The 72,089-nt window shown below is 38.4% G+C and overlaps 1 protein-coding gene across 1 annotated transcript; it reads left to right on the top strand.

Moving 5' to 3' along the window:
- The first annotated feature begins 21,341 nt into the window (after positions 1–21,341).
- LURAP1L (leucine rich adaptor protein 1 like) lies at positions 21,342–69,750 on the top strand. Its single transcript, XM_055428231.2, has 2 exons — positions 21,342–22,342; positions 69,023–69,750. Exons 1-2 carry the CDS (start codon positions 22,037–22,039, stop codon positions 69,395–69,397), a joined length of 681 nt encoding a protein of 226 aa, XP_055284206.1. The 5' UTR covers positions 21,342–22,036; the 3' UTR covers positions 69,398–69,750.
- Positions 69,751–72,089: the final 2,339 nt, after the last annotated feature.

Below are 72,089 nucleotides of genomic sequence, written 5' to 3'. Positions count from 1 at the left end.
TATGAGTTTATGAGAAAGATAATTTTTACAATTCATTGTCCACAATATTCTAAATTTCAAAATACTTATAAGATCAGATGTAGAAATGACTGACAGAAATGTAGTAACTTCCCTTAAAATTCATCTCTTGATTCTCCTACTCAAACTGTGTGCAAAACAAGCAACTTCACAAGCTATATGTGGTGAAAATAAAGATCTGCAATGATTTGTAAAATACTTTATATTCTTCAGTCATATTAATAGGCTCATAAGTACAGAGAAAATATCTAGTTCACTCACAAATAGCTATCATATTATAGCTGACAACATATGTGTGTTATATATTTCTACTTAGACTTTAGAAATCTAACATTTTTGGCCAAACTTTCCCTAAACTGATTAGACTACCGAAGCCTTCTCTTCACATGACATTCATTAACATCGTGAGCCAGTGTACTGCATAGCACACTGTGGGAACATTCCAGTATATTCTTGGCATTTCATAGGGATATATTCTTTAGGTCTTATAAATCCCCAAAGTCACGAACAACTCTGTAGGATATAATTTCCACCATAAATTAAATTAAAATTGATTCTTATTGAAACAGTTTGTTGAATTGTTTTTCCTGTTCCTGTGAGGGGTACACGGTTGATTCAATAATGTCTTCAGTTCCACTACCTTCCACTGAATTAGGCATTTATCTCTACACTGATCCAAAGCTTCTTTGGTTAGAAACACCACTTTTTAAAAATTCCAACATAAGGATTAGCAAAGGATAATTTGGGGAACAATTTTTGTCTCTTACTCTGCTTCCTGTCTCCATACACAAGTATGTGTATGTGGTAAGTCACTTCAGTTGTGTCCAACTCTGTGCAACCCTATGGACTGTAGCCCACCAGGTTCCTCTGTTCATGGGATTCTCCAGGCAAGAATACTGGAGTGGGTTGCTATGCCCTTCTCCAAGGGATCTTCCTGACCCAAGGATAGAATTCTCATCTCTTATGTCTCCTGCATTGGCAGGCAGGTTCTTAACCATTAGCGCCAAATGTACAGACACAATTTTCATGTTTTTGTTTTTTTTAGGCAATGCCACATGGCATGTGGGATTGTAGTTGCCTGACCATGGGTCAAATCCATGCCCTCTGTAGTGACAGCACAGACTCTTAGATTCTGGACCACCAGGGAAGTCCTTCATGCTTTTATTTGATACTCTGTGGAGAGGTGGTGATGGTTTAGTCACTAAGTTGGGTCCAACTCTTTAAGCGTATGTACTATAGCCCACCAGGCTCCTCTGTCCATGAGATTCCCCAGGCAAGAATACTGGAGTGGGTTGCCATTAAGGATTCCCATTCTATGGAGTATTAAAAAGCAATTGTGACCTAAGCTCACAAGGTACTATAATAAATAAGCAGAAAAAAATACATAAGCAAATATATATAATCAACCATATTTTTTAACCTATAATGACCTACCCATAATACAGGAATTTGGGGGAATGTTGGTATTACATTTGAGATGGTTTTGGAGTCAAAAAGAACAGGGTGGATTCCAGATACCTTGAATAAATTACTTTATAGGATGTGCTATCCTCATTTGTTAAGTGGGATTGTAATAGTTATTTGAAGACTAACTGACATAAGATAGAAATACACAGCACCCAGTAAGTCTTCCAAACGTAGTAGTAATTATGTAAGGAATAGTCTCATGGCTGACAAGTCATTAAAATCTAAGTCTTTAAAGGTTACCTGTATGCCCATGAGTACAGCAACCAAAGCTAAGAGAGCCTTGATTTTCTCAACACCTTTTGCCAGCTAATTCAGATTTATGCCATGTTAAAATTCAGTAAGTATCTATTTGGACACTCTTCCTGCCCTACATAGAGAAAGCAACATTATTTGACCCAAATTCTGGGAACAAACAACCTTCTTGTACCAGTTTTCTTTCTGAGTAGGGACTAATAGGACACTAATTTTACATACATCTCCATATGTTTTATTTCTTCAGGAATTAGTCTTTTTCTTTGAATAGATGCTTGGAAAACAACTTTCTTCTTACTTCTATGTAGGTCAACACTCTATTTTTTTAGTAAAGAAAATGAATATTAGATAAAATTATGAAGAGTGGGTATTTACAGCAATGATCAATGTGGAAAGAAAAATAAAATCACACCCATATACCCATTTTCCCAAATACAAGTTTTTTTTTTATTTTCATATCATTTTTTCACCCCTCAAATACTCTTTATATGACCTAAAACAAAAAATTGTGTGACTAAAACATAAAGTAGAAAACCTTCACATTTACTCTTCTTTTATTCAACTTCTCTTCATAGCAATGAAATGGCACAAAAATCTCTCTGATGCAATACACCAGAAACAGTGCCAGAAACACAATACTCAGTGCGTTATCATCTCTCTCTGTCTCACACACACACACACACACACAAACACAGATGGAAACCCATAGCACAGTAGATGGTGTTTTCTGTGAGGAAAATTAAAACACAATGGTGGATTTCTATGACGACAGAGTACATGTCATGGTTTCTGGGAACATTTGGGACAGCTGTTTTTCATTTTGAGTGTTTGTTCCAGTACTTTCTATCATATTAACAGCTCTGTAGGCCTTAGAAATTTCACTCATTCTGTGTGCTTCTAAGCATACAGAAATAAGGCCACAAGAAGTGAGTCATGCTCAAGTCTGAACCACTTCAGAAGACACACTCAAAGAGAACCCAGAGTTCTTCTCATTCTCCCATAGGCTATGGAGAAACTACAGTAGCTAAGTCTGGACTGGCCAACCTTTTTAAAATTACTAGATAATTCTTAATTTCAGACCATGTGAGTTTTAAGCACTATCATCTTTTCTTCCATGGAGAAAAATATTCTGATATGAAGTAAGAAGTCATCTTTTTGAGGGTGAGGGTGGGATGATTTGGGAGAATGGCATTGAAACACGTATGTTGTCATATGTGAAATGAATCACTAGTTCAGGGTCACTGCATGTTATAGGATGCTCGGGGCTGGCATGCGGGGATGACCCAGAGGGAGGATAAAGGGAGGAGGGAGGTGGGAGGGGGGTTCAGGAGGGGGAACTTATGTAAACCTGGGGCGAATTCATGTCAATGTATGGCAAAACCAACCGATATAATATTGTAAAATAATTTGCCTCCAATAAAAAATTAATTAATTACAAAAAAAACAAGATTGTTACATAAAAATAATTTAACCATCCAAAGAATTCTGTTCTTTAAGTATTATCAGGTTTATTTTATGAATGATAAAAGTTGAATTTAGAGGGGTAAATCAATTTGTACCAAACCCACAGTCTGAAAATAGAAAATCCTAGATTAAAACAGTTACTCTGAAGCCCTATTTGATTCTTCATAATTTGGACTTTTCTATGTCTTGTACTGCATTCATGAGCATGGCTCAGGAAATAATATTTTGGGAACAGCTTTGTCTAAGAAATATTTAATGAGGACAAACAGTACAACTAACAGTAGTGTTTATTGTCGTCAGTCTCCATTAGGTACGTGTGTACATATGAGGTTAAAAAAAAATCAGTGAACACTTTTGAAAGTCAATAGATGCATTTTAAAAGCAAATAATAATCTTCTCTCATAGATAATGCCTAAAAATTTTAGTGGAAAATGGGAAGATGTGAATGTTTTAATCCCAGGTCACACTGAGGAGTTTTCTACTACTGGATAGATTGTTTAATCCTTTTATGTATGGGTTTTACCAGCTATAAAATAAAAATTATACAACTTGGGTGAGCTGTGAAACAGTGAATAACTAGATGGTGGTAAACTTAAATTCACGATATTATGGCCTGTATAATTTAATGCTTATACACAATCAACGGATGTTCCTTTATTGCCCACATCATATCTACATGCTCTAGGAGACAAAAGTAAACATATGAAAACACATGGTCCCCTGGAGAAGCCTACCAGGTAGTTAGGGAGATAGAATTTCCAGACATAAAAGAGTCAGTATGCACTAGAAGACAATATATTAATAGAATCAAATGGTATGAAACATGTTGCCCCCATCTAGCGACTATTGTTAGTCCTATTTTTCCCCCAAAACAACTAAAGCTCCACTTACTCTGGGAAGTCTTTCCCAAATTTTCTGATTCATAGATTCCTTCCTTGATCACATTTTATTTGAGTCACATTTTAATCAACTTTTGTCAATTATTATATATATCTGTGAATTTGTTAACATACAACCTGCTTTCTCCACTAGATCTTAAGTCTTTTGATCAAAAACCACATATGATCCTTTATTATATCTTCAAAACCAGATACTTTGTTTTGCACACTGGATGTACTCCTGATTCTTTTTCCTGATTACCATGAAAACAATGATAATTCTAGTGAGAAGTATAAATTCACAGAATGGAGCCACCACAGGAACAACACTTACATGAATGAGGTTATGTTACAAACACATTGTAGATTCACTTGATATTGAGTTTCTTAAGCACAAGGATTAGGTCTTTTTCACACATGTCCTTTATTTTCATCCTAGTGTAATTCCTGACATAGTAGAAATGGTAATGTTTGACAAAGGAAGGAAAGTGAGAAGGGGAGAAGAATTGGAAGAAGGGAAGAATAAGTCTGTTTACAGAAGAATGGATTCATGAAAAAAGGTAGGAAATCCTAGACAAGAAGGACATTATCGGGAAGGGTAAAGTGGTTTAAATTGGCATTGTGTGAGTGTCTACATGTATGTGAAACTATGTGGAAGGCATTCCAGCTGGAACAGGCAATTTTCTTTGTGGGGACATGTGACATTGTGTTGACAAGGTAAGATAGTTTTCATGCTATAGAGGTCATACTGTGAAAGTTAGAATGAATAATTTAGAACCGGGACCAGAGGCAATGGAGCCATTACAGGTTCTTAAGATGATGAAAAGCCTTTTTAGGAAAACGACTTAGAAACAGCAGCATGCAAAGTAGATGAGAGGAAATATTAAAGGTGGAAAATCCATCTAGATTCAATTGTGATAATGTAATCATGGGGTGATGAACCTGAACTATAGCAGAGTCACCAAAATAGAAAATCTTTTTATTAAAAAAATATGAGTAGGGTTTGATGATTAATGGAATATAAGAGTAAAAGAGATAAAGGCATAGTAAATATTCTCAAACTTGCAAATGATGAAAGAGGTTGAGTTCACACACTGTGGTACAATGGGCTTCCCTGGTGGCTCAGACAGTAAAGAATCTGCCTGCAATATGGGAGACCTGGGTTTGATCCCTGGGTTGGGAAGATCCCCTGGAGGAGCATGGCAACCCACTCTAGTCTTCTTGCCTGGAGAATCCACATGGACAGAGAAGCCTAGCAGGCTACAGTCTATGGGTCACAAGGAGTCGGACACAACTGAGCGACTGAGTACAACATAGCACAAATTAAAATAAGGAAGTACAGAACTAGCTAGATTGAGGAATATGACAAATTTGAGACATGATGATTCTATGTAGCATGAAATAGTGGAAAGAACATCATAGTTAAGATAAAATAAACAAAGACTTGGGCTCTGTGCAGAGCATGAAGAAGGTACTTGTTGAATTACTGTTTTCATTAGGTCATTTAACATCTCTGGGTATTTATGTTTCCTAAAATATTTTTAAAAGCACATAAATTCCTGTTGTAATTACAATGCTATTAGGATAAAATAGATGGTGATAGTTCGATTTCTTGGTTATTGTAAAATCTTCAGTTCAGTTCAGTCACTTAGTCGTGTCTGACTCTTTGTGACCCCATGAATCACAGCACGCCAGGACTCCCTGTCCATCATCAACTCCCGGAGTTCACCCAAACTCATGTCCATCAAGTCGGTGATGCCATCCAGCCATCTCGTTCTCTGTCGTCCCCTTCTCCTCCCTCCCCCAATCCTTCCCAGCATCAGGGTCTTTTCCAGTGAGTCAACTCTTCGCACGAGGTGGCCAAAGTATCGGAGTTTCAGCTTTAGCATCAGTCCTCCCAAAGAACACCCAGGATTCATGTCCTTTAGAATGGACTGGTTGGATCTCCTTGCAGTCCAAGGGACTCTTAAGAGTCTTCTCCTAAGTTATAAATTCAAGATCTATGGAAGAGATGTATGTTTTTGCCTGATTCACATAGAAGTGGTTTATCTGCTCTTTCTAGGGTCTTACAGAGGCTGTTACTCACCCATATCTACTTTCAAAGAGATGGAAGATAAAACTGCAGTGAACATAGGAGTAATTTTCTAAAAAAAAAAAAAAAAAAACCATATCCTAGGATAGACTTAACTTTCTCTTGTCAGCCAATCACCTACCCCTATTTTCCTAACTATAAAGTAAGAACAAGACACTCCAAATCATTTAACTGATTTGTTCTACAAGTTTAAGCAAACACAAGGACAGGTACATTGGGAAGGTAGAAGAAGGAGAAAGTAGATATGAGTGACAGGGGTACACAGCTGTTACACCAGTCTACAAGGAGATACCATCAAATAGAAGGAAGGGAAAAGGGAAGAAAGCATTTAATAATGATTAAGTTAAGTGCATGGACTCTGGAATCAGAGAGAAGAGCATTTATCTTGAGATAAAACACAGCTCCTAGCTGTGTGGCCACAGGAAAGCTATGAAGTTAACTAAGCCACACATTGTAACATGGGCACCTTAAGAATACCCAGCTCCTAGAGTTGTGAAGATAAGATGAAATATAAGCAAGTACTCAAGAAACACTAACTAAAAGGAAACAGTGTTAGATCAGCCTGAATCAGCGTGAGACACCACTCATTGTTGTTAGTCTTTAAGAATTAAAGAGAGAAAATGGAAGAAAGGAGAGCAAAAGGGAGAGAGAGAAGTGCTAGCAAGCAGGATAGGGAAAGGAGAAATGAGATAAAAATGGGGAAGAATGGGGGAAAAGTGACAGGGAAGAACTGAAAAGAACTGTGGGGAAAGGGGACAAGGGAGGGAGTCTTATTTATTTACATATTTTAACAAATTAATTTTACTGAGGTGTATTTCCTTTATAATGTTGTGTTAGTTTCTACTGTATGTAAGGTGAATCATCTATTCATATACATATATCCCCTCTCTTTTGGATTTCAGAAGGAATCAAAGTTGACATTTCCACATATCATTCCTTTGTCATTGAAATAGAAGCAGAACACAATAAAATTATGAATGAAACTGGAAAAAAAAATTTAATGGCAAAGAAAAGCTTAGCTGGAGAGCAGAAACATAAGGGAGGAAAAAAACTTTAGTGTTGTACAGTGGGAATTGATTAAAAGAAGAATATAATTTCATCTAATTATTTTCTGTTCTTTTTCATATTTCTATAGCTACATAAACATGCTTGTTTAAATAATGTGCACTGCAAGCCTTTTTAGTCAAATATGGTTTGGCCCTTATACACTCTTTTAAACAAAGTACACATATAATTAGGAAAGATACCATAATACAAAGTGAAGATATTATATTACACCAGGAAACTTAAGTTCTCTAAAAAGGAGTCTACATTCTGGCCAACTAGCAAATGTTTTTTTTATAATCCCTATTCATACACAATTCAGAATGATGTAATGCCAGGTTATATGTCAACTGAAGCCATTCTTTCAACGAATCCCTGACCCAAATGCCTAGGAGTCTGTCTGGAGTTGATGGCATGTTGAAGAAATGAATAAACTCTATGGCATAACTATATATTATGGATTACTCCAGTTCTCACACAAGAACCAAAAATAATTCAATTTACAATGCCCATATTACGCTAAGGAAATGAAGATGAATAAGTGATACAAGTTTACTGAGATAAAACATGCAGTTTTCTTGTGAGTTGAGAAATCATTCACATAAACAGAATTACAGATTTGATGGCCAAGAGACTTTAACATGTAAGGCATGTACATTCATGGATGACCACAGGGAAAACTGCATCATCGGCACTTATATCTGATGACCCATCTTCAACTCTCTTTTCCTTCTGTATATCCAGATACATGTACCCAGACACTCATCTATCTCTCCTCCAGACATAGGACTCCAAACCAAGTCCCTATACTCCATTTTTGCCTTTGGACCCTTCCCATAATATTATCCCATCTCCCAAGTACCCCTACCAAGTTATTTGCTACCCAACATGGCACAAACAAGCCAGGCTAAAGGGTTCCTGAACATTCATAGATGAATTCCTTTCTAGTTAACATATTTGAATGGGAGTGTGAAAAATAAAATAATACAGTTCAGTGATAGTGCTGTGGGAAGATAACTTTGCTAGATTGTCTACTAAAAATATAGATCACCCATTATTTTATGTCACACGTAGTCTGCTTTTAACGATGGCATTCCAGGTTATATCAGGCAATAATCCTAATCAAAATTTGTCTTTTCAGAATCCTATCATCTCCTTAAATCATGTGGAGCACAAAACCAAAACTGAGAGGATGAGAATGAAGTGAAAGGTGCTTCTGCTCCCCATTTCTCCACAGTTGTCAGATGAAACTGGTTGCTGTTGCAAGAGTGATCTTCACTGTCTGTGTGGGATTGCAAGGTGTGCACTGGTTAGAAGTGCTGTTCCTCTTCCCCAATTTCCACTACCCATCCTTTTATTCCCCCCTTCCTTCTTTCCCTCCTTCTCTCTCTCTTTCTGGGACCACATCTTGTCCTACAGCACCTCAGATAATTAGGATCACATCATTTCCACTGACTCCTAAGGACCAGCACTGATGCAAACTTAATTCAAATATGAAGTGTTTCTGGTGCAGCATGCTGAAATTTACATAGAATTTAGCAATGTTCTTAAATCAAACCTGGGCATGTTTGAAGTACCAAAGTATCAGTTCAGTTCAGTTCAGTTCAGTCGCTCAGTCGTGTCCAACTCTTTGAGACCCCATGAATCACAGCACGCCAGGCCTCCCTGTCCATCACCAACTCCCAGAGTTCACTCAAACTCATGTCCATCGAGTCGGTGATGCCATCCAGCCATCTCATTCTCTGTCGTCCCCGTCTCCTCCCGCCCCCAATCCCTCCCAGCATCAGACTCTTTTCCAGTGAGTCAACTCGTCGCATGAGGTGGCCAAAGTATTGGAGTTTCAGTTTTAGCATCAGTCCTTCCAATGAACACCCAGGATTGATCTCCTCTAGAATGGACTGGTTGGATCTCCTTGCAGTCCTCAGGCAATAAGCCAAAGGTTATGGAAAGGAGGATCAGCTACTGCAAAACCAGCTACACCACGTGGGTTGGGTATAAAATGAGTGCAAAAAGAAGAGACTGAACCAGGCCATCTCAGTTGCCTTTCATCTCCTGGAATGGCTGGGAGCCTTGGGCTTTTTCTATCCCCTGTGAATTTGCACTGCCCTAAGCGGTTGTCACATCACACTGGAAAAGAGCAGACTCCCTGGACAAAAGGTCGTAAACCCTTCTGCCCAGCGCTGACTATTGCACAAGCTTTCAGACAGCACCTTTTTATGACCTCTCCGCCTATGTCTATCATTTCTTATAGGGCCATCACTTTGTGAACCAAATAATTAACTCCCACATCTATTCAAATCTGGGCTCCATGAAGTGCCAGATTCAGCCTCAAACTCCAGCTCCATGCTAGAGGAGGGAGTGATAATTCATTTGAAATCAAAGGTGGAGAATGGGAACAGCATTCTAGAACATCCTAATGCTCCCTAATGATGCACTGTAAATGAATCTCCCATGAATGCACTTTTATTTTTTCTAATCTATTTTTACTTTTTAACTCTACCTCATTTGGAATATGACTTTCTCTAAGAATACAGGAAGCACTAATTCAATGTTGGTTTCTTAAAAATATATGTGTAGCAGTGGAACCCATAACAGTTCTGAAAGAGGGCTAATGCCTATCTTCAAAAAATAAAACATGGAAGCAATAGGAGTTTGGGAGTCAGTATGAAAGTGAAAGTTGCTCAGTCGTGTCTGCCTCTGTGCCACCATGGAACAGTCCATGGAGCTCTACAGAACAGAATACTGGAGTGGGCAGCGGTTCCTTTCTCCAGGGGATCCTGCCAACCCAGGGATCGAACTCAGGTCTCCCACATTGCAGGCAGATTCCTTACCAGCTGAGCCACCAGGGAAGCCCTGGGAGTCAGGATAGCTGAGGGCAAATCTCAGCTTTCCCATTTACGCTCTTGGAATATTAGGTGAGTGGTTTCACCTCTTGGAGCTTCAAATGAATCTTATGAGATCAGGGTTAATAACATTTGCTTCTCTGGGTTTTGAGGATTAAACGGTACAAAACATGTAAGAATCTGTCACAAAAAAATGTCTAACATAGAACACTTACTCCTTTAGCCAGTTCTTTTTCAGTTTCCTCTTTGTTTTTAAATTATTTTAATTCCTTTTTTATTGGGATGTAATTGCTTTACAATGTTGTGTTAGTCTCTGCTGTAGATGCAGACATAGAGAAGAGATACGTTCTCCACTATCACTGTGATTTGTGCTGCTCTGATTTAAAAGTGCTTTTTAAAACTCCAAAAAGGTTCTTGCTTGATTCATTAAATGGGTGTTATAACTAGTAACTTTCAGCCTTAATATTTGAAGTTGTAATTACAGTATTTATCTTTTATATAAGATGCATGTGCTCAATATGTCTCATTATGGTCACATCAGGGTTTTCACTGAATCATACAGACTTCTGAAAGAAAATCACATTCTCTCTCTCTCTGACTCTCCATGCAACAAGGTTTTCATTTCAACTGTTGAGTAATGCTCTTAAGTCCTAAGACTAAGATCTATAACTCTGAGAAGTTCTTGAGTTTTCACTCCCAAATAATGCTAACTAACCTTATGTGTGTCTTTATATAGAATCTTTATGATCTTTTTGAAATTAAAAAAATGCATAAAACTTGTTTTCCTCATTTTCTTCCTCCCATGCTTTTGAAAGGCATTTTTGCTTTTCCACCTGTACCCATAACTCTAAGGAGAAACTAGAAGCCTAAAATACAGATAGGAATTGAGATATTCATAGGGCATTGCCAGATGGGCATTGACCCTGAAGCCATGCATCCAGGTTCAAATTCTATGACATGAGCCACATCTACAGGTCAAAATCTTTGTGGAAAAGCACAGCTCTCTGTAAACTTCCTGGACAGTCTCCTCTCTGTGAGCATTCACCATTGCTTTTTTCTACCGTGATTGAGGTTCTAGTTCGATATGTTTAGCTTCTATGTTCTATGAAACCAATAGTTCAAATAAAATTTGTCAAATCTATTTCACATCAAATTTATAAGTTTGCCTCTAAGTTAGGACATAGAAAGATGATATTTCTTTAGTTCTTTTATATTTTGCTGGTGCTAAGTTGCTTAGTTGTGTCCGACCCTTTGCAACTCCAAGGACTGTAGCCTACCAGACTCCTCTGTCCATGGGATTCTTCAGGCAAGAATACTGGAGTGGGTTGACAATTCATTCTCCAGGAGATCCTCCTGACCCAGGGATCTAACCCACATATCTTAAGTCTCCTGCATTGGCAAGTGGGTTCTTTACCCTTGTGCCACCTTTATGTTTTAGTGTTATAAGGCAATGGCACGCCACTCCAGTACTCTTGCATAGAAAATCCCATGGATGGAGGAGCCTGGTAGGCTGCAGTCCACGGGGTCGCTACCAGTCGGACATGACTGAGCGACTTCACTTTCACTTTTCACTATCATGCATTGGAGAAGGAAATGGCAACACACTCCAGTGTTCTTGCCTGGAGAATCCCAGGGACGTGGGAGCCTGGTGGGCTGCCGTCTATGGGGTCGCATAGTGTCGGACACAAGTGAAGCGACTTAGCATCAGCAGCATACACTATTAGAGCCCACCTCAAATTCAGTTTCAGAAATTGTCAAGGTATTGGATGAAAGATATCAAAAGTGGGTTGTATGAATTATGTCAAAGACTATGCCATTTCAAGATCAGGATGTTTCAGTGATCAAAGTTTCCTAGTCTTTAAAAGCTAATAGCTGTCATTATCTAACTCATAATTAATAGAAGGGAAAGAGTCTGTTAACTATTTCCTTTCTGTGGCTTTCAGCCTTTAAGATGACCTCTATAAATCACTACCAAATACAAAAAGTATCAAATAAAAATAAATTTCCAGTTCTTTCATATGATTCACAGCCTCATGCATGAAGTAAATCTCCAAGACCAGACATTATTTCACAGTGTTATGGCTTGAATTGTGTCGCTGGAAAAGCTATGTTGAAATCCTAGCCCTATCACACCCCCGTTGCTATTGTTTAGTCATGTAGTCATGATCAACTCTTTGCAACCCCATGGACTGCAGCACACCAGGCTCCCCTATCCTTCATTATCTCTGGGAGTTGGTGCAATCATCCCTCAAATGTGACTTTATTTGGGGATACAGTTGTTACTGTTTTAATTTGCTAACTGAAGATATACTTGTCTAGGGTAGGTCCTTAATCCAAAATGACTGACCTCCTACAAGCAGAGAGAAATTGAGATACAGACACAGAAGGAAGATAGCCACGTGATGACTGAGGCAGAGATTGGAGTTATGCTATCCAAGGAAAGTGCAGGGCTACCAGAAGCTGGAAGAGGAGAGGAAGAATCATTTCCTAAACTCTCTAGAGGCATTATGGCTCTGTCAACCTTGATTTTGGACTTCTTATTCTCAGAACTGTAAGACAATTTTGTTTCAAGCCACTCCATCTGTGTTGTTAAGCAGCTCCAGGAAATCAACACAGTTTTCTGAGTCCTCTAAACTTTTGGCTAAAACTTCAGGACTCACTTTCCCATTACCACTTTCAGTTCAGTTCAGTTCATTTGCTCAGTCGTGTCCAACTTTTTGTGAACCCATGTATCACAGCATGCCAGGCCACCTCGCCCATCACCAACTCCCAGAGTACATTCAAACTCATGTCCACTGAGTCGGTGATGCCATACAGCCATCTCATCCTCAGTCGTCCCCGTCTCCTCCTGCCCCCAATCCCTCCCAACATCAGAGTCTTTCCCAATGAGTCAACACTTCACATGAGGTGGCCAAAGTATTGGAGTTTCAGCTTAGGTATCAGTCCTTCCAATGAACATCCAGGACTGATCTCCTTTAGAATGGACTGGTTGGGCCTCCTTGCAGTCCAAGGGACTCTCAAGAGTCTTCTCCAACACCACAGTTCAAGAGCATCAATTCTTCGGCGATCAGCTTTCTTCACAGTCCAACTCTCACATCCACACATGACCACTGGAAAAACCATAGCCTTGACTAGATGGACCTTGGTTGGCAAAGTAATGTCTCACTTTTTAATATGCTATCTAGGTTGGTCATAATTTCCTTCCAAGGAGTAAGCGTCTTTTAATTTCAGGGCTGCAATCAGCATCCACAGTGATTTTGGAGCCCAAAAAGATAAAGTCTGATAAACTGTTTCCACTGTTTCCCCATCTATTTCCCATTAAGTGATGGAACCAGATGCCATGATCTTTGTTTTCTGAATGTTGAGCTCCAAGCCAACCTTTTCACTCTCCTCTTTCACTTTCATCAAGAGGCTTTTGAGTTCCTCTTCACTTTCTGCCATAAGGGTGGTGTCATCTGCATATCTGAGGTTATTGATATTTCTTCCGACAATCTTGATTCCAGCTTGTGCTTCTTCCAGCCCAGCATTCCTTGTGATGTACTCTGCATAGAAGTTAAATAAGCAAGGTGACAATATACAGCCTTGACTTACTCCTTTTCATATTTGGAATCAGTCTGTTGTTCCATGTCTAGATCTAACTGCTGTTTCCTGACCTGCATATAGGTTTCTCAAGAGGCAGGTCAGGTGGTCTGGTATCCCCACCCTTTTCAGAATTTTCCAAGTTTATTGTGATCCACACAGTCAAAGGCTTTGTCATAGTCAGTTCAGTTCAGTTCAGTTCAGTTGCTCAGTCGTGTCCAACTCTCCGCGACCCCATGAATCACAGCACGCCAGGCCTCCCTGTCCATCACCAACTCCCGGAGTACACTCAAACTCATGTCCACAGAGTCGGTGATGCCATCCAGCCATCTCATTCTCCGTCGTCCCCTTCTCCTCCTGCCCCCAACCTTTCCCAGCATCAGAGTCTTTTCCAGTGAGTCAACTCGTCGCCTGAGGTGGCCAAAGTATTGCAGTTTCAGCTTTAGCATCAGTCCCTCCAATGAACATCCAGGATTGATCTCCTTTAGAATGGATTGATTGGATCTCCTTGCAGTATAAGGGACTCTCAAGAGTCTTCTCCAACAAGGTGTACGTCAAGGTTGTATATTGTCACCTTGCTTATTTAACTTATATGCAGAGTACATCATGAGGAACGCTGGGCTGGAAGAAGCACAAGCTGGAATCAAGATTGCTGGGAGAAATATCAATAACCTCAGATATGCAGATGACACTACCCTTATGGCAGAAAGTGAAGAGGAACTCAAAAGCCTCTTGATGAAAGTGAAAGAGGAGAGTGAAAAGGTTGGCTTGAAGCTCAACATTCAGAAAACAAAGATCATGGCATCTGGTCCCATCACTTCATGGGAAATAGATGGAAAAACAGTGGAAACAGTGTCAGACTTTGTTTTTTGGGGCTCCAAAATCACTGCAGATGCTGATTGCAGCCATGAGATTAAAAGACGCTTGTTCCTTGGAAGGAAAGTTATGACCAACCTTGATAGTATATTAAAAAGCAGAGACATTACTTTGCCGACCAGGGTCCGTCTAGTCAAGGCAATGGTTTTTCCCATGGTCATGTATGGACGTGAGAGTTGGACTGTGAAGAAAGCTGATCGCCGAAGAATCGATGCTTTTGAACTGTGGTGTCATAGTCAATGAAGCAGAAATAGTGTTTTTCTGGAACTCTATTGCTTTTTCCATGATCCAACAGATGTTGGCAATTTGATCTCCGGTGCCTTTGCCTTTTCTAAAATCTGCTTGAACATCTGGAAGTTCACAGTTCACGTATTGCTGAAGCCTGGATTGGAGAATTTTGAGCATGACTTTACTAGCGTGTGAGATGAGTGCAATTGTGCGGTAGTTTGAGCATTCTTTGGCATTGCCTTTCTTTGGGATTGGAATGAAGACTGACCTTTTCCAGCCCTGTGGCCACTGCTGAGTGTTCCAAATTTGCTGGCATATTGAGTGCAGCACTTCCACAGCATCATCTTTCAGGATTTGAAATAGCTCAATTGGAATTCCATCACCTCCACCAGCTTTGTTCGTAGTGATGCTCTCTAAGGCCCACTTGACTTCACATTCCAAGATGTCTGGCTCCAGGTGAGTGGTCACGCCATCATGATTATCTTGTTTGTGAAGATCTTTTTTGTACAGTTCTTCTGTGTATTCTTGCCACCTGTTCTTAATATCTTCTGCTTCTGTTAGGTCCATACCATTTCTGTCCTTTATGGAGCCCATCTTTGCATGAAATGTTCCCTTGATATCTCTAATTTTCTTGATGAAATCTCTAGTCTTTCCTATTTTGTTATTTTCCTCTATTTCTTTGCATTAATCACTGAGGAAGGCTTTCTTACCTCTCCTTGCTGTTCTTTGGAACTCTGCATTCAGAGGTTTATATTTTTCCTTTTCTCCTTTTCCTTGTCTCTTCTTTTCACAGCTATTTGTAAGGCCTCCCCAGACCACCATTTGCTTTTTTGCATTTCTTTTCCATGGGGATGGTCTTGGTCCCATGGTCTTGGTCCCTTGTCTCCTGTACAATGTCATGAACCTCTATCCATAGTTAATCAGGCACTCTGTCTAGTCCCTTAAATCTATTTGTCACTTCCACTGTATAATCATGAGGGATTTGATTTAGGTCATATCTGAATGGTCTATTTGTTTTCCCCACTTTCTTCAATTTCAGTCTGAATTTGGCAATAAGGAGTTCATGATCTGAGCCACAGTCAGCTCCTGGTCTTGTTTTTGCTAACTGTATAGAGATTCTCCATCTTTGGCTGCAAAGAATATAATCAATCTGATTTCGGTGTTGACCATCTGGTGATGTCCATATGTAGAGTCTTCTTTTGTGTTGTTGGAAGTGGGCGTTTGCTATGACCAGTGTGTTCCCTTGGCAAAACTCTATTAGCCTTTGCCCTGCTTCATTCCGTGCTCCAAGGCCAAATTTGCCTGTTACTCCAGGTGTTTCTTGACTCCTACTTTTGCATTCCAGTCCCCTATAATGAAAAGGATATCTTTTTTGGGTGTTAGTTCTAAAATGTCTTGTAGGTCTTCATAGAATCGTTCAACTTTGGCTTCTTCAACGTTACTGGTTGGAGCATAGGATTGGATTACTGTAATATTGAATGGTTTGCCTTGGAAACGAACAGAGATCATTCTGTCTTTTTTGAGATTGCATCCAAGTACTGCATTTCGGACTCTTGTTGTTCATGATGGCTACTCCATTTCTTCTAAGGGATTCCTGCCCACAGTAGTGGATATAATGGTCATCTGAGTTAAATTCACCCATTCCAGTCCATTTTAGTTCACTGATTCCTAGAATGTCGACGTTCACTCTTGCCATCTCCTGTTTGACCACTTCCAATTTGCCTTGATTCATGGACCTAGCATTCCAAGTTCCTATGCAATATTGCTTTTTACAGCATTGGACCTTGCTTCTATCACCAGTCACATCCACAACTGGGTATTGTTTTTGCTTTGGCTCCATCCCTTCCTTCTTTCTGGATTTATTTCTCCACTGATCTCCAGTAGCATATTGGGCACCCACCAACTTGGGGAGTTCCTCATTCAGGACCTATCATTTTGCCTTTTCATACTGTAAATGGGGTTCTCAAGTCAAGAATACTGAAGTGGTTTGCCATTCTCTTCTCCACTGGACCACGTTCTGTCAGACCTCTCCACCATGACTCACCCATCTTGGGTGGCCCCACACGGCATGGCTTAGTTTCATTGAGTTAGACAAGGCTGTGGCCTGTGCGATCAGATTGGCTAGTTTTCTGTGATTATGATTTCAGTGTGTCTGCCCTCTGATGCCTTCTCGCAATACCTACCATCTTACTTGGGTTTCTGTTACCTTGGTCGTTGGGTATCTCTTCACAGCTGCTCCAGCAAAGCGCAGCCGCTGCTCCTTACCTTGGATGAGGGGTATCTCCTCACGGCCGCCCCTCCTGACCTTGAACGTGGAGTAGCTCCTCTCAGCCCTCCTGCACCCGTCATTACCACTTTACCCAGCCCTCAGATTTAAAGTTGCACTGCTTTCTCTGGTTTTAGTTTTTATCTCTTAACTATAATTAATGATCATCCCCCAAGATTTTATGAGACACAGGTATACTGGAGCCAGCCCATACCAGTTTATAGCAACCAATTTTGAATTTTGTTAGCCAATGCTAAACACAGCCATAATTTAAAAAATTACATTGCATAAGCTTTAAATTAGGTGAATTATTTTAAGACAACAGCAATGAATATCAAAACTCATCATTTCCTAATTATTTGACTACATTTTACTAAAATCTGTGCTCTTGACGCTACTTATGTCAATTCATCTGTTCAATGGAATCAGTAGGGAAAAAAATGTACTACTGCCCATTTTTTTCCAGCTCACACTGGTAGCTTGAAATCAACTATGGTGGAAATACTTATACCATGAAAACTGTCAAAAGCTACAAGTCAGCTATTTCTATATTTTCAAACAGCTAATTATAAATATTTACCACCACTCCACTGAAACAACCTTTAGGTCCATTCAAACTGGGATGGCTACAGAAGAAAAGAGCAAGTTAGCTTTATTAAAGATATCTATTTTCTGGGCCCTGCTATGCACCATTCAGTAGAAATTCAGAGTTGAGGACATCAAGTAAAAGGAAATAAAAGACTCTATTATAAACAATGAAGGCAGAGAGATTTGACAGGGATTATGAAGAGGGGATAAGACAGACTTAAATGCTGGTGACCTACTTTTAGTATTTGTCTAGTGAACCTCTCAGGAAAGTGTTTAGCTCTGGTTATAAATATTAATTAGATTCCAATCAGAGTACTATTTAAAGGATCTGTGCTTCTTAAGAAGAGATATTTCAGAAATATATTAGATGGATATTTAGAGCATACACATGTATAAGTTGTTTAGTTGGTAACAAACCAGATGATTTTACTTAGTAAAACAGACCCAACTCAGCTACAAAATTATACACAAATTGAATGACAATAAACAGGCAGGGAAAAATCTTTGCAGCTTTAGCAGATATGTAATTCCACTATGTATGAACAAGATCCACAGTCTTCAGTTTTGCTATGACATCTTCCTTGTTAAACACATAATCAGCAAAACAAAAACAACAAAAAAGAGGAACAACACCTCTACACATTTAAAACAAAGATTTAAAGAACCCCAAACCCATTCAATATAACAGATACTTCCTAAAATTATTAAAGGTAACCTAAGGCTGTTAACTGCTTGATAGTCCTCTGAACTGTGGGGAGTGGAATCTCAGGTTAGAGACTTTGTCCTAATCCTTGAACTCTGTGCCAACAGTGCTGGGAAAGCTGAAAACTTCCAATCAGTGACAGAGAGAAGGTAGAAGACCTGTTGTTTTTTTTCCTTTCATCACAAGGCCAGCAGCAGATTAAAGAGTGACATTACTCACAACATACACAGTCTTGGAGAGTGTACTTTTGCTCTAAACCCTGTCTCATACCAGGAAGTGTTCTAAGGGTGGAATGAGTGAAGCTTACATCACATCACTCTGTTTTTGTGACTGAGGCATTCTTTTAAAACTTGTCATCTGAATCCAACAATGTTCCCACTTCATTAGCTACTGGATTTTTTTAAATGATAATAAATAAGAGGCTCTCTTTCTTTCTCCGTGAACACAATCCAACTGGGGAAGAAACCCAGTCTCTTAAAGTTCCCCATAGTTTAATGACCATTCTTAGATTCCTAGCTAGTCGCTCAGTCATGTCTGACTCTGCAACTCCGTGGACAGTAGCCTACCAGGCTCCTCTGTCCATGAAATTCCTTAGGCCAGAATACCAAGTGTTTCGCCATTCCCTTTTCCAGGGGATCTTCCCTACCCAGGGATCAAACTCAGGTCTGCGTTGCAAGCGGATTCTTTACCATCTGAACCACCAGGGAAGTCCTAGATTCCTTAGGCATTTAAATGAACAAAGGGCAAATACAGCTCATACATAATGCAGTCAGATAAAGAATGTATATAATAAAGTGGTCTGGGTCTAGAAAATAATATAACAAATACAAATAATACAGTAACCCTAACTTTAACGATTTTACTTTTCAATATGTTAGGCTTGGGGAAACATCCTGAATTTAGGTTGTTGCTGGAAGATGCCATCAATTATGGAAATAAGAGGTGGTTGGAGATGGATAAGAAAAGCAGGAGTGGGAAGGCAGCACTGCTAAGACTGAGGGCTTAGTGAAATACAGAAAAAATAAAATTGCTCTGAAAAGTTTTTCCCTCTTATTTTTTTCTCTTTATCTCCATGTGCCCTCTTCTTGTTGATGACCTTACTTCCTCCCCAGCCCGCATGCATCCTAGACCCAGTACTGCAGTTCTATCAACTAATCCCCCAAATCAACGTGTGATATAGGGCTAACAGCAATTAGTTAAAGCTCTCACACATTTTTTTCATCATAGAAAAATCTTGAAAACAAAATATTCTCAAGGCCCAAAAAGTAAAAAAAGACCCTTATTTTTGAACATTTTGGGGAAGGAATGTCCTCAGATCAAACCAAATAAAGCAGTAGTGACAGGGTTCATACAATCTATTAGTAGCCTACTAAGACTACTGTGATTCCAATATGTTTTGAAGATGATCATTTTGGCATTCAAAACATCTCTATTTTAAACTAAAATGTCATAAAGCATTAAGTTGAGAAATTTTAAAGGTGTAACATAACTAAACTTTTCCTAAAAAGTTTATGTTTGTTTTATATTGCACTGGCACAAAGTATTAATTTACATATAGATCATATTTTTACTTTTGGAGATGCTTTCTCTGCAGAAATCTAAAACAGAAAAAAAAAACATTTTCTATTTTTTAATTACCTTCAGTATCAAACACATTTTACTGTCTGTGACTCACAGGAAAGAGGTGTTCCTCTTTTGTACAGTTACATCAATGATAATTTAAAAATAAACTATTTTTGTGGACCAAATTCAAGTTAGATACTGTGTTTGTATGCTACTTTTCTCAACCAGCCCTATGCTGAACTTTGTAAGGGCTTTATGACAAAAAAAAAAAATTAAAAAAGAAAAACCTCTTCATTATAATTCCTACCCAATGTGCTTCTGGTTTTCCAAATTTAGGACAAAGCATGAAGTTTTATCAGTGAGTTGAGATTTAGTTTTGTTCCCCTTTGATTGGGTCACTTAATTTACAGCTTTTTTTTTTTTTCCATTTCTTTTTAAGAGAAGAAATAACCTATAATTTCTGACATGCTGACAAGAGAACTCTAGCAACTTTTTCCCCAGTATGAAATATTTCACTCACAACGCCTATTTTCTATCCTTAGGCTTCCTGGATGTGGCTCTGCTAAAAACAAACTCTGAGATGTACCTGCCCATGTTCTCAAAAGTGTAAAACCTGAGTGATGTCTCTGGGAAAGACCAAGAACACAAGTAGTTATTGGTCCCAGAAAGACAGGGGTGCCTATTTTGAAAAATCCTAATGGAATCCCAAATATTAGCTTAGTAGACTGAAAAATAGTACCCTCTGCTTGAAGATTCTTAACACAAATTCAATATTAAATCAAAACTATAATCCACAGAGTTCACAACAACTTATTTGGTAGAAGTGTCTCAGATCCATAGATGGCATACTTTGGGTTTCTTTTATATAGCTGAAAAAAAATAAGATAAATTACCAAAGACAACTTTTTACTGCTGCTGCTGCTGCTAAGTCACTTAGTTAGATTCAATATTCTTCCTCCATAATTAATGTAAAAGTATCTCAGCAACTTTCCCCTTTTAAAATCTAACACTCAGTAATCATATAGATTATTCTGGCTATTTAATTTTTCACATCTTCTTGTGCTGCCACAGTGTAACATTTGATAAGACAATTAACTTTGGTTGCACACTCTCAATGAACTTTTGTTGGAATTATTACACCATACATTAGTACAAAATTATTAGGAAAGGCTTCTCTGAAGCAAAATTTTTGCTATATAGGAAGATGGGATGGGGAATGATACTACAGTTAAAGACATTTTTCTGCCTCTAGTATTTGTTAACAGTTCTAGAAGTTGTAGTTACCCGGAAATTTTGAAAAAACGGAATTAAAAGTCTAAACAAAGTATAGGTGCTTTCACCCAAGACAGGACGTTGAAGCTACAGGGAGCAGCAGGGGTGGGAAATTTTCTGCTGCTCTTCTTGCCTATGCTTTACGGTACAAGGGTTGGCCCTGGTTTGGTCCACCTGCCAGCAGAGTTTAAAGTTTCCGAGGCTTGGAGGAACACAATGACTTGGATCTAACAGCCTAAATTGGAAGATGGGAATTTCTGCAGCATTGAGGAAGCTGTTAAACTCCTGTTAAGCAAACTTTTTTTTTTTTTTAATGTGTCTGTGCACACGGCAGACCTCCTCTCTCACCGACCAGAAATTTCTGATAATCCAGTATATACCAAAAGCTTGAAGACATATGGCTGGGAAATGAAACAACCCTGGAGTGTGGCCACATCATTATTTTGTGTCGCATGGTACCAGATGGGCAGTTGGTGAATGGCGCTGGGATGTGAATGGACAGTTTTATAACGTGAATTTTTCGCCCATAGAGCTGAAACATACATTTCCCTCTCTTGTCTTTTGGTCTCTAGCACTCGGAATTTCCCCCTCTCTGCAATATCAATTAACTCAACTTTGCAGTGGCGTGGCCAAAAAGGAAGAGGTTGAAGAGGGCTTTATAAGCTTATAAGTGCTGGGCGAGTCACAGCGCCCCGGGAACTGCGGCTGCGACCCGCTGCGTCCTGTGCGGATTTCAGGACTTCCACCGCGCGCAGGCGGCTATGGAGTGGACAGTGCATTTGAACCGCGGAAGATAGACACCCAGGCTCCGGAGGGGTGTGCCGATCTCCAGGCAGCCTTGGAGGCCGCTGCTGACTCTCATCGGTAGCATTTTATCACCATTTTCATCGTTCTTGAAAAGTCATGGAAGACGGCCCGCTGCCCGACCTCAGAGACATCGAGCTGAAGCTGGGACGCAAAGTGCCCGAGAGCCTAGTGCGCTCGCTCCGTGGGGAGGAGCCGGTTCCCCCGGAGAGGGACAGAGACCCCGGAGGGGGGAGCGGGGGCGGCGGCAGCGGCTGCAGCAGCAGCAGCAGCTGCTGCAGCTTCCCTCTCTCCTTGTCGTCCTCCTCTTCGTCCTCCCCAACCTCTGGCTCCCCACGACCCAGCCACTCCTGTAGCACCCTGGAGAGACTGGAAACCAAGCTGCACCTCCTCAGGCAAGAGATGGTGAGTGTGGTGCGCCGGCTGTGCGGGTGGGAACCCGGGCAGCAAGACCCGGGAGGTGGGGCGCCGAGCAGAGGGCTGGGTGCATGGGAAACACTGGTGAAAGGGGCGCGCAGCCGGTGCGCATATGGATGAGCTGCAGGAAGCTTGTTTACCCGAGACTTCGCTCAGTCGCAGTTCTCTAAGACGGGAAAGCCTGCCCTGCTCTGTGTACTTTCTGAAGCCAACTCGCTGCTACCGGCTCTGACCATTCAACTGCCAGTCCACAGCCTCCCAGGCATAAACCCGCCCAAAGGTCTGCAGTTACTGCACCCATCTGGGGCCTGCTGTCTGCCGTTCACACTTTCGTTTCCAAACGTGGGTCGGCCCGTTGCGCTTATTGCAAAAACACTTCCTGGTTTGCCGACAGGTGGCGCGGCGGGGTCCCTGCAGCCCTTTCTGGCTCACTCCTCTGCTCCCGCCCTTTGGTGCAACCCCTAAGCCACCGTGGAGCTGATTCTCTACTGCAGGTTCTGAAAACAATGGCTCAGTAGTCCTCGATGTCCTTGTGAATAGCTTGTTTCACGGTTGATCCAAAAGAGCAGGTGATCCCCAGGCCGAGGGATTTGCTAATAAACACTTCCTACCCTTCCCCCTCAGTCCTCAATCTGCAATTGTTTTCTGTGCTGTTTGCAAACGTTAGCCTAAGAATAGGACAATGGGGCTAGCAAGGGTCCCAGAACACTTGTTATTCCGGATGTACTTAGACAGAGACACTTTATTTACTTGCCGTGAACTCGGGCAAATTACTTAACCTCTCTGGACCTCGGTTTATTTTTTACAATGAACCGGTTGGAGGAAATGATTCCTTCCTAAATCGTTTTAAGATGACCACACAACAAAACCGCAGTTCCCACCAGCTTGGAAAGGAGGAAAGCAACAACAGGAGCCTCCGCCACTTCTACATACATCCTATCTATAGGGGCCTTGCATGAAAAAGAAGTAACCGGTAGTGTTACCCTAGCCCCTCTCTTTTTGCAGTTGGAACACTAGGAGGGAATAAATTCCACAGCATAAAGTAATCTTGGCAAACATATTTGTACAAAAAGCCATTCTTCAGAGATCATATCCTATGTTCAGAATTTTTACCACACTATAAACACAAGGGCTCCAAAAACCTCTATTAAGATCTCTTAAACTGTTCTACTTAAGAACTTTACTTTTTATGCCTCAAGTATCCATTTTCTTCCCAACTGGAATGCACCAGATGTTGAAAGCAAACATGTAGAGATTCATACATTTATACTTCTATGTCTGCATGTATATATATGTAATGCAAAGATATCATTACTGTATTCACTATTTATATTTCACTAAATACATACACACTCCACAGGTTATACATATTACTCAATAATTATTCAGTAAGCGCAATTACTGTATCTGGTAGTTAACCAGGTGCTCAAAATACACAACATAAAAGTTCAAGGAGCCTGTTTGCTGCTCCTGCTGCTGCTAAGTCGCTTCAGTCGTGTCCGACTCTGTGTGACCCTATAGACGGCAGCCTACTGGGTTCCCCGTCCCTGGGATTCTCCAGGCAAGAGCACTGGAGTGGGTTGCCGTTTAGGGCCCTCAAATCTCTTGCCATTTATTATTTATATTAATAGTATCTCAAGCCAAGTGTATTGAAGAATTTTGTAAGATTTTTAGAAAATTTTTAGTTTTCGATGAAAGGTATCTTCTAGCCTTGTTTATTTTTCTCCATGAAAATGTCATAGAATTAAGAAAAATCTGTTTACCCAAGCCAGATGTTGCTATATATGATGACTATGTTATATAAATAAATACATTAAAAAATAACAAACAGAAACAGCAACAACAGCAGGGGCAGATTATTAAATTGACTATATTTTCTACTTGAAGCATAGTTATCTATGCATCTGGGAGAATTTATGCCAGAGCGGATGTTTCTGTCTTCAACTTTGTCCTCTAATAAAGGTCTCCACTGAACAAATGATAACACTGACACTGGCCATGGGAGTTTAGAGGGAAGGAATCAAAAACAGGTATATTCCCCTGCCAATGAGACAGTTTTCCCCCATTTTATGTAACTCTTGTGGGTGCTAAAACCTCCAGCTTCAGCATAATTGCAAAGCAACATATTTGTTTTTATGTAGATTTGGCACTTTTGTTATAACATGGAACAGAAGTAGTTGTACAGTTCTTTCTGTCTCCTTCTAGCATCCTCCTGGAGAGAAGTCGAGGTGAGGCCTCTGTGAGTTGTATGTTCTTTTCTGCCCTCTCCTGTGAGCACTGAGTCAGCCTGTTTGGACTTATGCCCGACCCACATTTTATGCTCATTACTTTGTGTTCACAGATTTTTCTTCTGGATGATCTGGAATTATCAGGCTTGGGTCCTGCCCTCAGAACTCTGAAACACCTTAGCCTTGGACACTTGCAGGAATTAAGACTTCCTTCTTTTCCTATTAAAATGTATGTGCTAACCATTGACAAAAGGCACCATAGGCTTTTCTAAGATAAAATCTCCACACTTTAAGTTCTTTACACGCACCTGGTTTTCTCATTGTCTCTCTCTCATCTCCTTTTATGGTTTTGTGAATCATTACCTTAACTCTTATCTGTAAATATTACAATCAAAGTTCTTACAGGTCAGTGAGACTCAGGTGTAAAGGAAGGAAGATGAAAGAGATTGAAGTGGGGAGAATCTGTTTCTGTGGCCAAACTTCTTAACCTTGAAATTCTTGTTAGCAACATGAATAGCACATGTTCACGTGGAAAGGAAGAGTGTGGGAAGGAAAATACTGGAAAAGAAAATTTTCAGGCATATATTTGATTGCTGCTGTTTTTGTTTTAGTTGTTAAGTCATGTCTGACTCTTCTGTGGCCCCATAGACTGTAGCCCACCAGGTTCCTCTGTCCATGGGATCTCTCAGGCAAGAATACCAGAGCGGGTTGCCATTTCCTTCTCCAGGGGATCTTCCCGATGCAGGGATGGAACCCATATCTCTTGCATTGGCAGGTGGATTCTCTACCACTGAGCCACCAGGAAAGCCCGTATATTTGATACAGTAGGTCAATTCAAAGTAACAATCAGGATGTTTTTCAATTTAGAGATAAGGAAATTTGACAATACAATAAGCAAATGCAGGGATATCTATAGGAAATTTATGACAAAATTGGAAATAGATGTCTGATGTCTTGTGCAAAGTCTGCCCAGTAATATTTGTTCACTCCTCTTCAGTTCACAGAGTGTTTTACTATCTGTCATATTATTTGAGCCTCAGGTCATATCTGAAAAAGAAGTATCCACATTTTGGGAATGAGATCATTGTGGCTTAGAGGTAGTTGAGAAAACAGGCCAGGCTCACACAGCTAATTAGTAAACAGAATCACAATTTGAACGCATATCATCTGACTCCATATACTATGCTTTTCCCCCATTCTAGTCTGCATCCCAATAATTTATCTTCAAAATACAGAATATTTTTTGTATTTATGTAAATCTATGATAAGTCACAACCCCTACAGTACTTAAAGGGCCAACAAAAAGAAGTCATCATGATGGCATGTCATGGGTAGTTTCAGATGTTGGTTCATTCAATAACCAACAAATATTTATTAACTGCCAACAATGTACCAGGCCTGCCTGAGACATTGGGGGTTTAGTACAAACTGCTTACTTTAAAAAGTCAGTCTTTGGAAGCCCTGTCCTATATTTGGACTTTTCATTCTACTATCTATGCAGACTCTACTTGCAAAGATTTCTTAAGAATAAGACTTTAAATATTGCTTATCAAATACTAAGTTTTAGAATGTCACATAATATCTGAAATATTTTTCTAATAAATGTAAATAATCTGTCAAAATCTGTGTTTACCAGTTAGTAGTAAATTTTACTGCAGTTTTCTTTACCAAGATGTTCCAGGGATTTTAGTCTTATCTCAATAACATCTGTACCATACCTCTAGTTTAAGAGTGAACGTTATGTGCGTTGATTTACTCTAGAAAATTTTTGAAATGTATAAGATTATAATGGTAATCCCTCAAGAGTCAGAGTCTGGAGTTAGAAGGGATCTAATGGACCCACACAAGTTTGCTTTCCTAGATAGTTACTGTTCAGAACAACGAAGTATGCTGAATGAAGTATATGCTACCTATTTATGCCACATTCCAGATTTTTGGAATTTTAGTCAATTCTGTGTCATGCTGGAATGGTTAATGCTGTGCCATTAAGAATGACTAATCTGAAAATATTGCTTCCTTATCCCATATTTTAACAACTACATATTTGCAACTACTTTTGCAGCTGTGTAATAGTCAGAGGTAAACAATTTCAAGTTAGTTATTTGTCTCAAAACATTCAAATACCCCACCTAATTCTTCAACTCTTGCTTTAATAAAGTTTTCTAAATAATACCCAGGGCTAGACACAATCACACATAAATACAAGGCACATAATGATACTAGAACATAAATTGAAAATTTTTGAAAAGGATAGAATTGTATTTGGTTTTTATCAATACTTTCCCTTGTCTATCTTTTCCATGCCCCTTCTCATAACAAATGGTTTGTCTATTTTGTAATAAAAAATGAAGTTACTTCATGTTTCCTCAAAAAGTGATCATAATTTCATTAAATTAATTTCACAATTGCTTTGGACATGTTTCAAATTAGGCTAGGAAATTTCTATCATTTGTTCCATAATACTGTTTCAGTAGTATTTTTACTGTTTTATCATGTAGATTTTTTTTTTTAATTGGACAAAACTTTATGTAAAACTCTTGGGTATATACTTGAGAAGTCATAACATGGAAGGCATTTTCCTTGATGAGTTCACAAGACAGCTGAAAAGATAAAACGGGGATATAATTTTGCCAGGGAAAGATTATAAACCAATATGTCAGCATGCCATAGTGGAAATCAGACATAACTGCTGAGATTAAAAGATAAAGCTCAGGAGATTTCTTGTGGCAAATGTGTCTTGTACAAGGAATTAAAAGTGCTGATAACCATGCAAATTAAGGGCTAAAAATTAGTGATAAAGACATCAAAGAGATGAGAAAATCTGATTCCTAAACAGTAGCTTCTTCTGTTATTTTGCACATGGGATGTTATTATATTTAATCTAATAAATTATATTCGTATGTGTTTCCTTACACAGTGACTTAAAACTGACAGCAGTGTAGGCAAAGGTAGTAATTTTTCCTTGCCAGAATACATAGAATTCAGAGGATTTATGCATAACTTAAAGCAACATATCAAAGAACTGATGAGCCCTGCCCTGTGCCCAGGAATGTACATCGAATGGAAAGAATTACCTTCCATTCAAGTTGTACAACCATACTGCTTCAGTCTTGAGAGACTACAAACTTTATGAGGATTTTTTAACTTCTCATAAAAGATTATTTTTACTTCCTTGGTAGCATAAAAATATTCATTTTTCCTTCCATTTTATGGTAATGAATCATAATTAAAACACTTTCTCACATAAGACTTTAGTTTTTGAATATACTACTTCTGAAACTGTGATTCATGGCTAGAATCTCTGGGATCCCTGACAAGTTGTTCTTTTTGTTTTGGGGGGGGGGCGGGGGGCGGGGTCAGTTCTTTGAAGAACATTCCTTTTTGATTGTCTTTTAAAGCTTGTTCAGTCACTACTCAAGTGGTGAATCTCTGGTTCAGTGGAACCTTTGTAAACTTTGGAATTGGACAAGCTGGGATTCCCAGTCAAGCCTAGAGCAAGTCAGGGTGCAGACAAACCACAGGGCCCACCAGCCTGCCAAGGCCCTGAACCCTGTTCTTGCAGAGACTTTTTGTCCATCTTCCCTGGTGGGAGGGCCTGTCCAGTTCTCAGCAACCCTCATTCTAATCTTGGCTCTTTTACTCACTGCTATGTGGCATCTGCAAGTTGTATAACTATTCTAGGACTCTGCTTTCTGTTAACATAGTGATTAAAGCATCTCTCATAAGGCATTGTAAGAATCCAATGAAATAATATAAAAAAATATAAGCTATCATTGATCCATCCAAAAACAGTAAGAATGATGACAGTAATAGGTGTTCTGTCTATTACATGGCTGTTCTGTTGATCATACACAGAGAGTCCTTGATGGGACTGATGAAAGTGCGGGCACCTCTTCTATCAGACTGACCATCATAGCACTTCTCATGCATCAGATCTTCCATAGAGACCGCCTTTCCATAAAAAGCAAAAAAGAAACCTGTGAAGCCTTTCCCCAGCTTTAGTGCAAGGAAAATATAGTATCATAATGAATTGTAGAACTTAATTTCTGGTAGTTTAGGAAATCTGAGGAATTGAGACTAGTATTTGGTTACTTATCGTGAGACTTTTCTATGTAGAAGGCACTGTGTTAGTTTAACAATTATATGTACTATCCCATTCTTATAATAATCATAACTAAATATATTATTCACAAATATTTTTTATAGATAAAGCATTGAGGCTTGCTGTTGATGCTCAAAAGTACTGAGAGTGGGGATAAGCTAGGCTGGGGTCAGAATCTGAGCTTTAAACCTGTGTTGCTGCATTTCACCCTTTAGAGAACTCTGTTGCCCATGGTGACACTCAGGTTTAAATGTCCATGTGTGATTGTCTTCTAGAATTTACAAAATGAGTTAAACTGTGTGGTTATTTACCATAAACTTTCCAAAGAGGAACAAGAACTACAGACATCTGTCTTAGGAACAACCAAGATTTGGACGAACATGTTTAAAATCAGCTTGTTTCCAGCAGTTGTACCCTTTCTTTTTGCCACCATCACCAACATCTCCATAAATACTTTTCTACAAAAGCTGCTGGTGAATAATGCCCTGCCTTGACTAGTTCAAGGCTCAGAGTTCAATACTGGAACTCAGTTGTATTCATGACTTGGAGTTTTAAAAATTTACCACTGGTAGCATTTTAGTTCCCTGAGACAGTCTCAGAAATTAAGCTTGGCTCTTAGATAACTCACTAGAGTAGAAATGAGAAATCCTTACACTTGCCAGGACTTTACAGATGTGTGCTCAAAACACCTGATCCAAACTGTGCTCAATGTAAACTAGTCATAGAATTTCATAAGGAAAAATTATATATTCAACATACATTTCAAAAGTCTCAGTCTTTAAAATAAAACCCAAGTAACTCTCCTTTTAAAAAGGGGATGAATACTGTGCTCAATATTTATTATGTTAATTTTACAGATAAGGAAACTATGGCTCACAGGGGTTAGTAATTTGACTAGGTCACCGTAAGTGGTTTCCCAGCCATTCATTCAAACAAAATTCACTGGGTATCTGCTGGATCGAAATTATTCCCAAACAGTGCTATATCTCAGCACCATGAAGTGTGCGTTTATTGTGAATGGACATTTTTACAATAATTTCATCACATAACTACCAGTGGATATTTTGGTATCCCTTTAAAATATTATTGTTTCCTTTTGAACTTAAATATATTCTCTCTTATTATAAAACTTTTAGAAATATGATATAAAGGAAAACAAAAGTCCCTTTTCACCTACCCTCAACACATCTTCCCTGTTACTCCTTACCCCAAAGGAAACCCCTGCTGGCAATTTGGTGTGAATCCTCTTGGGTCTTTGTCTATGACTTTGCCTGCATATATAGGCATATATACACTTACAGAATTTAACATGTGTGGATTTCATTTTTCTTATTTTACACAATAATATTTTATTATGTCACCTGGCATTTATTGGATTAATACAATGTACCAGTTGGAACTGTGAATAGGTTTCATGAATTGTGCCATTTCATTTTCACTCCTAACCCACTTGTGAGGTAAGACCTGTGGAGTGTTAGATAATATAAACAGATTACTGATAAGAGTTTAAGAAATATGTATCTAGTCAAATTGTATCTTATTCTGTCAATTCACTTACATGAATCTCAACTAGTCACTCATTAAAATGAAAAAGCCATTAGTTTGCTTTTAATAATAAATGATTATCCAAATATTCAGTAGTTCTTTTAGAATCAAATTCCACCCATAGAAATCTGACTTAATCAGACCACTTCATCACTCCTTTGAAGAAAGTAACCAAGTCTTCAATGTACTTCTCCTCAGTCCCTTGCCATTTAACATAATCTCCGTGTTGAGATTTTTTTAATAAGAATATCAACAAAACTTTTTAAAGTTGGGTCAGAATGCTAGCATGGCACAAGATGATTCATGCCACATAGAGGAACCAGAATGGCCATCCTTGAAACCATCTGTGACCACTCTGTGGTCATGTCTCAAAACCATCTTAGATTTGTTCAGACTTTGGAAGGCTCATGAGGACCAAACAGATTCTACTGGCAGAGGTCAGACACAATCACAAGACTGGATTCTTTATTTGAAGAAATAACTAACATCCTTCAAACTGATTCTTACATGAAAGTGATGTATAAAAGAAGAACTATATTACTGACCAATTTGCCCTCTCCCTGAAGGCACATGTTATGGAGAGTTGGAAGATTGCAAAGCAAAAAATCAGAAGAGTGAGATGTTAAAGGGCTTCCCAGGTGGCATGAGTGGTAAAGAAACTGCCTGTCAAGGCAGGAGACATAAAAGATGCAGGTTCAGTCCCTGGGTCAGGAAGATCCTCTGGAGGAGGGCATGACACCTCATTGCAGTATTCTTGCCTGGAAAATCCCATGGACAGACAAGCCTGGAGGGCTACAGTCCATGAGGTCGCGAAGAGTCAGACATGACTGAAGAAACTTAGCATGCACACACAAAAAATAACTTCTTGGCCTGCATGAACTATATCCAGGTTGCTAAATAGGCCTGGAACATACTTTCACAAAAGCAACATCTGAAATTATTATTGCCCAAGTAGGAAATGATCATTTCAACACTGACAAGTCCTTTCTATTGAGTAAGGTGAATTACAAATCAACTGACTGCTTAGGATCTTAGTTGCAAAGGCTGATGGTAATCATGGACAAGACCACCACAAGGAAGGTAATGAACCAGACGACTACTTTGAGAACATTTACCAAGCATTCCACAGTTTCCTCCTATGAGCCCATGCCTCCTGCCAGAAATAGATGGGTGGAAAATATTGACTCTTGATAGATTTTACATAGGATTTTAGTGATAAAAGCCATCACTGCTCAGAATGCAGAATAGGACAAAAAGTAACTGATTATAACAGACAAAGCCCTTTATAGGATTTCATGGATAAGCATATGAAACCATACTCTAGCCTCTTACCATCTTACAAAGGAAAGGAAAGGAAAGTGAAGTCATTCAGTTGCGTCCAACTCTGCAACCCCATGGACTGTACCCTACCAGGCTCCTCCATCCATGGGATTTTCCAGGCAAGAGTACTGGAGTGGGTTGCCATTTCCTTCACCAGGGGATCTTCCCGACCTTGGGATAGAAGCTGGGTCTCCACATTGCAGGTGGATTCTTTATCAGCTGAGCCACCAGGAAAGTCACTTACCATCTTACAAGGTGATGATAAAATAGTAGTGGCAGAAGGCCACCAGTTTCATCACTTAAATCAGTAACTTTATAACCGCACTATAAAACTTAATGATTTGATGGTATTTTAAATATTGTTCATTGACACAATTTTTCTGCAGAAAAAGCACATGATTATTTAAGATATATTTATAAATCTCTGGCGCTAAAGTGTTTCATAAGGTGAAAGTCTGATAAAATCCTATGTTCAGTTCAGTTGCTCAGTCGTGTCCAACTCTTTGCAACCCCATGAACCACAGCACGCCAGGCCTCCCTGTCCATCACCAACTCCCAGAGTTTATCCAAACTCATGCCCATTGAGTTGGTGATGCCATCCAACCATCTCATCCTCTGTCATCCCCTTCTCCTCCTGCCCTCAATCTTTCCCAGCATCAGGGTCTTTTCAAATGAATCAGCTCTTTGCATCAGGTGGCCAAAGTACTGGAGTTTCAGCTTCAACATCAGTCCTTCCACCCAGGATTGATCTCCTTTAGGATGGACTGGTTGGATCTTGCAGTCCAAGGGACTCTCAAGAGTCCTCTCCAACACCACAGTTCAAAAGCATCAATTCTTCTGCGCTCAGCTTTCATTATAGTCCAACTCTCACATCCCTACATGACTACTGGAAAAACCATAGCCTTGACTAGATGGACCTTTGTTGACAAAGTGATGTCTCTGCTTTTTCTTGGTTAAGAAAGACAGACGTTTTCTTCCTATTATCTGTTATTACTGTGACACTTGACAAGAGAGAGAGAGAAACAGGAGGGAGGGTGGGGAGGAGAGAGAGGAAATGGGGAAGGAGGTTGAAGAAAAGGAGGAAGGAAAAGAAAAGAACCCTTTTTCCCCTGTGAAGTGATACAGAAGAATTTTTCTTGGTTTCAGGACCTATTCTGTTCTCACATATGGTCAGTTTCAGAATCTGTTGTTCTCGGGGATACTGGCCACATAGGAATGAAAGGATGTTTCTCATCTCCATCAGGTGCACAAGGAAATGCACATTTTAGTTTCTGCCATCTTCTTTTCCTATTCTGGAATGAGGTTCTGAAGTCCTAGAGTTAAAAAAAAAAAAAAAAGGAACTTATGAGAAAGAGAGACATCTTTTATAATATTATGTACAATACATATTGATATATAACACAGTTTATGTGGCTTTGGTTGAAAATGATAATTTATTTTGCAGTCTACCTTGGTACTCAGAAAGCACTGATTTCTTGGGCATACTTCTCTGACTCTGCTTGGCACATCCTCAATACAGACTTGGGAACACTGTGTCTGAGGTGTTTAAGGCAGTCTGCAAACTTGCAGTGAACATCATCAGCAATGTCCAGATGGGTAAATTAGATTGACAGAATGAGAAAAGTTAGGTTTCCTCCGTATTTATTATAAGATTCTAGAACTGGAGACTGTTTCACACGATGAACCAAGTTTTCTGTTTTTAATTTGTAACTAGATTTCAAAAATGAAAAATGGCTCTCAGATATGTTAGTATCACTACTAAACTAGCAACTGCATGGGTTTCCTTCAGAATATTTTTTTGTCCCTGTGTGAACTTTTGAAATACTACTCACTTTCCCAAAATCATTGGTTTTATCCCCTTCCAAGAAGCTACACTGCATGGTCTTTTGCTGCTTTTAGTCTTCCTCCTTCTTGTTTATATTACCAACCGGAAAAATTTACAAATATGTGGGGAATTTTTTAAAAACTGTATTTTAAAATAATTTTGGACTTTACATAAAAGCTACAAAAACAGTACTGAAATCATGCTATACCAGCCTCCCAGGCTGTCCCGCATGTTACCTTTACCTTTTCAATCTTTCCCCTCCCCTTCCACTTTCTCTCCCTGCTACACACACAATCCACATTCACATACAAAAACCCACTTTTCCTTAAACATTCTTCAGCTTAAAAGTTTCCCTCTAGCAACTGCAGTGAAAGTTTCAGCACAAGAAGTTAAAAATATTGTCCTTCCTCCCTCCTATATGTAGTATATTCATAATTAATGACTTGCATCACTTTTTCCTGATGAATTTAGACCTGTCCTAAGAATATTTTTCAACAGAGCACTACAGGTGGCCACCTCACATCAGTCAAAATCATACCTCATGCCAGCACACAGTTAAATTATACAAGTGTGTCTACCTGAAGCGTATTTAGGGAGATTGGAAGAATATGCTCTCAATTTCCTACCTTCCTATTGACTTAATGCCAGAAACCCTATTCTTACAAAATCATCTTTTCAGTCAGAGTTTGGGCTCCAGATGAAAAAATGAAAGGGTAACTGGAAGATTTTGGACCCTAGGTGGCATTCAGTAAATACATTTTGAATGTTAGACACTTTCTACTACACTGATATTTAAGCTGTATAGGGGCAAGGATGCTGGAAGCTAGTTTTGTTAAGTGAGGAAGAGCAGAGAAGACTATGCAGGAAAAGGAAATAATCTTTTAGCGTTTTTTTGTCTAAGAAAATATTTCTCCTTTGAGTTGTTATTTTGCACTATACACCATAGTTTACAAAGTATTTTCACATATGCTATCTTCTTTTCTCAGTCATGGGGTTATGAGGTTACAACAATTAGACAATGAATTTGCAGCATATGCTGTTTTACAGCTTTGCTATGACCATCATCGTGTTATATTAAATTTAGCATTTAAAATTCAGACAAACTCCTTTTGGGGATTATATTTAATAGTAAAATCCATATATTGAATTAAATCTTGAAAAATACCCACTTGTTTTTCGTTTAATCTGGCTATGTTCAGAGTTTGCCAAGAACTACGGCCCTGACAAGCTCGATGAAAGAGAATTTTAACTTTTAGCGTTGTTAATTTTGAGTTTACTACTTCAGTTTTAAAATTTCTGTTTCCTTTATAAAGTAATACTTGTTCCAATTATTCCTTATTTGGAAGATTTTAAAAGTTAGTTTGGAAAAGCCAGAATAAATATGTGAGAAGAAAGTCAGGATAACGAAGAGTTGAGATTTATAGTTTTCTTTCTATGTGTATTTTTGTCAGTGGGAAAAAATGAACTAGAATATGACAAGGATTATTTTGGTAGACACTGGACCCATGATGATGAACCCAGAAGTTTTCATGGGGACCAAGCTTACATAAGGACTTAGAAATGGATTTTGAAATTTCCTCCACTCTGTCCAGTTCCCCTCCCTCTAACCATAATCCTTTAGCCAAGAAATTATACAGAAGTTAAACTGCCATGTCTACCATCATGTGTCCTGCTTCAAGATAATCTGGTACCACAGGGAAATGACATTTGAATTTTCCATATCAGTATGCTTATGCATAATGAAACTATTTTATTAGATGTCTGTATTGGTGTAATTTCTTTGGGTTATTATTTGAGTTGATTTTATCAGCATAGTATTGTCCATTGCCTTGATCTGTACATCAAAGTGGAGTCTGATGGATATCCTGTGGGTCCTGGTAAGCATTTTTTGAACCTGTTCAGTTGCTCACTGGCAGTAATTTTTAATGGCCCTCCTTTCCAACCAAGTTATGATTTATATTTATAAGTAGAATTAAAAAACACCAATTTCACAGAAGATGGGAAACTTTTTCAGTGAAGCAATTGACTTCTATTCTGTTGCAGTTGAAATGTCACCTGGATTCATACATGATAAAAAAGTGTTAGAAACTCAGTTGTGTTCAACTCTTTGTTGCCCCAACGACTACAGCCCACAGGACTCTGTCCATAGAATTCTCCAGGCAAGAATGCTGGAGTGAGTAGCCCTTCCTTTCTCCAGAGGATGTCCCTGACCCAGGGCTCAAACCCTGGTCTCCTGCATTTGCAAGCATGATGAAATTAGGGAATTTTGGAGAAAATTTTAAGATCAAGAGATCTTAATGGTTGTCATGTACTGTATTAATGTAGTGTTGTTGTTTAGTCATTAGGTTGTGTCCATCTCTTTTGTGATCCCATGGGCAGTAGCATGTCAAGCTCCTCTGTTCATGGGATTTTCCAGGCAAGAATACTGCAGTGGGTTGCCATTTCCTTCTCCAATATTAACATATACTATAGCTTTAAAGGGAATTTAAGAAGACAGTGAAAGAATTTCTTTAAACAATATTCCTTCCAGTCACAGTACAAAGCAATCTTTTTAGTGAGCCATAACTTTACTTGGCAATAGACAAGGAAAATCAACAGGCTTTGAAGGGTGGTGCTAGCACAAAATGGAATTGCCCAAACATTTGGATTTAATTAATAAACAAATGAGTTCAGAATATTGTCATTAGCCGTCAATAAATTAAAAAGCAAGGCTAAACTCACAAAAGGATACTACTTTCTGTGTTGGATACTTTCAAATAATCACAGCACAACTATCTTACCTTATTGGCATTAACAAGCAAGTGGGTTAAAATGGTAACTGTTAAGAGTCTGCAACACTTTTGCTTAAAACCACGAACCACTAATTAAGTTTCCTAGGAGCGCCATCTGGAGAAGGCAATGGCAAGCCACTCCAGTACTCTTGCCTGGAAAATCCCATAGACGGGGGAGCCTGGTGGGCTGCAGTCCATGGGGTCACTACAGGTCAGACATGACTGAGCGATTTCACTTTCACTTTTCACTTTCACACATTGGAGAAGGAAATGGCAACCCACTCCAGTGTTCTTGCCTGGAGAATCCCAGGGATGGGGGAGCCTGGTGGGCTGCCGTCTGTGGGGTCGCACAGAGTCGGACACGACTGAAGTGACTTAGCAGCAGCAGCAGCAGCAGGAGCACCATCAGACGCTCACATTGCCGAGTCGGAAATGGAGATAGAGAGACAGTGGTTTACAGTAGACTGAAACAAGGCCAGACTTCCCACTTTCCAAACTGGTTGTTCCGGATGCTGTGGAGCAGCCAACATACATAGAGGAGATGCATTTCCATTTATATGTTAATTCCCAAAGTCCAGATATCATTATGGGAATGCTCAGTAATTTCTTTATACTAAATGTTGTGTTATGTTTCTTTGCTTTCAGTCTTAAGACAAACTGATTCTGTTTGGATTTCACCCAGTATTCCTTAAGGAGAGATACGCTGTTCCTTTTTAGTTTTTTTACAACATCTTTGAGTTGATTTTTTGTCAATAGGATCAAATAACTTGAAAAATTTATCTACGTGAAACCCAGTGCCTTTTTGTAAGCAGAATTCTGTGCTACTCAAGGACACTAACTCCTCTGAGAACAAATAAAATAAGTACATACTAAGAATGTCAAGTTGATTCTTGTTACTCATTTCCAAGTGTGTGAATCTATTTTTTCTCTCTTGACCTTAGACATGAAATTAACTTTGCCCCAGCCAAAAATTTTGGTTGTTCCAATATCTATAGTAAATATACATCTTTCCAAATCCTCACTCTTTGTTAGCCCTTAAAGACAGATGGAAACTCTCAATTGCAAATCATTTCACTATGTAAATATCTACCTTGGACACTATTCCCCATTTCTGCTTCTAGAAATGTTTTCTAGAATAGAGATCAAGTAAATAAAACACCTTCTAAACATCATCTTTATCCCACTCCCATATAAATGTCAGGAAAAATACAAACGAATTTGAGACAAGAATTTCAGGTAACTTGCAAATCAATCATATAAGGCATGAGGTTGTTACTAAAACAATAGCAATATTTCACCTACACATTATTGAAAATTCTGGTCTAATGCCAAAAGATTCTGATCCATAATAAAATGTAATTTTTATTAGAAACAAATTATATCTATTTAATACTGTTCATGCACACTTATCTTTTACACCTTAATATATCACCCCACCTCAACTTCTTCAATGTGCTCTGTGTATACTCTTGTCTCGACAATTGTACATGCCATTCCTTTTGTCTACATCTCTTTTCTCTCCCATCCTTATCCTTCCCACATCCTGTTAACTCTGATGTTTTATCCTTTAAGTCATATCATGGATAATACTGTATTTTGTTGTTTTTTTTAATATCCTTCATAAGACTAAGTTCTCTCAAGGCCAGAATCTCATTCAGTTATCTCATTTCTAGAATTCAGCAGAGTATAAGAGCTCAGTGTTGGAGGAATAAATGAATAAAGCTGTCTAGAAAAGAAAGTAATTAGAGTAACTGTCAGTAGAAATAACAGCTTGAGCAAATTTAAGATAGTATAAAGCACTGACTGCCTGTTCAACTGTAATGAGAATGATTGAGGTGGATGGGAAGATTATGCTGGAGTCAATGAAAAGAATATTGGAAAGGTAAAATTACCCAAATGAATAGAAAATACTAATCCTGTGAAGAAAGCTGATCGTCGAAGAATTGATGCTTTTGAACTGTGGTGCTGGAGAAGACTCTTGAGAGTTCCTTGGACTGCAAGGAGATCCAGCCAGTCCATTCTAGAGGAGATCAATCCTGGGTGTTCATTGGAAGGACTGATGCTAAAGCTGAAACTCCAGTACTTTGGCCACCTCATGCGACGAGTTGACTCATTGGAAAAGACTCTGATGCTGGGAAGAATTGGGGGCGGGAGGAGACGGGGACGACAGAGAATGAGATGGCTGGATGGCATCACCGATCAATGGATATGAGTTTGAGTGAACTCCGGGAGTTGGTGATGGACAGGGAGGCCTGGCGTGCTGTGATACATGGGGTCGCAGAGAGTCGGACACGACTGAGCGACTGAACTGAACTGAACTGAACTGAAGGACCAATAGTGGCTACCTACTCCAGTATTCTTGCCTAGAGAATTTCATGGGCAGAGGAGCCTTGTGAACTATATATAGTCCATGGGGTCACAAAGAGTTGGACACAACCGAGCAACTAACACTTTCACTTTTTTCACTAAAGACCATGTAACAAAAACCGTGTTATATTTCTTAATATATTATTTTTCTCTTAAGTTCTCTTTTTGAGAACTAAATGGTTTCCATGTGTTTTATATTACGGGATCCTTAAAGTATGCTGTCCTTTTGAAATACTCATAAACAAGAAAGCATGCTGTTTATTACTGAGCAATGAAAGTATGCAGCAGAATAAAAAAAATGACAAAAATATTTTTGGAACAAGGAAAGAGAAAAGATTATACTTATTCAAAATATAAGTATGTCAAAAATTTTTGTTTTCTTCCTATAGGTATAATTTCATAATTACAGATTATATTATTACAATATATGCCCTCAATAAATTTAAGTTGCCTTTATTAGTATGTTGATATTTTCTAAGCAAAAAAATTGTTTTAATTATCCAAATGACATTTATCTATGAACTAATTATATAATTATGAATGTTTTATTTTGAAATTAAAGTAGTTTTCTGATTAAAATATAATATACATTCCTGATACATATTTTAGAAAGTACATACAATACAAGGAAAAGATGGAAGGACCAAAAATGATTACATTACCCTGAGGCCACTGGTGTAACATTTTTGTCTTTAAAGTATTTTTCTCCTGTAATTTTTCCTTTGCATTGTTGAAGTTACACCTTATATTTTACTTTTTGTAGCTCTTTTTTTTTTTTTTTTTGCTGGACATCTAATTCTAAGCTTTTTCCTATATGATTTTTCTAAACTTGATTTTTATTGCCTGAAAAATACTCAATTTTGTGTGCATTTCCCTAATACTGGATAGTTAACTTGTTTCTTATACTTTTGTTGTGATGATGTAATATTTCCTTAATAATTCCTAGGCAGGCAGAATAATTGTCATTCCTCTTGCAACATGATTTTCCAACTCTTCATTGTTTTTTCTTTTGTCAGGCTGACTATTTGAGTAGTTTGTTTTTCTTTAAAGGGTGCATGAATACTGTTTTCTGATCTCTTGCAGAGGGGAAAAGAGCAGGTAAGAGCAGGTGACCACACGTTATAGATCTCAGACTGAATCTCAGCTCCATCAGTTTCCAGTTGTATGAAGCTAGCAATTTCGGTTCTGTCGCTCAGTCGTGTCCAACTCTTTGAGACCCCATGAATCACAGCACGCCAGGCCTCCCTGTCCATCACCAACTCCTGGAGTTCACTCAATCCTCTTTGAGTTGCAATTTGAAGATGATGATATCCATCAGAGTTTTTGTGAAAATTAGGTGAAATAAAAACACACACATCATGAACTAGTGCTTTACTAAAAACTAGCCATTATTTTGTACTCAATATGATTATTGTTGGAATTCTTTGCTGTCACTATAGAAGTTATTCTGAACTTATTAAAACTTATTAAAATTTTCTAAGTGGGCTTATATAAACAATACAACAAAAATTAAAACTGTGAATACTTTTATCAAAATAAAACCTCCACTACCTTTAAAAAGCACTGCTACCAGGAATTCTCCTATTTCTGACATCGGTCACAAGGCTTTAGCCTCTTGATGAAAGTGAAAGAGGAGAGTGAAAAGGTTGGCTTGAAGCTCAACATTCAGAAAACAAAGATCATGGCATTTGGTCCCATCACTTCATGGGAAATAGATGGGGAATCAGTGGAAGCAGTGTCAGACTTTATTTTTGGGGGCTCCAAAATCACTGCAGATGCTGATTGCAACTATGAAATTAAAAGACACTTACTCCTTGGAAGGAAAGTTATGACCAACCTAGATAGCATATTAAAAAGCAGAGACATTACTTTGCCAACTAAGGTCCGTCTAGTCAAGGCTATGGTTTTTCCCGTGGTCATGTATGGATGTGAGAGTTGGACTGTGAAGAAAGCTGATCGCCGAAGAATTGATGCTTTTGAACTGTGGTGCTGGAGAAGACTCTTGAGAGTCCCTTGGACTGCAAGGAGATCCAACCAGTCCATTCTAGAGGAGATCAATCCTGGGTGTTCATTGGAAGGACTGATGCTAAAGCTGAAACTCCAATACTTTGGCCACCTCATGTGACGAGTTGACTCACTTCTCACTTGAAAAGACTCTGATGCTGGGAGGGATTGGGGGCAGGAGGAGACGGGGACGACAGAGAATGAAATGGATGGATGGTATCACCGACTCTATGGAGGTGGGTTTGAGTGAACTCCAGGAGTTGGTGATGGACAGGGAGGCCTGGCGTGCTGTGATTCATGGGGTCGCAGAGAGTCGGACACGACTGAGCGACTGAACTGAACTGACCTATGCTTATTTCCCAGAATTCAGTACCTAAGCTCCAGCTGCTCTTTATCTGAGCAGTGAATTCTGACATTGTATAACCAGTCTAGAAAGTTGCTCTTACTGAAGAATGGTAATGGGAATCACTCTGATAAGGTTAGAGAAGCCATATATACAGACTGTTAGATGGGACCAATGTCAAGTTTTAGCTGATTGCAAGAATTACATCTCTGAATCAGAAGATGGACAATGGGAAAAGAAAAAAAAATTTTTTTCCCTAGTTTTTGAGGAACCTAGGCACAACATTGGTTATGTTTTAAATTGCATCCAACAAAATTTTAACTTCTAGACAATAACTATAAATTCTAGTGATATTTGACTCTAAGTTTGAACTTTCATTATAGTAGTTTTGCTTTTATTCTGTATTAAAATATGGGATAGGGACTTCTCTCATAGCTCAATCGGTAAAGAATCTACTTGAAATGCAGGAGACCCAGGTTCAATCCCTGGGTCAGGAAGATCCCCTGGAGAAGAAATGGCAACCAACTCCAGTATTCTTGCCTGGAGAATCACATGGACAGAGGAGCCTGGCAGGCTATAGTTCACGGGGTCTCAAGAATCAACATGACTTAGCAACTAAACCACCACCAGCACAATAAGGGATGGGGCTTCCCTGATTGTTGTGAAGGACAGGGAAGCCTGGTGTGCTGCAGTTCATGGGGTCAGGAAGATCCCCTTGAAAAGGAAATGGCAACCCAGTCCCATTTTCTTGCTTGGGAAATCACATGGACAGAGGAGGTTGGTGGACTACACACAGTCCATGGGGTTGCAAAAGAGCCAGATAGACTTATCAACTAAACAACGATAACAACAAAAATAGGATAAGCTTTTGACTTTTAACTTCAGAACATTCTTCAAGGATTTTATTTCAGTTGGAATTATGTATTTTAATAGACAGATATCGATAGATAATAACAGAGAGCTTTATTAAGAAGATTCACACCCAAAGGAAAGGAAATAATTTGGCATCATCTTTGCTAATTATGTGGCACACACTTATATAAAAACCAGCTATTATGTAGTGTAACATGAAAAGTAAAAGTGAGGTTGCTTAGTCGTGTCTGACTCTTTGCAGCTCCATGGACTGTAATCTACCAGGCTCCTCCATCCATGGGATTTCCCAGGCAAGAATACCGGAATGGGTTGTCATTTCCTTCTCCAGCAGATCTTCCTGACCCAGGGATCAAACCTGGGTCTTCCGCATTGCTGGCAGACTACTGTCTGAGCTACCAGGGAAGCCAATATAACATGTGTGAATGCAAATATATTGTTTCTTTTTTATCACCTGAGTTTATAGTTGTATTTATAGAACCAAATCCAAATAGATCACTGACTATTTCTTAAAAATGAACAGTAGTGTAGAGGCTAGTGCATTAGGCAAGCATTGCATCTTAGGGTATCTCTGTAGTGGTTCATGGCTATAAGTAAGTTTTATCATAGGCATCATTCTTATTTCAAATTTATAAAAAAGGGCATATATAATTATAAAACTGTAAATGCTTCATAGATGAAATTTTCAGTGTAATATTAGGATAAAGCATCTGAGTAAAAATAGTAACACTTCATATTATTATGAATCTGGGTGTCTAGACATGTCCTGATGAATTCATCATGTGCCATCTGTTCCAATAATTCTTGCCACCAGCAGATTTATTTTTTGCCAATAGGTACTGTAGGTTTCTAGCCATATTGGTTTGACTCTATTATTGATTTTTCTACATGGTTATGGACAGTACTGTGATGTAAAACATAGGGGCAAACTACAAGTCATGTATTTTAAAAACAAATTTTAAATCTATAGGAAAATTGGACCCAATTAAGCCTGCATTGCCTTGACTGTTTTCTTTTCCATCCTTTTCACCTTATGTGATAAGAATTAAGTAAAGTGAACCATCCTGTTCCCAGTAGCTCTTTTTAAATGTGGTGACCCATCTGTTGCCATATGCCAGGCATCTGTTTTTATCACCCTCATTTGTGATCTTTCAAAGCTAGAAGTGATGAATTAACATTGAATTTATGCTAATTTTTCTACTGTAAGAGAACAGCTATTTGTAAACCATTTAAGCTGGCCTCAGTGATTTTCAGGTGGAACAGAATATGCAAGGATAAGAATAGAAATCAACAATATATTTTTATTTTCAGTTACCTTTTTGAATAGGTGTGTAAGTTTTAGGTAATTATAATATTTCCACGGTTCTGATTTTTCAACAGCAAAATGTGAGATGGGATTCTTGATTCTAAAATACATGTTAAATTGAGATCAAAGAAATACAACATCAAATATAATAGTATCGGATAGTTCATGAATCCTTATTCAAATCAGTGCCTGTCCAAGTAGATTTCCTTAAAAAAAAAATGATTCATTTTTATCCAATCCTAACCTATCATCAAAAGGTGTGGATGGTCTATTAAAGGCTAATACTACAGACCAGACCATAATTTAACATATCTCAACTTTTTAGTGTTGTGGAAATATCAATGAACTGAAACTAGAAGATAGAGGTGTCAGTACTGTTTCTGCCACTAAGTGGTGATACAGTGTGGGGCAAGTCATCAATCTTAAGTTGATATATAGGTCTCATAGAAGGCGGTAGCCTTATTTAATTATTAACTGTGGTTTCTTTTACCACTAGCAATCTGCAATTCTTACTCCTGTCTTTAAGGTATATACTTTTTGGTTGCATGGAATTAATCATGTATGCATTCATCAATTCATCTAATTTTTCACTGTGTACATGTAATTCTGAAGTATAATAGGTATCAATGATATTAGATATTTTGATTGAAATATCAACGACTTTAAAAATGAAAATAAAAATGACTTAAATCATGTGTATCATGCAAATTTTCTATCCTGAAACCACAGTTTAATCTTTTTGAGCAAGTGAACAACCAGATTTTTATTGGAAACAAATTCAGTCAGTTTCATTGACCAGATAAATTACCTTGAATTTCAGCCTCCTCAAGTGTGGTAGAGTTTTAGAAACAATTCAGGATGTCAAATTTTGTCAAATGCTTTTTCTGCATCAGTTGAGATAAATATGTCGCTTTTGTCCTTCAGTCTGCTGCTGTGGTATATTTAATTGATTTTCCTATGTTGAATCATCTTTGCATTCCAGGAATAAATCCTCCTTGGTCATCAGTTCAGTTCAGTTCAGTTCAGTCGCTCAGTCATGTCCGACTCTCTGTGACCCCATGAATCACAGCACGCCAGGCCTCCTTGTCCATCACCAACTCCCAGAGTTCACTCAAACTCATGTCCATCGAGTTGGTGATGCCATCCAGCCATACGCCCTTTTAATTTATATTTTAATTCTATTTGCTAGCATTTTGTTGTGGATTTTTGCATCAGTGTTAATCAGGGCTATTAGGGCTATAGTTTTCATATTATATAGTGTCTTTGATTTTGGTATCAGGGTAATACTGCCTCATAAAATGACAAAGGAAGTACTTCCTCCTTTTCAAGTTTTTTGGAAGAGTTTGAGAAGGATTGTACTATATTCTTTAAATGTTTGGGAGAATTCTCCAGTGAAGCTGTCTGGTTCTGGTCTTTTCTTTGTAAGAAGGTTTTTGATTGATAATCCAACTTTCCTACTAATTTATAAGAGAGAAAAAAATTTCCTGACCCTCTTAGGTGCCCTAACAGGGTTAGAAAATTAAACTGACAAAGACAAATTAACAGGAGGAAAGCATGCAAATTTATTTAATATAAAGTTTATATAACACAAGAGTCTGCATAAGGAAATAAATATCTGAAGAAAATATTAAAACTGACTATTTTATGTTAGGTTTGCTGAAGAATGGACACTTATGGAGAAATAGCATATGCTGAATAGTATGAGCTCAGGGTAGTGAACTGGAGGAAATTTCAGTTCAGTTCAGTTCAGTTCAGTCGCTCAGTCATGTCCAACTCTTTGCAACCCCATGAATCACAGCACGCCAGGCCTCCCTGTCCATGACCAACTCCTGGAGTTCACTCAAACTCATGTCCATCGAGTTGGTGATGCCATCCAGCCATCTCATTCTCTGTCGTCCCCGTCTCTTCCCACCCCAAATCCCTCCCAGCATCAGACTCTTTTCCAGTGAGTCAACTCGTCGCATGAGGTGGCCAAAGTATTGGAGTTTCAGCGTTAGCATCAGTCCTTCCAATGAACACCCAGGATTGATCTCCTTTAGAATGGACTGGTTGGATCTCCTTGCACTCCAAGAGATGAGAAGAGTCTTCTCCAGCACCACAGTTCAAAAGCATCAATTCTTCAGTGATCAGCTTTCTTCACAGTCCAACTCTCACATCCATACATGACCATGGGAAAAACCATAGCCTTGACTAGACGGACCTTGGTTGGCAAAGTAATGTCTCTGCTTTTTAATATGCTATCTAGGTTGGTCATAACTTTCCTTCCAAGGAGTAAGCGTCTTTTAATTTCATGGCTGCAATCAGCATCTGCAGTGATTTTGGAGCCCCCCAAAATAAAGTCTGACACTGTTTCCACTGTTTCCCCATCTATTTCCCATGAAGTGATGGGACCAGATGCCATGATCTTCGTTTTCTGAATGTTGAGCTTCAAGCCAACCTTTTCACTCTCCTCTTTCACTTTCATCAAGAGGCCTTTGAGTTCCTCTTCACTTTCTGCTATAAGGGTGGTGTCATCTGCATATCTGAGGTTATTGATATTTCTCCCGGCAATCTTGATTCCAGCTTGTGCTTCTTCCAGCCCAGCGTTCCTTATGATGTACTCTGCATATAAGTTGAATAAGCAGGGTGACAATATACAACCTTGACGTACTCCTTTTCCTATTTGGAACCAGTCTGTTGTTCCATGTCCAGTTCTGACTGTTGCTTCCTGACCTGCATATAGGTTTCTCAAGAGGCAGGTCAGGTGGTCTGGGATTCCCATCTCTTTCAGAATGTTCCACAGTTTATTGTGATCCACACAGTCAAAGGCTTTGACATAGTCAATGAAGCAGAAATAGATGTTTCTCTGGAACTCGCTTGCTTTCTCCATGATCCAGCGGATGTTGGCAATTTCATCTCTGGTGCCTCTGCCTTTTCTAAAATCTGCTTGAACATCTGGAAGTTCACAGTTCACATATTGCTGAAGCCTGGCTTGGAGAATTTTGAGCATGACTTTACTAGTGTGTGAGATGAGTGCAATTATGCAGTAGTTTGATCATTCTTTGTCATTACCTTTCTTTGGGATTGGAATGAAGACTGACCTTTTCCAGTCCTGTGGCCACTGCTGAGTTTTCCAAATTTGCTGGCTATTGAGTGCAGCACTTTCACAGCATCATCTTTCAGGATTTGAAATAGCTCAATTGGAATTCCATCACCTCCACTAGCTTTGTTCATAGTAATGCTCTCTAAGGCCCACTTGACTTCACATTCCAAGATGTCTGGTTCCAGGTGATCACGCCATCATGATTATCTTGTTCATGAAGATCTTTTTTGTACAGTTCTTCTGTGTATTCTTGCCACCTCTTCTTAATATCTTCTGCTTCTGTTAGGTCCATACCATTTCTGTCCTTTATTGAGAGACAGGGACCAAGACCATCCCCATGGAGGAAATTTAACAAGGCCTATTTGTTCAGATTCTTTTTAGCATACTCTTGGTTTTTAAAGACAAGGATGCATCTTTCCTCTGAAGAAAGGGAAGGTACTTCTCACCTGAGAGATTCAGCGTGTGTTTCAGTAGAAGAATGTGGGAAGGTGGTCAGAGTGACCTTCCTGCTTCTGCTATCTTCTCAAATTCCTTCAGCTTGAAAAATCAATATACCAAGGTGCCTTTTTCTTAAGGGTAGCTTGTCATGAATAGGTCTTTTTAGGTTTTCTTATTTGTTTATGTTTCAGTCTTGGTAAGTTTTCTAGAAATGTAGCCATTTCAACTAGGTATCCAATTTGTTGGTGTATAATTGTTCATAGTAGTCCATTAAAATCTTTTTGTTTCTGTGGCTTCAGTTTTCATGTCTCCTCTTTTATTTCTAATTTTTCTTATTTAAGTTTTCTCTCTTTTTTTCCTTAGTCTAGCTAAGCATTTGTCAGTTTTTTTAAATCTTTTAAAAGAGCAACTCTTATCTTCATTGATTTCTTTTTTTTAAATCATTTTTGCTATTCTCTTTTCTATTTATTTCTGTTCTAATTTTATTTTTTAAATTTCCTTCATTTTGCTAGTTTGCAGTTTATTTTGTTCTTTCTATAGTTCCTTGAGGTATATAACATGAGGTTGTTGATTAGAGACTTTTTTTCTTTTCCAAGTTCACTGCTGCAAACTTCAGGAGTTAATTACACTTTGTTGAGCACCATTGGGCCAGGCTCTATGTTATGTGTATATATTATTTCATGCAGTTCTTCCAGCCATACTAATACAGTGGATAACATATACCATTTTATGGATTAAAATTTTGATACACAGAAAATATTAAACAGCATATCTCCCTGACAAAACCTAAGAGCTAATTAATGTAATAACTGGATTTTATACCTGAACTTTCAAGATCCAACTTTCAACTTTCCAGGACACCAAACTGCTGGGATACCATTTTCCTACCTGTTTGAGACTGGAACTTCATAAAGAAATGCCCAAATACACTAAGTCAAAAAGGAAAAAACAAAATAAAGCAAAAATGTCTATTTCTCTTAGTTTATTTCGAGGAAAGAGGTAAAGTCTTTCTGTAAAATGGTGTTACCAATGAGTGAGCAAGAATCTGTTAAGATAATTTGAATGTCTGGTATCTTTGTAATTTTCACATTGAAAAAGAAATTATTTCTGAACAGCAGTCTCTCTCGAGAATCTCAAACAGAGACTGATATCTCTTAATTTGGACTAATCATAAAATTAAGGTGTAAAAGCAACTGAATCTATTTAGGTCTTTTATTAATACATAGAGGTAACGATCAGATTCTTACCCTTGGTACAAAAAATTTCCCCAGTGAGTTGCATAAACTGAGAATGTGATTTTTTAATTATGATAATCACATTGCTATTCCACAGAGCACCTTTTTTCCAAGAACATTTAACAATTCTACCAGCTAGCAGAGTCTCTAAGGTAGCCTCAGGATATTATTTTGAAAGTGGTTAAATATATAGAAGATAGCTAAAGCTGTCAAGAAATTGGCTCACAATGAAATGAACCAGGTGTCACTGTATATCTGAGGAATCTATATCCTTGTTTATAGGATGAAGTATCAGACATTTCTTCTTCTAAAGGGAAACGGAGATTCTCAATCATCACTCCTTTTAAGAAATATTTACTGCCGCTACAAGGATGCAATTTCAAAAGGAAATCTTGCTCATTCTCTTGAAAACACTTTAAATGCTCTCATTTAAAACATAAAGTATGTTTAGCAATTTAAAAGTTTGTTTAGTAATTAAGTTAGAAACAATGTTACTGCATTTGAAAGGCATGTAACAAACTTCCTTTGTAGTCACACAGAAAAAGGCAGCATAAACATAGACTTCAGAGAAATTTAAATATGTCCCTAAACAGGGAGAACAAGTCAAAACTCAAGAGGAAATGCATATTTCTTATGAGAATTTTAAGAACAGTAAGACTGGGTTTATGGAGAGGAAATCAGAGATCAGAATAAGAATTTGGAGTCAAGACCTCTGGGCCTTTCTCTGTCACTTCACCCACATCTTTGCTTCTGATTGAAAAACAGAAAACAGCCTTGCTTCACATGTACAAACAGACTTTATTATTATTTTTTTTTAATGCTCAGCCCAGTTTCTCCTAAACATGAATCTATCATTTTGCATTCAGGAGCATGAACTAGTAGGTTATTTAGTTTGGCAAATTAGTCCTAGAAGAGTTTGCATCCATCCGGAAACAGAAAATGAAATGCAAATAGGCAAAACGGTTGTCTGAAGAGGCCTTACAAATAGCTGAGAAAGAAGAAAAGTGAAAGGCAAAGGAGAAAAGGAAAGATATACCCATCTGAATGCAGAGTTCCAAAGAATACACAAAAAGCCATCCTAAGTGAACAATACAAAGAAATACAGGAAAACAATAGTATCAGAAAGACTAGAGATCTCTTCAAGAATAAATGAGAGACACTAAAGGAACATTTCATGCAAAGATGGGTGCAATACAGGACAGAAATGGTATCTACCAAAGAGAAGCAGAAGATATTAAGAAGATGTGGCAAGAATACACAGAAGAACTATACAAAAAAAAAAAAATCTTAATGACCCAGATAACCATGATGGTGTGATCACTCATGTACAACCAGATATCCTGAAGTGCAGTCAAGTGGGACTTAGGAAGCATCACTACGAACAAAGCTAGTGAAGATGATGGAATTCCAGCTGAGCTATTTCAAATCCTAAAAGATGATGCTGTGAAAGTGCTGTACTCAGTATGGCAGCAAATTTGGAAAACTCAGCAATGGTGACAGGATTGGAAAAGGTCAGTTTTCATTCCAATTCCAAAGAAAGACAATGCCAAAAACTACCATATAATTGCACTCATCTCACACGCTAGCAAAGTAATGCTCAAAATTCTCCAAGCTAGGTTTCAACATTATATGAACTGTGAACATCCAGATATTCAAGCTGGATTTAGAAAAGGCACAGGAACCGGGAATCAAATTGTCAATATCCACTGGATCATCGAAAAAGCAAGAGAGTTACATAAAAACATCTATTTCTGCTTCATTGACTATGCTAAAACCTTTGACTGTGTGGATCACAACCAACTTTGGAAAGTTCTTAAAGAGGTGGGAATACCAGACCACCTCACCTGGCTCCTGAGAAACCTGTATGCAGGTCAAGAGGCAATAGTTAGAACCGGAAATGTAACAAAGGACTGGTTCAAAATCGGGAAAAGAGTACATCAAGGCTGTGTATTGTCACCCTTCTTATTTAACTTCTGTACAGAGGACATCATATGAAATACCAGGCTGGATGAAGCTCAAGCTGGAATCAAGATTGCCAGGAAAAATATCAATAACCTCAGATATGCAGCTAACATCACCCTTATGGCAGAAAGTAAAGAGGAACTCAAAGGCCTCTTGATGAAAGTGAAAGAGGAGAGTGAAAAAGTTGGCTTGAAGCTCAACATTCAGAAAACAAAGATCATGGCATCTGGTCCCATCACTTCATGGGAAATAGATGGGGAAACAGTAGAAACAGTGTCAGACTTTATTTTATGGGGCTCCAAATCACTGCGGATGCTGATTGCAGCCAGGAAATTAAAAGACGCTTACTCCTTGGAAGGAAAGTTATGACCAACCTAGATAGCATATTAAAAAGCAGAGACATTACTTTGCCAACCAAGGTCCATCCAGTCAAGAGTATGGTTTTTCCAGTGGTCATGTATGGATGCAAGAGTTGGACTGTGAAGAAAGCTGATCACCGAAGAATTGATGCTTTTGAACTGTGGTGCTGGAGAAGACTCTTGAGAGTCTCTTGGAGTGCAAGGCGATCCAACCAGTCCATTCTAAAGGAGATCAGTCCTGGGTGTTCATTGGAAGGACTGATGCTAAAGCTGAAACTCTAATACTTTGGCCACCTCATGCAAAGAGGACAACAGAGAATGAGGTGGCGATGGACATGAGTTTGAGTGAACTCTGGCAGTTGGTGATGGACAGGGAGGCCTGGTGTGCTGTGATTCATGGGGTCACAAAGAGTCAGACACAACTGAGCGACTGAACTGAACTGAACTGAGCTATTGAACAAGAAGAAAAAGATGCCCACAATAAAGCTTTCTGGTGTCAGTTTAAGCTCCGGTCCTAGCTAATGTCCCTACACGGACAAATTGTTTTCTGTAATATCTTTTGTTGCTGCAACTAGTAAAATTTTGCCTGTACTAAAAATGGCCTGAGATACTAATGAAGCCCTCTGACGCTCTCTTGAGGGCAGCTTAGATTTAGTAACCCACAGCACAGCAGTGTGGCCAGACTCTAATTGAGAGCTTCTGTTTAAGAGGATGTGGTGAACTCTTCTATGGCATGGACTGTCACAGCATCTTATCCTTACCCAGCACTCCAGACTCCCTTCATGATTTGCTTTCAAACTACATTCCCACCTCCAACAACATTCTTGATCCTCAGGTCCTCTGGTTGGCTTTCCACTGCCTGAGCAGGAAGTGAACTTATACATTTCTAGGCCTTTGCCTATGTTCCTCATTACCGGCTCAAATTATAATGTCCTTCCTGACTGGCCACCTGTACCCATCTCTCTCTATCCAAATCCATCTTGTTTTTCATTAGGCAACTGAAGTACGTCCTCTTTTCCCAAAGAAAATTAATGCATACTTATTTTCGGCTACATTACCATATACATATAGACCTGTTTTTTCCATTCTCACTCATTTCTTCATTCAACATACCTTTGTAGATTTGGCATGTACTAATAATCCCAGTAAGAAACTAGGATGAATGGACAGGACAGACCCACTGCACTGGAGGAGGCCCTGCTTACTACTTCCTTGTCATTTGTCTCCATATTCGATTGCTACCACTAAGTTTGTTGCTGCCATGTCTTGAAAAATTCTGTCTTGAAATATCCCCTCGTTCCTGCGTAAACTCTTTCTACCAATGTAGTCATCTACCAGAATCAAACTCTGGGATCATCCCGACAGCGTTCCATTGGACAAATGGAGGAACTTCCAATTTCCTTTGGAGTGTATACTGGTCATATACTATTAACGTGTTACATTTGAGAATCAAGACAATTTAGGGCTGAAAGGAATCTTAAAGATGATCTCCAATATTCTTATCTAATAGGGAAATGGAAGCATGGGAAGATTAGGTGACTTGTTACAAGTTAAGTTACTAATGGAACCAAGACTAGAGTCCAAGTTTTAGGTTTTCTTGCCATCCTCACTGAACTCCACCATCAATGGGTAATTGAATCACAGGACATCACTAGTATCAATAAGTAACAACTCAGCTATCACCTCTGTTTTAAAAGCATTGTATGTTATTTCTTCCAGAAATAGATCAATGTAGATATGAATATGACAAACTACATCATGTTAAAAGAAGAACAAATTGTTACACATCCAGGTGAAATCATCTACTTAGAGTAAAATTCTAGGAGAGTACTAAATTGGGAAAATGAATATAGCATTTGAGGCAATGTTAAAGAGCTAACAAATTTCATTTAAAATAAAGCAAACACAATAATTTTTCAAAATCGTATCATGCAAAGGGGCAGTTTAAATATTTGAGTTTCTAAAACACTAAAGATAGAAGCATATAAATTTAGTTACTGATAATCTTTTGGGACAGAGATATCATTAAGCTATTTGTGGAAAATGTAAAGTGCTCAGTAAAATGAAGAGCACTGGATCATCACAATACTAGATATATGCTGAATCACAGATAAGCAGAGAGAAAGGAAGCTAACCAAAATGAAGAGCTAATCCATTCCTTCCTCCTGGAATTCACCTTGACCCACCCAGAAGAAACAAAGCTTATCAAGTCTTACTTGAAGTATTAAATTCAGAGTATGCATGTTCTTTCATACAATAAAGGCAACTTTTTATGGAATAAATTGGAGATTAAAAGTGGTTAAAAATAAAAAGTAGTTAAAGACTTAGTGACGCATACTTAACAGAAACTTTTGTCACAGCAAAGTCACATTTTTCAAGTTCCTTCATATACATCATCTGTGTTACATATACTTTCCTGGGCCCATCTGCTTTTATGCCTTTTCTAAGTAGATTTCTGGCTGTGGCTTTGTTTGAGTCTACCAAAGCACGTTATTCCAAAAAAAAAAAAAAGGAAAAAAAAATGACATATACAAACCTAAAGCAAGCATATGCTAAGGTGTCTTTAGCCCTTTAGTGAGGGGAAACTATAAGTATGGAAAAGGTGGATAAAGAAAAAAAAGAAAAGGTGGATAAAGGAAGAATAGAGGCGCAGAGGTCAAATAAGTCCCTGAAAAAAGATATACTGAGTTAAATTCATTAGGATGTGTTTTGGGGTTTTTTTGTTTGTTTGTTTGTTTGTTTTAATACCTGTAAGAGTAGGACCCTAAATCCAGTTCACGTTTTAAATACTTTACTGGAACACACACATGTTCAGTCATTTTCTGTGCCTGCTGTCTAGCAAATGGGGACCTTTGCAAAGACCATAAAGAACAGCTTGGGCATAAAAAATATTAAAAAAAAAAATTTCCCCCTGAATTTAGGGTCTTATCTTGGGAAGGTAAAATCAAAAGGGTTAAAGTATTATTAACATATATTTAGTTGTTGGATTAAAACACTAGCCTTATGTGCTTGGAAATAATGAATGGTCATTGTTTGACATTAAGAATGCGGTGCAATTTTAAGTAATTCTTTTAAGTAACTTGTTTGTTTTTTTTTCAAGGACATGCCAAAATCAGCAAAAAGAATGGAAAATTTTCAGGTTAGATAAGGCATCTCTACTATCTGGGCAGATAACACAGAAGAATAACCTTTTACACTCTCTTACTAAAAGCAAAGTAAATTCTACACCAATTTTTCATTCCAACAGAAGAGGGCAAAAAAGCAACTTTGAGCTTTGCATTGGTAATGTAGTATTTTATCCATAAACTCCTTTAAAAAATTGTTTCCTAACATATTGACTAAATATCTTTGATAACTAAACTGTTTAACATTTAATGAAATTTGTTGTTATTTTTCTTTTAATAAAGATTTAGATTTAAAAATTTTGTCTCCTAATAAAGCCATCAAAACTGAGCAAATTTTACCAACATTTTTACACATTGCATTGCTTTTTTCCCATATAATTCTTTGTGTGTTATTCACTCAGTCATTTCTGACTCTTTGCAACCCCATAACCTATATATGCTCGCCAGGCTTCTTTGTCCCTGGAATTCTCCAGGCAAGAATACTAGAGTGCTAGCCATTTCCTTCTCCAGGGAATCTTCCTGACTCAGGGACCGAACCTGGGTCTCTTGCATTGCAGGCAGATTCTTTACTATCTGAACCACCAGGGAAGCCTTTGTAATAGATATGATATTTAAAGGCAAATAATTTTGGATTTTTTGGTATATTTAGTCAGTTTTCAATTTCAATTGAAGCTCTATTCTTTATTATCCCCTTTCACATTCTGGAACAAACCACTTTTACTGAGAACAAAAATACTCTTCTTTTTTGACAAGCAAAAACCTATTTTAGTTACAGTTCTTTGCCATGATTATTTCTAGTATAGTCTGAACCACCTATATAAGCCATAAGTTTTAATCACACTTACTAACCTTTCAGAGAAAAACTGGAGAGTAACCACTGTCATATACAAGCATTAAGGAGACCACCAAAGCTTACACAGTACTTTTTAAGATCTTCACAGCCAAGTGCACACCTTTAACACTTTTGTGGATGCAAAAATATGTATATTAAAATGACCCAAAGATTCAGCCACTCTGTTACTATTTAAATAAAAAGCAATGATATACATAACAACTGGTGACACATCTGAATATTCTATTTTCCTTAGAAATTATATATAAGCCATAAATTTTTATTTATTAACTTGATTTAAAGTTCTACAATTAATATCCTCCAAATTATGTTTGAACTGACAGAACAGAACACAATTACAGTTGAATAAAAAAGATTAAGAATTATAACTTAATACTGTTTTTGTTCAGTTGCTAAGTCATTTCCAACTCTTTTCAACCACATGGATTGTAGCACACCAGGCTTCTTTGTCCAGCACTATCTTCCCTGAGTTTGCTCAAACTCATGTCCATCAAGTCAGTGATGCCATCCAACCGTCTCATCCTCTGTCACCCCCTCCTCCTCTTGCCCTCAGTTTTTCCCAACATCAGGGTCTTTTCCAGTGAGTCAGCTCTTCGCATCAGGGGACAAAATATTGGAGCTTCAGCTTCAGAATCAGCCCTTCTAATGAATAGTCAGGATTGATTTCCTTTAGGATTGACTGATTTGATATCCTTGCAGTCCAAGTGACTATCAAGAGACTTCTCCAGAACCACAGTTCCAAAGCCTCAATCCTTTGGCGCTCAGCCTTCTTTATGGTCCACGGTCCAACTCTCACATCCATACATGACTACTGGAAAACCCATAGCTTTGACTATATGAACCTTTGTCGGCAAAGTGATGTCTGTGCTTTATAGTATGCTATCTAGGTTTGTCACAGCTGTTCTTCCAAGGAGCAAGCGCCTTTTAATTTCATGGCTGCAATCACTGTCCTCATTGATTTTGGAGCCCAAGAAAATATAGTTGAATACATAATTGCATATTTTTTTAATCTCAATATATGGAAGAAACCTTAGCTTATTTTAACAGTAGACCAGTTAAATGAATTCAGGAAGTTAACGTTAACTAGTCTGTTCATTTGAAAATCCAAATATTAAACAAGAAAAATTAAATTATATGTTTAGTCTCCATATTGAAAAAAGCAAGGAAAAGACATTTAGTTATTTATAACCTAAATTTACCAAACCAATTTATGTCTAAAGATTCACTTTGATGTTTCTAAGCTAACATTGTGAAGGATTTTTTTTTGCCCTTAAAAATGTCAGTACATTAAAAATATTAAAGTTCGATTTACGTTCTTGAAATTCTGAGAATATTAAATTTTCTAAGTATTTATTAGTATCTCTAATGAGAAAATTCTCTTTTTTCCTAAGACACTATAACTTAATTTATTCTAGAAGTAGGGAAATATTTCATTTTCTTATCTATGAGCGGTAAAAAGTTTTTCTCAAATACACAGCCACCAACAGGACTTAAAACTTCAGTTCTACCGCCCTAGGCACAGGACTCTAGAAAACACAAAACACACATTCTCAAAGTGTTTTTCTCCTAGTCAGTGGAAATAATATTTTCTACGTGACTTTGAGCACAACAAAAAACAAACAATATAGACCAACTGATCATACTCTGTGTCATCTCTCGCCCAACGGAGAATAGATTCCCATCATCCTATAGAGATCCAAAGTGAATACATCATGAAACCAGCCAGATTGCCAGTTAGAGCTACCCCAATTAGGAAATCATTTATAGATTATGGGACCTTGACTGGCCTGTTGGTTCAGTGCACCAGTTCCTGGAATTGGCTGGTTTTGCATACTTTTTTTTTTTGTAATACAGGCGGGTTCAGTACCCAGTTGAGAAAATGGACATTACCTAAACAATGCGTTAACCAAAACTGGTAACTATTAGCCAAGGATCCAAAACAATAATAATGAAGCAAGCAAACCAGAATAAAAGGCACCAAATCAGAAGAAAATGGAGATTCAGAATTTCACGCCAGAGGCCACTTCTCTGGAACTGTTTCACCAGTTCCAGCAGGCAAGCATACTATGTATTTTGACGGCAAACTCCAACCCTATCAAAGTGTAATTTTTAAGTAGTTGAAAACATGGTTCTCATACAAACATAGAGGGAGCACTTGCCGAAGATTTATTTAGCTTATTTAATGAAAAAAGCAGCAAGATGATACAGCTGACCCAAAAGAGAATTAGAGTTTATGTAATTTCTCAGGAAAGACATATGAAACAATCTGTTTAGAGACAAAGCCGTTTAACATCAAACAGGACAATAAAACCATAAATTTGAGATGTTTTTCTTTCCACTGGGCCAAAATCATTTTCAAGTCTTCAAAACACAAATCTACACCTCAACTTACAACTTCATAAGTCTGAGCCAAATTAGTAGTAAATTACAGGTCATACAAGCGTATCTCTCCATTGGTAATTAAATTATGCTTTGGTAAGCCTCTTAGGCTATGCTTCAACACATTGCTGAAGAGATTTTTAAACTCGTCGCAAAGAGTCGGATACGACTGAGCGACTGAACTGAACTGAACTGAACTGAGCTCATGCATCCTTTCCTTAGCTGTGTCTAGTCTACGGATACATTCATCAAAAGCATTCGTCATTTATATTGCCGTGTTTCTGACTTACAGCATTTCCTTTTGATTGTTTGTATAAATGTTATCTCTCTGCTCACATGACACACCTATTCTTGCATGTTGTCTACTTTCTGTATTAGATTCCTTATCAAATTAATCATGCCGCTGCTGCTGCTGCTGCTAAGTCACTTCGGTCGTGTCCGACTCTGTGTGACCCCATAGACGGAAGCCCACCAGGCTCCCCTGTCCCTGGGATTCTCCAGGCAAGAACACTGGAGTGGGTTGCCATTTCCTTCTCCAATAAGTGAAAAATGAAAGTGAAGTCGCTCAGTCGTGTTTGACCCTTAGCGACCCCATGGACTGCAGCCTATCAGGCTCCTCCATCCATGGGATTTTCTAGGCAATACTACTGGAGTGGCTTGTTACTTAAAATTCCCTGTCTAATAATATCAAAATCTGTACCATATCTGAGTATGGTTCTGATGCATGACTTGTCTCTTCAGACTTTTTGCTTTTTCAGAATGTCTTGTAATTTTTTGTTGCAAGCTGTGTATGATATAAAAGGAACTGAGAGAGACCTGAGATGAGAGGTTTTATATTTATCTGAATAGGAGTTAAATTGTGTTTACTGTTAGCTGTAGGTGTCAGAGACTAATATTTCCTCTAGTATCTTTTCTTTTTTGGTCTATTTTTTTTTTTTTGTCTTTGGGTTTTCCTAGAGATTCCCTAAATAGAGTCTGAGGCTTGTGGGACTTTCAGCTGCAGTCCCTGTTATTCTCAGGAGCCCTATTGTGGTGTACGGTGTAGGGAGAAGAGGCAGTCTAGAGTCCATGGTTAGGTATCAGTCTTTTTGTGAGCCTGAAATGGGCATTTCTCTTCACCCCTAGTTGGTTCTGGGGTGGCTCAGTAAAGAATCCACCTGCCAATTCAGGAGATGCAGGAGATAAGGGTTTGATCCCTGGGTCAGGGAGATCCCCTGGAGAAGAAATGGCAACCCACTCCTGTGTTCTTGCCTGGGAAATCCCATGGACAGAGAAGCCCGGCAGGCTACAGTCCATGAAGTCGCAAGAGAATTGGATATGACCTAGCGACTAAACAACAACAAAAAAGGTTGGTTAGGCTTTGGTAAAACCCCAGTCAGTGAGGCTCTGGTAAACAGTTTTCCTTGACAGCAGGCCCTGAGAAAGAGAACAGAGAGCTTCGGGCATACTTTAGAATGGTTACTTTACTCCTGCCCCTGTCAGAGCATCAGGGTAAGTTGGGACTTGGTGGGGCTACTGGAGGTAAAACTCATGAAACTGTGGGGCTTCCCCTGAAGTTTTTAACGTGGAGTTTTTAACTCTCAAGCTAGTCTACAATGAATCTCCAGCAATCCTTCAATTATAGTTTTAAGTCTTCCTACTAACTCCAGCCGGGGCCTTCTGCTTCAGGGCATCTGTTGTTGGTAAGCAAAGATTCTCTGTATCCACTTCTTTGTTTCCTGGAGGCAGCAGTTTACCCTGTGACCTTAAGTCTCTTGGGATGTAAGAAGAGTTGTTGATCTTCAGTTTATTCTGTTTTTTTCTAATTGGGGAAACAGGAGTGATAACTTTCAACCTCTTTATATGTCAGACTGGAACCACAATGAGAATCATAATCAGCTTTACAGATTTATTACGATAATGACATTAAATATATTAGCTAAGCTAATATTTAAGACATGATATATAGGAAGCAACTAATAAATGGAAGATATGTTTATTAACATTCCTAACTTATGCTAAAGCTGAATCTCCAATACTTTGGCCACCTCATGTGACGAGTTGACTCACTGGAAATGACTCTGATGCTGGGAGGGATTGGGGGCGGGAGTAGAAGGGGACGACAGAGAATGAGATGGCTGGATGGCATCACCTACTCGATGGACATGAGTTTGAGTGAACTCCGGGAGTTGGTGATGGACAGGGAGGCCTGGCGTGCTGTGGTTCATGGGGTCGCAAAGAGTCGGACACGACTGAGCGATTGAACTGAACTGAAAGATTTTTTAAATCAGACAAAATCACTAAATTAAAAAGTCAGTGTATTATCAGTGAGTGATGGAATATGGCAGTTGTTTCTCATTGGCCACACTTCAGAGTGTGAGATCACTGCTACACTGCAACTCATGTCATCTGGAGAGCCCCACCCAAATTTTCCCAAATGTCAATATTTAATTGGTGTTTAGGCACCATATGAAAAATAAAACTAATCTTCATCATAAAAGGAAGCATTCCAAATATTATAAAATTATCAACATTAACTAAAAAATGAATGGTTCTAACAAAAGGTTTGTATCTCAGTTATATTCCCTATGCACAAGGACCATTCTACAGAGGCCCTTTCTAAAAAAATGGGTTAATATGTGAAACACAAAGTCTGCTTCATGGGAGACAATAAACGCATTTGTTGCTTTCCTTATCTCCACCTTCCTTCCCCTAGTGAGGACACATTAAAGTGAATTCTTCAAATTAAATGAATTCAGAAAAGTCAGGATTAAAGTTTAGTCAGTTTGTCAGTATTGAAAACTCAGAGATGTCACGAGTCATAGTGTATTCCAAGTTCTTAAGCTATCTGAATGTTAACATCTAAGTTTATTATCTTATCATAGTATACCCTACTTTTTATGGCCCTCAAATTATAGGAGTATTATGTATAAGTGATCTCTATTTAAAGCATCATCTATGTCACTAAATATCAGAGATATCATTTGTCATTTCACCTTCAGGATAATAAACCATGCGTTTGTCCTGTGGGTGATGCAGATGGCCCCTCAAAGAAGACCATGATTCCTCTCTAACATTTCTTGTCTCCATCAATGTATACTTCACTATTTACTCAATTTTTTACTTTTTTCAAGCTATAAAACAATATGCCAACAGAGTAGCATTCCACAGACATGGTGGTCCAGCATCTATTACCCCAAATTATCCACAAATAGAAAAGATATATAGGTCCTTGCTACTCTAAGTGTAGCCCATTTACCAATGGCACTGATGTATGTTTATCCATGCTGTGTAACAAATACTCCAAAATTTAGCAAGGCAAACAACAAATGTGTTATCTCAGTTTCTGTGAGTCAGAAGTCTTGCACAGGTAAACTGAGTGTCTCTGGCTTGAGTCTCTTTGAAGTCTGCAATTAGCACATCAGATAGAGCTGCAGTCATTTCACAGCCCCCTCGCTGCTTCATGCTCATTCACATAGGAAGTAGTAGTGGGCAGGCCTAGCCCCTTGCTAACTGTTGTCCAGAGATATCAGTTCCTTATCATGGAGATCTCACAATAGTACACCTCACAGCCTGGCAGATGCCTCTCCTTTCAGCAAGTAGAAGAATGTACCCAAGACAGAAAACAGTCTTTTTGTAATCTTTTCTCAGAACTGACATCCCATCATTTTTGCCATATTGTATTCCTAAGAAACGAGTCAAAACGTCCAGTCTACACTCGGGTAGGGAATTACACAAGGATGTAGCTACCAAGAAAGAGGGGGTTTTATTGGGAAGCATCTTAGAGGCTGCCTACCTGTAATGGCATCTGCTGAGAATTTGTTAGAAATGCAAGATTAGTGAAGAATTAGTGAAGAGATCTGAATGTTAACAAGGCTCCAAGGTAATGTGTATGTCAAGAATCACTGCTCCAGGGAGCAAGGCCCACGTGCTTTACTCTTTGCAGAGGCTTCTGCTTCACATAATTTTACTCACTGCTTAAAGTCACTTTCTAAGAATTGCAAAGGTTAATTTTCCTTGCAAATCAGTTCTCTCATACTCAAAAAATAGGAAAATTACAGTTACTGAAATATTACTGATGTACTGCTGGGCTACAGATAGCAGATTAGAAAGAATTGAGGGACTGAGGACGAAAAGCAGGCATAAGAACTGTGGCAAACAGATCTAATATCATTATCTAGTAGTTACTGAAAGAGAAAGTCGAGCACTTTTATAAGAAGGGACCACATGAAAAAAGGACTAACAAGCTATTACCTCAATAACCCCTTATTGCATTGTTGAATAACTCTGAAATGGAAATACTCTGTTCATGGTGGTGGCTTCTTCCTACTACTTGATTCTGTTTGGTTCTACTACTTTGTTCTATTTACAGAGATGGAGAAGTGCACAGCATATTTTAGAAATAAATCCATGAAAAATTATAATATAGAAATGTAAACACTAAGTGGGATCTAAGTCTCTTGATTATTCCCTTTCCAAATAGATTTTATATCTCAATGATGCTTAAAGAATAATCTATATTCAGTATTTGAAACCTTTCCATAAAAGACCACTAATAACTTTGGTATAAATATTTTACATCTCCCTCAAATTCTACTTAGGGGAAAAGATAAAATTCCATTCCATACCAAATGTATGTTTAGTGACATCATGTTGGCACTTGACACTGGCCATTGTAGGAGTATTTACAGCATAGAAACTGTAAAACTTTATAAATCAGAACTTGACATAACTTTGTTGATTATCTTAAGACACTGATCTTAAGGGAAAAATGATCTAATGGGGAAAATGTTGATACTACAGATTCGACTTAAAACTGTGTCATGTCCTTAGCTATTACATTATCCATAGCACAAAAAATTACTGGGAAATACTCTCTATGCAGTCAAAAACTCATCCAACTCAGCCAAATTGCTCCCATCACTGACAAATCTATAAAGCTCAGATGTAACTCATGCTGAGGCTGAAACAGGTTTAAGTTTAATGAATATAATTTCCACTAGGGTGGAAAATGGTTAAACAACAGATCACATATCAGACTTAAGGAAGAAAAATTATTTAGAAAAGAGTTAGTGGACTGGGATCAATTCTATTTGTTCAATTATGGTTGGACTGAAACTAGAAGTTGCTGTATGTACAATAATTCAACAAAGATAAACAAAAGGAGTCTCTGAGAATCAGTTACAGTACATGAAATTTACAATAAAAGGTACTGTATTTTATAAAATATTTTATATAAATATTTTAGTATTATTTGTATCAGCACAGTTTCTATTATGTGCACGTATGCATGTTTGTGGAGAAGGCAATGGCAAGCCACTCCAGTACTATTGCCTAGAAAATCCCATGGATGGAGGAGCCTGGTAGGCTGCAGTCCGTGGGGTCACTAGGGGTCAGACACGACTGAGCGACTTCACTTTCACTTTTCACTTTCACACATTGGAGAAGGAAATGGCAACTCACTCCAGTGTTCTTATCTGGAGAATCCCAGGGAAGGGGGAGCCTGGTGGGCTTCCATCTATGGGGTCACACAGAGTCGGACATGACTGAAGTGACTTAGCAGCAGCAGCAGCAGCAGCATGCATGTTTGTGTGTGTGTGTGGTTTTCCAGGGAACCAACCGTTCAACATTTCCCAGCACACCACCCTGCCTCCTGCTTCCCTCCTATTGGAGACACAGCCACTACAAATCACAGAGGGGCACATTACCAAATCCGAGCCTTCCATGTAAAAATCCCATTGTAAATTCTAAATTAGAAAAATGAACATGCAGAAAGAACATTTATTATAAGTTAGCAGAAACTCTTCTGGTCTGTGTTCTGTGTGGGAGCTCTTCTATTACAAATATGGGGAGTCCATGTTTCAGTGACATCATTCCAAATGAATTTCAGCTCAGGTGATTTATAGTCTCATACATTAGCCAGAATTATACTTTGCATATACATATTGAAATCTCTCAAGAAAAAATTTTCACTGTATTAGGTTATGGTAAAGGAGTTTTCATCACAGGCATCTAAGTATCAACTGGAGCTAAAACCTGACCGAATAAGGCTGTAGAGTTCTCTGTCTTACTTTGGTAATCAGAGGACTCACCAGCAGACACTATACAGATCTCATGAGCAGGCCTGATGGCAGGAATTTATGTTCAAGATTCAGGAGAGTCACATGTGCCCCTTTCAAATAAACCAGATGCAGCTATCTAAGTTATCAAAACAATATAAGTTGGTCAGCTGTGCTGATGATAGTGTTTCTATGTATGTAATTTAGTCTCTGGGGAAATTACCCCTCTATGAGGTTTTGGGAAAACAGTGAACTGTTTTAGTTATTGTTCAGTTCCACATAAAAACAATTCAAATGGAGGAAGACAAAGCTGACTGATATAAAAATGGAATCCTCTGTTGCCCAATTCAAAACAAATTCTGTTGTAAATTTGGAACTAGCTAAGAAAGCAGAGGAAAACTTTGGCAGACTAGCTCTGACTTGCAAATGCTGCATGCTCTTCTCTTGAAGCATTCTAAACTCAAAGCACTGGATGCAAGTACTGTACTGTGTCTTCTCAGACTGCAGTAAGATCGTGCTATCCTTATGGGTTCTCTGGACAAAACAGGAGTGCTTTAGAAATACAGCTATTAATAAAACTGCTGGAAATTTTAAGAAGGAGTGGACAGGAAATCTGTATTCTTCAAATTGAGGATGTGGTGAATTTGAGGAGGGAGTTCATTTAGACAAGAGGAGGTTATACAAAGGGAACATGAAGATAAATTGGGATAAACTATTCGAGAAACAATATTCTAAGTGTCTTTACAACAGCCCTTTAATTTAGAACATTAGATGCTTTTGATTTTTTTTTTATATTTAGAAATAAATACGGCTAGAAAAAAGGCCTTCTACCAATTACAAAATTGAAAAACAAAATGCTGATTGGTTTCCTCACCTTAGACACTAGGATTAGGGCATCACATTAAAAGGCAAATCTAATTTATTCTCCTTCCTTCATGTTCATGATCACGAACTTGCTTGCAAAGTAGTCTTCTTCCTATAGCAGCTCGCTGGACAATTGGGATTTGGGTCATGGATACTGTGGATTTTACAGTAGGTTGCATAACTGGGAGATGGCCTGCTTTTATCTGATTAGTCAGTTCCCATAAATAAAAAGATAAGAATGGTACAGGAGAGCTTTGTGAGAGATATGAACACTGGTGCTATGCAAGCCTGAAGGATAAGATGGAGTGAGCAATGTCCATATTTGGCAGATATATTCAGCAGCTCATGTGTACATTTCAGTTAATATATAGACCCATTAAACATGGTATGTATGTTTATCTTGGCACAGACCACAAATATTACTTTTAGTGAAACCCAAATGGCAAGAGCTAAAATTACTATCACCACAGAATTTCTGATAAGGTGATTAAAATTCACATAGAGCTTAAACTCTAGCCATGAGCTTTTACTAAGTAATTTGCCAGAGATGGAGCAGTAAATTAATTGCTCTGTCTCCTGTATATAGCTTGAATGATTCTTTCATAGCAGAAACAATTTAGTAATCAAACAGCCACAGGAATGACGATCAGAGACTGTGTTAGAATGAAGGTGAATCCTGAGACGATCTGATCTACAGAATCTTCTTATAACATTTTCAGTGAAACCTCAATACAGAGAGCAGAGGACAGTGATATGTGGATTTCTCTACTGAATTAAATTTTCAATATTGGGCAGAAATTAGATTTTGTTCACAGACTGCTTTACTATGTCTATTGAGTCCAGGGGCTTACCAGAGCTCAAAATTAATCCCCAGGATTCTTCTTCTTGTATGAGAAGATTGTATATGCCAAGCCACCTTGCCCAAAGGTAGACTGTGACAATGACAGGCCAGAGCTCTGTCCTGTGTTCCTTACACACCACTACCAAAGAAGTGAATTTATTTGGCAACTTCGTGATGAAGTGAAAGCATGACCATATTTTCTCTTTCTTGGATTCCAGTAAGACAATTCATAACCTTTGTATTTGTAGTATTAAAATGGTAGATTGGACAAAAACATAGATCTGGAAAAGTTTATTAAGAATATTTGCTCTTTTCAAGACCCTCCCGTTAAGTTCTTCTATAGAGCAGTTCATTGATCATAATTGACATGAAATTTCGGTCTTCATTCTGTCTAGAGTTGAGAGACCTATTATGCTACAATTTTGAAGCATGAGAGGCTTATTAAGTATGAAGATCGGCTGCACTGCAATAACTGTAAGGGCCAGAGTGACAAGTGAAGAGGAAAAGGACATTGACATCTCTTTGGATCAATTAATGCAAACCTTACAAAAAATATTTTTTGGTAGCATCCTATTTGTTTGTTCCCTTTGTTTAATTTCTTTCACCAAGTGTTTACAGAACAATGCTGTTGTATTAGTATGAGTAATCACCTCAGAACATACAGAATAACGCTTGGAGTGTGATTTACGTCATGAAGTCCACTTCCTTTCAGGGATACTGTCTTGTAACTTGTACATTTAACCTGGGAGTAACCTTGCCCTAGTTACTCAGTGTTTGAACTCTGAATCAGAGGGAGTGGGATTTCATGCTTGGAATGCTTTAATATTGAAGAGCTCTTTCTTGCTACCTTGTTCTTTCCCCTCAAACACTGTATCACTAGCAAGTGTTAGTCGGTCATTTGTGTCCGACTCTTTGTGACCCCATGGACTCCTCTGCCCATGGGATTCTTCAGGCAAGAACACTGGAGTGGGTTGCCATTCCCTTCTCCAGGGGATCTTCCCAACCCAGGGATTGAACCTGGGTCTCCCATATTGCAGGCAGATTCTTAACTATCTAAACCACTAGGGAAGCCCTATGGTATTACTGACTTACAGCAAAACTCAAGGGAGGGGCATTCTTGACAGATGGTTCAACTTACGGCAATCATTCAGACCTTGGACAAATAAGACTTGTACATCCACTAGGCATTAAGCACTCTTGGAGGTCTTGGGCACAGAGTGGTGAACAGGACAGACCAAGTCCCCTGCCCTCTGTGAAGGCTTACATGCTTGTATGAGAGACAGAAAATAAAAAGTAAACAAGTAATAAGTAGGATGATTTTCATTAGTCATAAGTATTATGAAGGGAATATAAAAACATAGAAATGCTGTGTACAACTAAGCATGGGAATTAGATACTGTGATTGATCAGGAAGGGGCTCTCCAAGGAGGGGTCACTTAAACTCAGAACATGACTAAGTCCTCCCAACAACCACTGTCCTCAGAGAAATGTCCTGAGATCTTGTAAGACCTCAAGTGAGAAAAACCACACAGGTTCCTGCCCACTGGGCAAGACTGCTGTCTTCTGAATGGATGGCCAGACTTCCTAAGGACTGATGTGCATAACAGTGAGGAAAGGCAGGGCAGCTGCTGGAGACAGAAGTCACATGCTGATTCAGTCCTGGTGGTGGATCGTTCCTACTTTGACGGTTCACCAGGAGTAGCATAACTGCTCCTTAATTCCAGGAGAAAGCACTATCAGGTGACGTGCCAGGTAATGGGCAGACAGCCGTGTGAACCGAATGGCCCAGGGATCCCACGGTGGGAAGCTGTTTACTCTCTCCCAGGGAGGACACAGGGTTAGATCCAGTTAAGTGTGTAATCATTATCAGCCTGACCAACACGTTCTTAGTGACTTGCTTTCGTCATATTTTCCCCTACAGTGGTTCAATGGCCTGTGAATGTTTGCTTTCAGAAGAAAAGAATTTTTTTATTTAAATAAATCATTTCATGGTCAAAGGAAGCTTTTGTTACTTCAGAGTCTACTCCCCTCTCATTCATATTGCTCAACAAAACTGAACACTTCTTATGTGATACAGCCACTGTGTAGCTCAGACAAAAACTGCTAGAAAAAAGTATGTTTTACCCCCAAGTGACACAGATGCTGGGAATGTGCATTATTATTGTCTTAAGAGCTGAGCTTTCTCAGATCCTAAAATCATGACTATTTCCCCTCTGCAAAATCAATCCATCCTTAAAACAGACCATAAAAATGGACAAAATGTAAGACATGGCTTTTTTAAGGAACTGAAAGCTTATCTGAAGAAACAGCTAAAAGACACAATAATAGGTAGCAACATAAGTGTACAAAATTAAGGTAGACTGTCAGATACAAACTACACAGTGGAGGGTAAACAGGCCAGCAGAAGAGATACTTCATGGAAGAATTAGGACTTCAAGAATGGGGAGGATTTGGAGGGGAAAACAGTCAAGTATTTCAAGTGAAGGGAGTAACAGGGAATACATCCAGATCTGGGCATGCGCAGGAACATTCTGACAGGGCAGGGTGGGGATGTGAACAAATGCAGCTGTGATTCATTCGGGGAGCTGTTGGGAAATGGTCACACTTACATTGCACTGTGCCTACAATGGGTACAGCATGTTTTATCGGCTACAGATGCTTAACTGAACAATTTTGTAAGACTTTGACTTCTATTGATTTTCCTGGCTCCTCTGTGGACGTAAGCAAATTGTTGATGATTTGTAAATATTTATTGTATTACTTGTAATTTGAACGGTATTTTGATGACTCATAGGGTGTGGGGGTAAATTCAAATATAAAAAATTGACAAAACCTTCCCCCACACAACCTCAAAGCAAGGTCACTGAGACACCACCACAAATAGAAAACCATCTCGAGACTTACTAAGTTCTGTTCATGAATGTCTCAGAGAAAATTGATTTTCCTTGCTGACTCCCTAAGAATTTTTGGTACATTTATTAGAGAAGATAAGGTAGTCTCTTAAGTCACTTTATTTAATATCCTAGGCAGATTAACAGTTTTTAAATTATACGTCATACTTTATACATACATACGTAAGCATTTTTGTACATATACACATGGAGTTTACCTGCAATCTTAAATCTCTGACGTCATCCTAGAAATTTCATCTCTCCTATATAGCTGTCTGTCACATTCACTCAATCCAAAGTTCCCCTTTAGAGATGGATTGATTCCTAGAAATACATTTACAATATGAATGCATATATAAGCTTCTTTCTCTCTTCTGACTTGAGTCACTCACAACTGAGTGCCTTGGATAATTCTAGAAACCTGCAAATCTGAATTAGTCCTGGGTATTCAAGAGAGAATAAGCAAGGCCCAGTCTCCTGGGTTAAAAGACCTCAGGTGAAAAAAACTGGAATTTCATTTAAACCCTGATGAATGTGACTAGGACCTCTGGTGGCTAAATCTGTCCTTGCCTCACAGTCCAGTCCACTGGAATCTCTGTAGGAGCCTTATCTCTTCAATTCCAACCAGAACAAGGGCTATCTTGCAGCGTCTCTCCCCCTACTTCCTTCAGAAACACCCTTGATATTAACAGATATTCCTGTTGAACTGTAGGGTCTACAGAGAAATTCTGCTTTGTAACTAAGAAGACAGGTTTCTCTGAAGTAATTTAAAACCATCAGAAAGACTACATACCTAGAAGTCATTTAAGGGAACCTTCCCAGAGTCTCATATCCCAGTTTTGATTAGAGCTGCTCTTGACACATGTGAAGGAAATAATGAAAGCTACAGAAAATACTTGTACACTTCATTGTGTAAAGTAGATCGGCCTCATTTATCAGCCTTTTGGATGCAGGGAATATTGAAGCAATTTGGTTCTTGTTAAACATGAAAGCATTATTCAGCACTACTTATTTGTCAATATAGTCATAAAAAGTGCAGACTTTTTCTGTACTCTTTTTATTTGCAGATTTTCAGTTTCTTCATCTATAAAAGAGGGATAAAAATAATAATACTTAAGGCACAGGGTTATTACTGAGTTGACCAAATGTTTGCTTGGGTTTTTCTGTAACATTGAAAAACCTGAACGAACTTTGTGGCCAACCCAATATAAAGAGTGTTGAGTTTTTACTAACGGTGTTTGTCACATAATCACTCAAAAAATAGGAGCTGCTACAATGATGATGATGATTCCTTAATTTCTACAGATTCCTATCCCCACTTCTCTCAATATCCACACACATATTCTCAATTAACAAGGATAAACTATTAAATCTGAGCTTCCCTGGTGGCTCAGTGGTAAAAAAAATTCTACCTGCAAATGCAGGAGACACAGGTTCAATCCCTGGGTCAGGAAGATCCCCTGGAGAGGATCCCCTGGAGAAGGAAATGGCAACCTACTCCAGTATTCTTGCCTGGGAAATCACATGGTTAGAGGACTACAGTCCATGGGGTCATGAAAGAGTCAGACACAACGAAGCAACTAAAACAACAACAACAAACAATCTGGTCATAGAACAAGTCTCTTGACAGAATCTATCATTCAATAGGATATTTCCAGGCAGCTTGGTGAGGGTCAGAGATGCGGTGAGAATTTATAGTCCCTTTCAGAGCCTGTTAGGGCTGGCAGGAAGTGACTTCTTTGATTGTGACTCCTACCCTTTGTCAGCAGTTTTCAAAAAGATCCTGCGCTCAAGTAAATTTGTATTTTATTCTCTGAATGTAAAATGATGGACTGCAGGAGACAGAATTAAAATGACGCTGGGGTCTTTCAAGAACACAGAATAACTGGCAGGTCTCTTCCCTCTCCCTGCCCTCCACAGGTTAACCTCAGAGCCACAGACGGGAAGCTCATGCGCCAGTTGCTCCTCATCAATGAGAGCATCGAGTCCATCAAGTGGATGATTGAAGAGAAAGCCACCATCACCAGCCGAGGCAGCAGTCTGAGTGGCAGCCTGTGCAGCTTACTGGAGAGTCAGAGCACCTCCTTACATGGCAGCTGCAACAGCCTCCATGATGGCAGTGACGGGCTAGATGGCATCTCCGTGGGGAGCTACCTGGACACTTTGGCAGATGACGTACCAGGCCACCACACCCCCTCAGACTTGGACCAGTTCAGTGACAGTTCAGTCATAGGGGACTCGCACGCACTGTACAAGCGTCCCAAATTGGATTCTGAATACTACTGCTTTGGCTAATGCCCCAGTTTTTTGCATGGGATTGGTGTGCAATTAACTTGTATTTATCCTCCTTCTCTGCTGCTATATTTTTGGTGTGATTTTTGACAACCTTTTAAAAGGAAGCTTATTTTGAATAGCTTGATGGTATTTCTGTTGCTCCTAGTATTTCTCATCTGGACTGATTTCTCTTTCTCTCTTAAGTTTCTCTATTTATTACGATGATTTTTCTCCCTTCTTTCACAGTGGCACAAATAAAGTAGGGGGAAAAGAATAAGCAATAATTACATCTTTGCTTTTGTTTTCAGAGCAAGGGGTCAGGGATTATAAGATAAACTTCGCTAAATTTTACAATAAACCAAAGTCTGATAATAGCTGACTTTGTTGTCTGTATTCTTAAATAATACAAAGGTTTGTTTTCCAGAAGACACTGAGGTTTATTACTGTTTTTATATTAGGTTGGGACTAAGCTAGGCATTATTTTGAGGCCACAAGTTCCTAGTGTGAAGTCAATAATACTGTTAACCATACACTTCTCATGACAACCATTAGGAAATTAGGAAGCCCCAAAGCTATGCAATCTATTCAGTTCAACTTTGTGTTCATACTGTAGATGATCATTTTGTCACCAGTGATTCTAACTCAAGCTGTAGACAAATTTGTGTAATTAAATATATGATTCTCCCAAATTTCAAAGAATAATTGAAATTAAGTAAGAGGGTGATTAGAGGTTAAAGTATCCTAGATTTATTGTATTCTGAGATTTTGTTGATGTTTACTATAAGCATTTTACAATTATAGGATATATAAAAACATAGATTCACACAGTGGATGGATTATGGATGAATGGAGAGGGAAGTAGAATCACTATTTCTTACAAAACCTAATAGATCCTTTCCTTCTGAGAAGAATAAATAATTTGTTTTCTGGAATGACATCTGAAATATCATTCATGTACTGAAAATTTCAATGTGATATTAATCTTCATTTCTTTTACCTTGATGATTCCTCGTGAGTAAATCTAATTGAGATTTCAAACTGTTCTCTGTAATGATATATGTTTCTGCACTAAACACTTGACAGTGTGAACCAAAAACTCTACTGTAACTGAAAAATGGCCATACTCCAGAAATAATTTCCCCAAAATTTCCTTTGTTATCATATGTATTACACACACGTCAAATTTATTATTTCCAAGTTATATATTATTCAATTTCCAATTAATATCTACAGGGTCTGTATTTCAAACTGGTCCTTTTTTCATAAATTGTAGATAAAATCCTCATCAACAACAATCTCAAGATGTCAGGATTGTCTCCCTTTTGTGTTTGAGGAAAATGAAACACAAAGAAGGTAGGTAACTGGTCAAATCTTCCAGTAAGTGTCAAAATTGGGATTTAAATTAAGCCTGTCTAATTCTAACAATAAAACTTAGTAATAAAACTTGGTACCTACAGAAGTTAAATAATAAAGTGGAGCTGAGAAAGCAAACTTAACCCGTGACAAAAAGTGACCTATCGTTTTTCTTCTAAATTAATAGGACCTACATGCTCAAATCCTGAGGTTTTTTAGTCCATTCCTGAAATCACATGTCCACAGTCAGTGTTGTGTTTATAGGTGAACCAGGGAGTTGGCCACGTGCCAGCTCTTCCCCATCTTTTTACCCCTTTCTACTTGCTCTCATTTTAAACTTAGTAAAGGCTGGTGTGTTGGCTATTTTGTTTGGTTTTAATGTGGAATTAAACCAAGCAATTTTTAGCACAGATTTTTTTTTTAACCAGATTAAAATCCAAGAACATGCATTATGATCTAGTAGATAGAACTAAGACTAATGAATTTCAAACAGAGAGTAATGACATTTGTAACTATACATCTGCAGCACTGCAAGAGCATGTTCAACAAGAGGGAAATGAGACAGCAAAACTGTAAGAGGCATCAAGGCTAAATTCTAACCTCTTCAAAACCTGAGATTTGTCGAGAATAAGCCAGGCACAGGAAAGATAAGCTCTGTCCTCGGATCACCGTTTCACATTGTAAATTCAATCTGACCAATTTCTTTCACATGCTCCTTTTTCCAATCATCTTCCCCTGCTATCTGTCCATCCCAGGCCCTCTACAAATTTCTTCTCTAAAGAAAGGAAATGAAAAAGCCTGAATACAATATGAATGAAATGTGTAGAACAGTTTTCATTTATGCATCTTATTTTAAGGGATCTATAATGGACACTGGCAGAAAACTTGAAAATGTTTTGGCTATATAAGTTTCACTATTTTATGTACTTTAATTCCTATTTTTTGTAGAAGATACCAAATATAGAGTCTATGATTTAGACGTATAGAGTCACATATAAGCCAACAATATTTTGATAGTTGATTTTACTAAGAAGAGGGGAATATGCAGCTAAACACTAATTATTGACATATTCGTTGGTCTCAAGAGAATGGATGCATTTTCAAATAAATAATTCTTATAACCAATGTATGAGCTGGAACACTTGATACTTAATCTCTGTCAGCACCATGAGAAAATGGGGTAAAAAGTTAAAGTGCCTTCAAACTATTCTGCCTGCATTGAGTCGTGTTCTCCCAGAAAAATGGAATTTTCCTCAGTTACAGTAGCCTCTACATTTTATGGATTTGTCGGACTTATACTGGGAAGAAGACAATTGGAAGTAAGGAATTTAGGCAATTTAAAGCTAGTACATATTTGGAG

The sequence above is a fragment of the Moschus berezovskii genome, chromosome 7 (genome assembly GCF_049115385.1).
Source record: "Moschus berezovskii isolate FMDL1 chromosome 7, NW_MosBer_1.0, whole genome shotgun sequence".
Taxonomy (NCBI): Eukaryota; Metazoa; Chordata; class Mammalia; order Artiodactyla; family Moschidae; genus Moschus; species Moschus berezovskii.
This window is presented reverse-complemented; position numbering and strand designations above follow the sequence as displayed.

Coding starts and splice junctions, on each gene's coding strand:
- LURAP1L (XM_055428231.2), top strand. CDS start 22,037: ATGGAAGACGGCCCGCTGCCCGACCTCAGAGACATCGAGCTGAAGCTG. Junction 22,343..69,022: donor ACCTCCTCAGGCAAGAGATG/GTGAGTGTGGTG, acceptor TGCCCTCCACAG/GTTAACCTCAGAGCCACAGA.